Source organism: Castanea sativa, chromosome 1 (genome assembly GCF_040712315.1).
Source record: "Castanea sativa cultivar Marrone di Chiusa Pesio chromosome 1, ASM4071231v1".
NCBI lineage: Eukaryota > Viridiplantae > Streptophyta > Magnoliopsida > Fagales > Fagaceae > Castanea > Castanea sativa.
This window is the reverse complement of record NC_134013.1, coordinates 45,237,294-45,309,382: the sequence shown is the minus strand read 5'-3', so window position 1 is coordinate 45,309,382 and position 72,089 is coordinate 45,237,294. Positions and strand designations below refer to the sequence as shown.

General features: G+C 35.8%; 1 protein-coding gene, 2 long non-coding RNA genes and 5 other non-coding genes across 11 annotated transcripts; 1 reads left to right on the top strand and 7 right to left on the bottom strand.

Annotated features, from left to right (window-relative positions):
* Positions 1 to 28,196: 28,196 nt before the first annotated feature.
* On the bottom strand, positions 28,197 to 29,662 carry LOC142622904 (heavy metal-associated isoprenylated plant protein 21). The gene is made up of 3 exons (XM_075796466.1): positions 29,533 to 29,662; positions 29,369 to 29,444; positions 28,197 to 28,558 (listed from the first exon to the last, which is right to left on the bottom strand). The coding sequence occupies exons 1-3, from the start codon at positions 29,602 to 29,604 to the stop codon at positions 28,266 to 28,268; spliced, it is 441 nt and encodes a 146-aa protein (XP_075652581.1). The 5' UTR covers positions 29,605 to 29,662; the 3' UTR covers positions 28,197 to 28,265.
* Positions 29,663 to 34,566: 4,904 nt separating this feature from the next.
* LOC142609065 (uncharacterized) lies at positions 34,567 to 38,217 on the bottom strand. Of its 3 annotated transcripts, none has more exons than XR_012839564.1 (3): positions 37,717 to 38,217; positions 36,721 to 36,850; positions 34,567 to 35,114 (listed from the first exon to the last, which is right to left on the bottom strand). It is a non-coding gene; the product is annotated as an uncharacterized LOC142609065 (long non-coding RNA). The 3 variants fall into 3 exon arrangements; XR_012839565.1 differs by having other exon boundaries at positions 37,866 to 38,217; XR_012839566.1 differs by having other exon boundaries at positions 34,568 to 35,114; positions 37,958 to 38,217.
* Positions 35,574 to 35,676, bottom strand: LOC142622986 (small nucleolar RNA snoR97). The gene has a single exon (XR_012842018.1). It is a non-coding gene; the product is annotated as a small nucleolar RNA snoR97 (small nucleolar RNA).
* On the bottom strand, positions 35,822 to 35,943 carry LOC142623032 (small nucleolar RNA Z278). The gene has a single exon (XR_012842056.1). It is a non-coding gene; the product is annotated as a small nucleolar RNA Z278 (small nucleolar RNA).
* On the bottom strand, positions 36,175 to 36,291 carry LOC142623030 (small nucleolar RNA Z278). The gene has a single exon (XR_012842054.1). It is a non-coding gene; the product is annotated as a small nucleolar RNA Z278 (small nucleolar RNA).
* Positions 36,371 to 36,486, bottom strand: LOC142623031 (small nucleolar RNA Z278). Its single transcript, XR_012842055.1, has one exon. It is a non-coding gene; the product is annotated as a small nucleolar RNA Z278 (small nucleolar RNA).
* LOC142623022 (small nucleolar RNA Z223) lies at positions 36,584 to 36,663 on the bottom strand. Its single transcript, XR_012842047.1, has one exon. It is a non-coding gene; the product is annotated as a small nucleolar RNA Z223 (small nucleolar RNA).
* Positions 38,218 to 41,862: 3,645 nt separating the features above from the next.
* LOC142644238 (uncharacterized) lies at positions 41,863 to 44,357 on the top strand. Of its 2 annotated transcripts, XR_012845933.1 has the most exons (3): positions 41,948 to 42,526; positions 42,644 to 42,724; positions 44,140 to 44,357. It is a non-coding gene; the product is annotated as an uncharacterized LOC142644238 (long non-coding RNA). The 2 variants fall into 2 exon arrangements; XR_012845932.1 differs by having other exon boundaries at positions 41,863 to 42,724.
* The last annotated feature ends 27,732 nt before the right edge of the window (positions 44,358 to 72,089 follow it).

Genomic DNA, 72,089 nt, shown 5'->3' with positions numbered 1-72,089 from the left:
GCATACCTTCTTTTGTGTGGGTTTTGGGATTTTTATAGTAGCATAAGGTTGACATACATTCTTTGGTAGAAAGGGTCTTTCCTTGTAGGGAAGATCTTCATTAATACGCATATCTTGCGGGATCCTTTCCTTGTAGGAACCCCCTTGATTAGGGTTAATTGTGGGGCACAAGATATTTCCTTGTATACTCACGCGTGAAGGCCAAGCAAGGCCATCAAATCTGTCAAAGGTTTGCTTATCCCTTTTAGTTTTCTTCTATCAACTTCTTATCCTGTCTATGCATTCTAGCCGTCTCATTTAGGTGTCATTGATCTCGGGGCACAATCGTCGGCCTTGAGGTGGAACCTTCGGCTTCATGATTCGTCGTTTACGTCTATGAATGCACAAGTAATGTCAACGGGTTCATTAGGACTGTCAACTTTGTCTTGTGTGAACAAGTTTGACAAACTTTTAGAATTACCCTTATCAATTGTCTACCCAAATAATGAAAAAGAAAATAATAAAAAGTTAACTCATATAAGACAATTTTAGAAAGAAGCTGGCCTAACCTAAGCACAAACAGACAAAACGAAAGGGTAAAAAGGGGAAATCACAAGATGGATTTAGATTATGTCTGACTCCTTTAAGAAGAAAAAGTCATGACAAAGGTACAGTGTATTTCAAGGTTTCATCTATATATTTTTGGCATAAGTCATGTCCTAACAGTGTCCCCACCATGTCCGTCATTAAAAAAAAAAATAAATAAATAACAAACAAACAGAAACAAAAACAAAAGCTGGGACACATGTGCAACCGTGTCCAACACGTGTCCTATATCCCCGCAGCGTTGGACACAAACATGACAGCCTAAATTTCATATTTGTGCTTTCTTGTTAAAGATTAATGCACACTAAAGGGGTGAGAAAAGTCAATCAATGAGCAATATGAATTAATGATGCAAACAACAGATTTTGCATCAAGTTCTGTGGAGCTTCCGGATATTTAAATTGTGGGCAAGAGCAAGAGCCCATAATTCAGCCGCCACAGAGTGCGTAAAACCAATACTTCTAGAAAGGCCACCAATCCAACACCCTCTAAAATTTCTAAAAAAACAACCGGTACTCTAGCAGGATTTCATGGGCTGAACCAGAAGTATTTAGTTTGAAGAAGCTTGGAGGAGAAGGTTCCCACTTCCCACCCAATAAGAATGTTGTTGTGTTTGGTTCTCCTCATTTGATAAGGGAGGGAAAAGTATCGTTTAGTGGCAAGGGATTTGATTCTTTTGAGGATTGTGGGTGGGTCCAAAATTATTTCAGGATGTTCAAATGGACGAAATGATGATGTGAAATATGTAGTACTACACTTGAAGCATGTATCAATGGGATAATTGTGGAAGTCTTGGGGTGTTTGGGTAAGGGTTAAGTTTAGTCAAATGGGAGCCTCAGAGGGACAATCTCACAAGGTGTGCGCACAAAGGGTGAGAGGGAAATTTTTTGATGAGTAGCCATGCGAATGACTAATGTTAACAATATGATATGTGGGAGATTGACTTACAAAAATTGAAATTTAAACTAGTTATAGGAAATTGACTATTAGCAACGATTCAGTATGCTCGCATTAAAACTTTTTGGTGAAACAATTTTGTGGCTTTTCTTGGAGTAAAGGAGCTCACCTATACTTGTTTTGTTTTGTTTTTTTACTATTTAAAAAAAACAAAAAAACTTGAAATTGTTGGGGGCCTTTTTTTTATTTTCTTTTTTCTTCCATTGGGCCCTTAGTCATGGCATAAGTGATTTCGCCCAAGTGCTAGCCATGCGGGTGAAACTTCTTGTTCACTCAAGAGAACACCTTTCTATTTGCCATGTCACTTTTCTCTATTCAATAGTTAATGATAAGGATCTTTTCAACACAAACTTAAAGGGGTTCAATGAAATTTATTATTTAAAATATTAGCCTAGTTAAAAGTTGCCCTTAGAGCATTTGCTAATAAATCTTTTTTTTTTTTTAATTAATACTATTTTAATGGAAAATATAAAAAGTTACAAAAAGATTTAATTTTTTTTTTTCTATAAAAAGTTTCTAAAGATATTTTCTAAACCAATATGTTTAGAACTTATTCCTTAAAGCAAATATTGCAAGCAAAACGAGGCACATCAGGTGTATCTTTGGTTTGAACGTTTTGATGTTTATATGAACATGCGCGCACATTAAAATGTTTCATATTACTGTAAACTTATACTAGTATTAGAGAGACAAGGAAGTAGGAAATGTGTGTAATATGAGAGACAGCAAGAACGTCGTCGGCCACAGGATTGGAATCCAGCTTAGCTAATGTTGATAGGAAGGCTATGGAATATGGATCATCAACTTATGTTGACTTCTTCTCAAACATAGGAACATCCAATAAAGTTCAGTTTTGGTCAAAAAACTTCATATTTTTTCCTTTCTCTTTCTCTCTATCCCATTGATATGGTGAGAAATAAACAAATCAATATATCTGACTTTGTGGATTAGAATCCCAAGGGCATAAAAATTTCTTTTGATTACAAAATTTCCATTACCGAGTAGTGGGCTCAATTTTATGTAAATTAAAGCAGCAAAGATTGCTGAAAAGGCCTTAAGAAAGGTCAATCATTTAGGAGAAGTATCTTTTATAAAATTATAAAAGGTTATTCTAAGCCAAGGTGGTGCTTTAATTTAATAATCATTCTTCTTTTGGCCTTAAGTGGATAAATTAATGCATATGTCACTTTGTTAATATCTTGTGATTATACTTAACCGCAACATGAGGCAAATTAAAAAGATAGGCCAGATAGAGGCTGAGATGATGGTGAAAATCCACTTAGTGTATAAAACACTTATATGTGCAGAATATGAAATATAAGTAATACCCAAATTAGTAAACTACTCTAAGCTATTAATTAATCACAACCTGCAGAAATTAAAAGCTATGAGTAAGGGAAAGAGAGATGCAAACACAAGATAACACCGGCACGTGTTATCAAAGAGGAAACCGAAGAACTCGGCGAAAACCTCTGCGCCGCCATCCAAGCAATAAATGATATACTAGAAAATCAGTTGAGATACATGAATAACAGTAAACCCTCCAAGCCTAATCTACCCAATGCACCTAAACCCTCCAAGCTTCTTGCTCCAATAAGGTTACGCCAAACCGTGTCTTCTCTAGCTTTCCAGATCCCACAATTAGCCCATTGTATCAACCAATATGAATTAGTTCTCTCTTGAACTGCTTCCTAAACACCAAGAACCTTCTCACTATTCTGAAATTGGTGAAATAATTATTTGGCTTATGATCCTCTCATGGGTATGACAATGGAGATGATGAGAGTAGAGGAATTTGGAAAATCAATTGTATAAGATTGTGGATGAATCAATTCTTTTTTTCTCTAGGATTTCTCTCTTAAAATTCTCTCTTGAAGCTCTCTCTCTCTTCTCTCTACATTTCATGGTTATAAGGGTATCTATAGTAAGGTATGAGATGCAATGTGAAAAGTCACTTTTCAGCAAAATAGGATGCACTAGCAAGTCACTTCGTGACTGGGATGAGTCGCGAGTTCCAGTTGCCAATTACCAAACTAGGCCAAACTGTACTTTTTGTCTTGTAGTGATCCAACTGTCCTAACTCTTCATCTTCCTGCATGTTTCGCACGTGTGCTTCATTTTGGCGAGTCACCACTCGCGAGTCAGTTGCGAGTTCCAGTTGCGAGTCACCTTCTTGTTGTACACTCTTGATCAAATCTTCACACTCTCTCACACACAACCCTTACATTATTCTCACCTAAATACATGATTTCTAAATACTGAATTACACGCAAATTTGGCATGGAATAAAGCCAACACATAGTTGAATAAATTCAACTTTACAATCTCTCCCTTTGGCTATTCTGTGACAAAACCCTAAAACAAACTCTAGACTTTAAAATGTGAGTTGGGAACAATTGCCAAAACTCACTCACACCTAATTCTAGATCTGTGAAGCTCTTGAACCATACAAACAAGTCTTCTGAAAACAAAATCACAAAATGCACTCATTAAGTTCATTGTAAGCGGAAAACTTAGAATGCATATGGAGCAAGCACATACCGATCAAGCAAGTATGAATATGATAATGAAGCATAACTTGACAATAGAAGAACAACCGCTATAAATATTAACTACAATGAACATTCACATGATGAATGAACATCCAGACATGCAAGCAAATAAGCTCAATGCAAAGTATCATTTGCAAGTCCAACACTCAATCGGTACAAAAACACTAAAGCAAGAAGCATTAGGTTTAAATTGCATTAAGGATACAAGATCCAACAAGGGCACAAAAGTACTAAATAAAATGCAAGACATTAACTAAAAGTACTAAGCTACATAAGTAAGGGTACATAAAAACATAGTCTAAATAACTGAAATATCCAAGTATCCGTAACACAAAATATCCAAGTATTTTAAAAACAAAATACTAAAACTATAGAATACTGAGTCAAAGTGCTATGAAAACCGTAATAAACACTATAAAAACCATAAACCATAAGCTAAAACCAACTAGCAATCAATGCTTTTTACTCCCCCTCAAAATAAGTTCCCCCTCAAAAGCTACCATACTACTCCCCATTTTTTTACCGGAATGGCCAAAGGGCTAAGGCTGGTGAGTAAAGCTGTCAAACTTGGCTGCCAACACGTTGATTTGGTCCTAGATAGCTACAAATTTGTTGGAATGCTCATCTACTACATCCTAAAGACCATTAATCCTCTCGAGTATGATCTGAAATGCATCGGCAGGAACTGATGACAATGATGATGCTCCACTTCTACCTCGACCACCACCATTTCTTGGAAGAGGTTGTTGTCCTTCCACTTCAATCTCTATATCAACAGGAGGTGCTTCTTCAATCTTACAGCATGTTCATCTTCTAGAAGTTGAACCCTACTTCTTAGGATTGTTTGAGAGTTAATGGGAGGAGTTGGAGGCATTAGGCCTATGTGTTGTGGAATCTCCACACTATGGTTATGAGAATCCTCATTATAAAATTTGGGACAACAAGCTTTGATCTTGAGGTCATCTTTGTGGACTCTACAATAATGTTGTACAAGTGTGCACTAATGTCAATATAGGTGTTCTCACGAAACTCCATGAGGAATATGGCTATAGCATTGTTGATGGTTGACAACTTCTTGACTAGATACAAGTTATACATCATGATATATGCTAGGCATCTCAAATTCGGGGGAAATGAGGTTGTGTTGAGGCTTCTTCCTTCCCTATGGCCACCAATGCGAAGTTACACAGATTCTAGAGAAAGCATTCTATCCTTGAACGAAGTGAACCCTTCATGATCTTGTTCTTCAAATCCAAGCATAGCATCAAATTCCTCAATGTCAAGGGTGAACTCATGACCTCTAACTCAGCAGTCTAGGTGTTCCTCTCTAAGTGATGCATTAGCGTAAAACTCACTGATCAAAGGATCACAAATTCTGGGAAATTCGCCAAGAAGGTTATCCTTGCCTCGTCCTTTAAAACAAGTAGGAATGAAGGAATCCTTAAGATCGGCAAGATGCACTTGTCTCTCCTGAATGATTGGAGTTATTTTGAATTAAAGGGCATATCTCTCAAAATGTTGAGGGGAGCGAAACAATCCATCATCATGGCGCTTTCTCTTGTCACCACGTTGAGAAACAGTTTTTCGTGGAGCCATCTACAAAACATAGCAACAAATACCACAAAAACAAAGCACAATGAATGGCAACAAACTTGGTTCGACACAAGTTAGTACCAAAAACAAAACTACAAATTAAACCCTAAAAACTGAAATTTAAAGAGCAATTCAAAAAATTGACATGTGAAGATGCTAAAAATCAAAGCATGATATAATCATGGCATTAGTTACACAACATGTCAAAGATTGTGTGTGTGTGTGTGTGTGTGTGTATGTGTGTGTGTGCATCATATGGAAAAGTGTGCATATAGGAGGCATGAAATCATGCAAGGGGCAAAGTGTGAAACACATAACCATTAGTTGTTCCAAACATGGAAACATGATTATCCCCTAATTTTGTAGGCGACAGAGTCTAAAATTACACACAAAATCATCTAAATAGACATTTTATCAACAAAATGGTATGCACACCACAACACAAAACATTGTATAATGCATGAGCATGTAATAAAAACATGAAAACAAGCATTATACCATCATTCTCAACGAAACCCATATATCAATTTCATCAAAAACTACAAAGACCCATTTTCATCAACAATATTTCAATATCTCAACAAAAACAACAAATCCATGAAATATAATGCTTTAAACTTGAAATAAAGTAAAAAGGAGTGAAAACCCAAACCTTTTCTTAGATTTGGAGTGAAAATTGAAGAGAAAAATGGAGGTTTTTGGAGTAAAGAAAACGGTTTTGAGAGAGGGAGAGGAGGAGAAGACAAAGAGACAAGCACGTGATGCGAGGGAAAGTGAAAAGTTTTGAAAAACTGTCTGATTTTTAACCTTATTTTTGCAAAACACACGTTTTTTGTGACTCAAATGACTCGCGAATGAGTCACCAAGTGAGTCACCAAAAACCCTTAAACTCAGATTTTTAAAAATTTCTCTAAGTCTTTTTCGCAACTAGGACTTTCACTAGCCAAACAGTCACGAATGCCTCAGATTGAGCTCGCGACTTGCGAATGAGTCGCCAAATGAGTTGCAAAAACTCCTTAAACCCAGATTTTGAAAAATATTTCATATCTTTTTCGTAACTGGAACTTTCACTCGCCAAACAGTCACGAATGCCTCGGGTTGAGCTTGCAACTTGAGCTTGACTCGCGAGTGAGTCGCAAAAATGTAAAGTTGCAAATTTTTGGATTTTTGTGATAATTTTCAAATAAAATACTTTCTAAAAACAACTAAAATACTCAAAAATCTTTTTAGGTTTGATCAACATATGCTTGAGTACGTACATCACATTTAATCAAGTACAATTACACAAATGAATAAGACATTCATTAAACATAGACATGTGCGATGTGGGTGGGTATCAAATATGAGATAATCCTTTGTCTAATGTGAAGCTTCAATGATCGATTCAACCAAGTTATACACAACTAGCACTAAGTAGAGTGACCTATCTCAATTGTAAAAATGAACATATATGACCTCCCACATAAACTTGATTACATTGAGTTAGAAGCTTTTCATTTGGCTTCTTTTCTTTCGATCATTTTGATCTTTACATCTCTTTTTGAGATCGATGCTTGAAATTTTTGATATTTGAAATTGATGAGTAAGCCTTTAGCTTTTGGCAACATACATTCTAAATACATGATGCTTCCCTTTTTCCTAGTCAAATACTAGTTTGTGCGATGACTGTTTCAGCTCATTATCTCTTTTCGAGATTTGACATTGGTTGAGCTTTTAAGCAAAAAAAAAAAAAAAAAAAAAAAAATAGAGTGGGAAGAGATATAGGCAAAAGTCTACGCATGTCTCAAGATCAACAAAACTATTGACTAATCATTCATGACAAGTTTGAGGATCTATTTACAACAATCACATAGATGTCAAGATGTTTCCCACAAAGATACAAGTGCATAGAGAACAAGCTAAGCTCATTAATGCAGAAAGCCATTAGTACGGAGGTACAAGGCTATACATGCATGTGACAATGCACAATAACGCCAATCAAACTTTTTGAATTTTATACTTTTTTATGTGTTTTTGGATTTTCGACACAAAGCAAAGTAAAGAATGGTCAAAATCAACAGATAACCAAAGCTTTTAAACAATACAAAAAATTAAAAACATGCTAGAATGTAAAATAAACAAGAAAACAACAATGTCACATTATATAGAAAGAATTAATGCATGACCATGTTACAATGTTTATGCATGAGTATCCTTCTTCACCCACACGACACGTGCGCTTGGGGTGATATCCTTTGAGGATTAGGTACTTGAGCCATGATTCTCAAACCTTAAGATGAAGTTGGCCAAACATGAGGTGATGGTGTCAATCATCTTCATCACATCACTCATAACGGGTTCTCCTTCTTTCCATTTTGGTTGCTTGGGTTTCCTATTGCTTTTTCCTTGTCTTCTTGGCTTTTGACGATCCGCATTCTTCAATGCATGGAGCTTGTAGCAATTTGGTCTAGTGTGCCCTAAGATGCCACAATGATGGCAATAGTGTTGCATTTGTGGACCTCGTTGTTTCTTAGGAAAAGACTTTCCTCTTGCATTGGCTTAGCCACACTTGGTTTAGGAGACTTCATCAAAACCATTTGATTCACCACATTTGACTTTTTTTTCTTTTTTCTTTTTTTCCAGACTTTACATTGTCAACAAGAGGAGTTAATGCTTCTTGAGCCTTGACAAACTTCGTTTCCTTTGACACTTTAGAGTTTGAGCTACTTTCTCCGGTATACCCTAAGCCACTTCTATCCGAAGAAGGCTTTTGATAGGCAAGCACTTCATCAAGTTTCTTAGAAGCAACATGCTCCACTTTGGCATTTGCTTGAACACCTCAAGCTCAAGAAACTTTATCTTGGAATAGGCATTGTTTAGTTCTTCATTTAACCCTTCAACTTCACACTTGGTCTCTTTGTACTGCGCGAGGATGCTTTTATAGTCCTCTTCAGCTTTCTTCATCTTTCTAATGGCTGCCTTAGCCCTTGCATATTCTCCATTCTTTTCAAGAAGTGCATTGTATGATTCTTGAAATCTATTTGTTCCTTCATAAACACACTCTTTTCCATCATCATCGGATTCATCTCCAACACCAATAGATTCTACTTCGGTATGCTCACCAAGCTCTTCCTCTATAGTACTTAAATCTTTCAGAAAATCTATGGGTGCAATGGCCATGAAAGTGGAGTAGTTTCCTTCCCCATCATGGCTTTCTTCAAAACCGGAGTTTGAGTTGTTCGAATCACTAAGGGTTGTAGCAAGAGCTCTACCCTTTGCCTTCAAATAGGTAAGGCATTCTTTCTTCAAATGACCGCCCGTTGCACTCATAACAAGTGATTCCTTGGGAAGGAGAAGAGTCTTTGGAATCCTTCCTTTTGAAGTTCTTCTTGTCTTTCTTGAAATTGGAGAATTTTCCTTTCTCAAAGGACTTCCTATCCTTTTTGAACTTCAAGAACTTGCGAAAGTTCTTTGAAAGGAATGCCACCTCTTTTTCAACATCGTCCTCTTCCGAGGAATCTTGAGCTTCAATTCTCTCATTGATAGTCTTAAGGGCAAGGGATTTGCTCTTCCTTTGAGATGGTAAAGTGAGCTCATATGTTTGAAGAGAACCAATAAGTTCCTCGACCTTTATCTCCTTAAGATCCTTGCTCTCCTCAATGGCGGTCACCTTGGCTCAGAAGCTCTCCAGCAATAATCTAAGGATCTTTCTTGCTACTTTGGAGTCTTCTGTCTTCTCACTTAAGTTCAATTTCCCGATTACCACTTCATTCAACTTTCCATAGAATGTCGAATGATTCATCTTCTCTCATCTTCAATTCTTCAAACTGAGTGGTAAGCATTTGAAGCTTGGTATCGTTCACCTTCTTGGTGCCTTCGTAGGTAGTCTCCAAAATTTGTCATGCCTCCTTGGTAATTGACACATGAGAGATTTTATGAAATTCATCTGGTGAGACACCACAAAATATAGCATTAAGTGCTTTGCTATATTCATTAGCCGCCGCGAGAGCAACCTTATCTCAAGTAGATTTGGCAACCTCTGGCCTTGTCTAACCAATTTCTACAGCATTCTACACACTCTCATCAGTGGAGCACAAAAATGCACGCATACGCACTTTCCAAAATGTGTAATTACTCCCATTAAAGAAGGAAGGTGCATTGAGGGATTGAGACCAATCCATCCTTGGGGAAAAGGATCACACTAAGGATATAGAAATTTGACAAGGTGTACCCGCTTTGATACCAATTGAAAACTCACTTAGTGTATAAAACACTTATGAATGTTTAGACCCTCAAAAACAAATTTTCAATGCAAGCTTATATTCAAACAATATATGTGCTAAATATGAAATATAAGCAATACCCAAATTAGCAAACTACTCTAAGCCATTAATTAATCACAACCAGCAGAAATTAAAAGCTAAAAGTAAGGGAAAGAGAGATGCAAATACAAGATAATATCGACACGTATTATCGAAGAGGAAACCAAAGAAAATCAATTGGGATACATGAATAGTAGTAGAACCTCCAAGCCTAATTTACTCAATGCACCTAAGCCCTCCAAGCTCTTGCTCCAACAAAGTTACGCCGAACCATGTCTTCTCTATCTTTCCGGATCCCGCAATTAGCTCATTGCATCAACCAATATGAATTGGTTCTCTCTTGAACTACTTCCCAAACACCAAGAACCTTCTCACTATTCTGAATTTGGTGAAGTAAGGATTTGGCTTATGATCCTCTCATGGGTATGACAATGGAGATGATGAGAGTAAAGGAATTTGGAGAATCAAGTGCATAAGATTATAAATGAATCAATCTTGTTTTTCTCTAGGATTTCTCTCTTAAAATTCTCTCACGAAGCTCTCTCTCTCCTCTCTACATTTCGTGGGTAATGTGATTTTGATTTGAACACAAGATATCCTTCAATTTGGCTGAGGAATGGATCGAAGATCTTTGAAACGGAATTACAATGAATCTCTGGCTATGAGCTTGTTAGAAATTCTTTGTTCTTCGTGTTCTTCGTGTGTTCTTCGTGTTTGAAGGTTTGTGGTGGAAATTCTTCGGTGCTTTAGAGGCTTGATTCCGTAGAGCTTCGTTGATTTATGGTTTGTTGAGGTTTCTGGAGGCTTTTGAGCTTGATTCTAGTGACCTTTGAGACGTGGACGAGTAGTTTGGATGACTTTGCTTCGAATGTTGTCTGTATTCGAGGTTGAAGTTCTTGAAATTCTTGGAGGCTTTGGGGTTTGGTTCCGGTAGAGCGTCTGGATTTCTGAACTCAAGATATCTTCTTCCTTTTCTCTGTCTTTCTAAATGTCTCAGGAAGGCTTCTATTTATAGGAGTTTAGGAGTGGGTGAGCGACACGTGGTGGAGTTTGATTGGTGACACTTGTCACAGCCTGATTGGTCCGCTTGTGTCATCGCTTACACGTGCTGGTTTGCTTGTGTCATCGCTTACACGTGCTGGTTTGCTTGTGTCATCGCTTACACGTGCTGATGCAATTTCATGCCTTTATTTCAATGACAGTTGGCAAATTTCTATTGGAATCCAAATAGTGATGGCAAAACCTAGCAACAGTACGTGGCGCCTTGTAATTGGTTGTATTTTGTGGACTTGGTAGTATGATGTGTCAACTTGTGATAGGTCGAGAATTTTCCCTCTCTACAAATGCCCCCTCGAGACTCATTCATGCACACAGTTTTGGAGTGTGGTGAGTGAATGAGTCTTGAAAGAAAATGGATTTTTTTATACTTGACTCTTCTAGTGAAATAGTTGAAGGTGGTGGAGCTTTTAACAGGATGAAGTAATTGTAGAAGAGTAGACCCACCCATATGAAAGGCTTTGATGAGACCGAGAAGGGGTCTGCGAGTATTTGAATGTACTCGTGTGACCGAGCTTTCTCAACAGAGGTTAAGTCAAACTAATTTCAGAAGAGTATTTTGGATCATTGGTGGCGATCATAGGGTGTTGAAGATGGAGAAGAGGTGAGAATGTTGGTTGGGTATAGCATGCAGAGCTCTGGAGCTAGCCTCTTATTTTTAAGGACTTCTGGTGAAGTTATATCTGAAGGGTATACTTCAGATCACAGAGAGAACATGTGGGAGTGTGGTTGAATGTGCTTGTGTTATCGCATCACTCAGGTTAAGTTGAGGTAATTTCAGAAGGGATTCTGGGTTTGTTGATGTTGATGGTGAAAAAGATGGTGATGAAGCAAAGTGAATGGGTGAGACATACGACACCATGGCCCTGACCCTAGATGTTAGGGATTTTATGGCGTAGATGTCTCTGGGAAGTACACCTTCGGATGTGGGACTGGCTGCATGCTGAATGAGGTCCGACGGCAAGTCGTTGAATGCGCATGTGTGACTGGACCATACTGACGGACATTAAGTTGAAGTAATTTCAGAAGTATATTTTCTGAAATTCTTCAAGCTGATCTTAAGTTGGAGTAATTCCAGAAAGTGTGCTTTGTGGTACCAGCAATGATGACCTTTGGACCCCATGCTGGTGGAAACATGGAATGAGGCTTTGGTGTGGCATTCACCGACACCAAAGGCTAATTTTTGATGAGCTGGTACCTTGGAGGTCATCACAAGTGTTGGATGGGAGACAATTTGTAGGATACCCCAACACTTTTTACCATCTTCACCTGATGCAACTTTGTTGGGAAAGCACAACAAATGAAAGATGGAGCTAACTTGTGATCCTGGTTTTAGAAACCAGCCAAGCTGCTGTTTGTTCCGAACCACTACTTCTAATGGGAGACCAAACAATTGAAGAGAGACTACGGAAGCCCTGTTTTTAGGAACAAGTGTCTCTACTGGACTTGGATTTCCTGGCCAACCAATTCCAAGGAAGCATGGAAGGTCGATGCAGACCTTGTTATGAATAACTTTATGAACAAACGTGGTCATTATGTGAGGAAACAAAATTTGTTTGAATCCTAAAACAGTGATGATGTTGTGAGAAGGGTTACTACTGAACCATGAAGGGGTTGATTTCAAACTGATTATGAAGCGATCCTGGTTGCTAGGTATTGAGAATGACGAGGCCATAGTGAGAACTGGCTGTGAGAATGAGGATTTGAAAATTTGAAAGAAGAAAATCTTCATTTCATGACTCAGTGTATGTGTGTTTTTTTTCTCGATGGGTTTTAGTGGATCCGGCCCTTCTATTTATAGCGAAGAGATGAAGAATGGTAGTTGGGTAGTTAAGAACAATGGATGAGACCTTTTGGTGAGAACGGTGGATAAGAACGGTAGGCGCCGAATGGGAATGTTAGGTTGGAGACTGGTAGGCACCGACAAAAATAATAGGCTGAAGTAGTGACCCAATGTAATTTCAATTTTGAGACATACTTGTGAGAGTTCGTCTATTTTTGAAAGGGGAGCCTTGATCAAGTCTGGAGGATAATTTTGAGGGAATCCAGACCAAATGGATGGATCTCAAATTATGATCTTGAGAGCTTAAATTTTGGACACCGCTAGTACTTTGGAGAAATGGGTGTAGTTTCTAAGTCCAAAACAAATACCTAGATTTTAAAATCAAAATCTTTGCGAAAACTTGATAGGACAAGTTTTGCTTGAACATCTTGATCTTCGGTCAAGGTTTACATCAAAGCCAATAGTTGTAGAATCACACTATTTGAGCAATTTTGGATTCTCAAATGAATAAATAGGCCCCAAAATTGGAAAGTACGCAAAAAATTGAGCAAGACAGGTCAATCTTAAAAATTTTGACTTTTGGTCAAAATTTGTGCAAAAGTCAATTTTTTAGAAATTGGACTGTTGTGCAATTTTTGAGTCTCGGTTGAAGAAACAGACCCCAAAATTGGAAAGTACATGAAAAATTGAGTGGGACAGGTCCGTTTTGAAAATTTTGACTTTTTGGTCAAAGTCAAAGTTAAAGTCTTAATTTGTCAAAAAAAAAAAAATTTCAGGCAATCCGGATCTGGGTCGGTTTTCCGGGTCGAGTATGATGATGTCATCTGTGATGTCATCGATCTGGAGCGCGTGTCACGCGTGGTGTGTGCACGCGCGTGAGAGCTTGCTGGCGCATGGGAGCGCGTGGTCTCATCTAGCGGCGCGTGGGAGCGCATGCATCTGAAGCTGGAATTACCGGACCTTCTAGTGGTGCGTGGCGGCGCATGGCTCATCGTTTGGGCTTGAAATTTTTACATCGTGTAGTTATAAGGCCGTAGAAGACCCCTATATGGTCGGTTTTATGAAATTGTGCACAGATTTGCACAGTTTTGATGGAATAAACTGGTGGTCATCGCGACCTTGTGGCGGCGCGTGGTGGCGCGTGGTTGATTGTTTGGACCTAAAAATTTCAGGTTTTGTAGATCGAAGGCTGATAGCTGTAATGGTGGTATCAGTTTTGTAAAATTGTTCTCAGATTTGCGCAGATTTGAATAAGAAACCCGTGGGTCACTGAGAATTTGTGGCCATGTGTGGCGGCGCGTGGCAGAGTATCTGGGCCTGAAATTTTCAGGTTAGGTGGATCGAAGGCTGTAGAAGACTCCTGTGCGGTCAGTTTTGTGAAATAAGGTCTGGATTTTCACAAATTTGTATGAGAAAGTCGCGGGTCTTTGTTGGACTTATGGCCTTTTGGTCTAATTTTGTGGTGGCTGCCCTGACAGGATGGTGCTAGGATTTAGACTTGCCAGGTGGGTAATGAGCCATTATCTTCTGTCTCCATGGCTGAATATGCTCTTTCATTTCAAATTCAGCGTAGACTTCTCTGATTTTGAGTTTGCAAAATCTGACTTTGAGTTCCAATTGTTTTCACATTTCTGAAACGTGAATATAAGTTTTTTTTTTCATTGGTCGGTTGGTAGAACTATTTAATGGTTTGCTGACTTTCTTCATTTTTCTTGTCTGCTAGTTTAGCAGAAATTCTCTATATAAGATGTGAGATTGGCTTCGTTCATTTGGGCATTCTTAGCCTTCAGTCTTCTTCTCCAGCTTTTAAGATTTTTTTTTTTTTCCTTTTGTCCTTTGTTTAGACATGCAATGAGAGATTTTTTTTCTGACATTTTTTTTTCGTTGTTGCTTGTTTTTGTTTTGTAGCTCAGTTTCCTTGATCTTTGGGTTTTGACATCAAACTTCACGCTGACGTTCTCATAGAAGTGTTTGCCTTCATTTGGTGACTTTGTATTTCATTGATAGCAACGTTGCAAGAACGTATGCCTTCATGTTGTTACATTCTTTTCTTGCATCAACAATCTTTTAGTGATATTCGTCTTTACAACGACGTTTCCATAAGGATATTCAGCTAGGCAATAATGCTATTGCCAATACTCGTCTTTGAAGTCGTACTAGCTTTGGTGTTGGCAATTTAAGCTGTATCAACACTTGTCTTTGCAACGCAGCCATATTAAGAATCTTTGCAACGTAGCCACATCAAAAGTCTTTACCATGAAGCCGCGCCAGTATTCGTCCTTGTATTGAAGCTGCATCCATATTTTTCTTTGTATCGAAATCGCGTCACCACTTATCTTCGCCATGAAGTTGCGCCAACACTTCATTCGCATCGAAGCTGGGCCAACATTCATCTTTGCCATGAAGCTACGTCAACACTTCATTTGCATCGAAGCTGGGCCAACAGTTCATCCACATTGAGGTCATGCCGACATCCATCTTTGTCATGCAGTCGTGTCAACACTCCATTTGCACAGAAGCCATGCCAACATTCATCTTTGCCATGAAGCTACGTCAACACTTTATTCGCATCAAAGCTGGGCCAATAGTTCATCTACATTGAAGTCGTGCTGACGTCCATCTTTGTCATGCAGTCGTGTCAACACTCCATTTGCACAGAAGCCATGCCAACATTCATCTTTGCCATGAAGCTACGTCAACACTTCATTCACATCGAAGCTGGGCCAACATTTATCTTTGCCATGAAGCTACATCAACACTTCATTCACATCAAAGCCATGCCAACATTTATCTTTGCCATGAAGCTACGTCAACACTTCATTTGCACAGAAGCCATGCCAACATTCATCTTTGCCATGAAGCTATGTCAACACTTCATTTGCATCGAAGCTGTGCCGACATTCATTTTTGCCCTGAAGCTACGTCAACACTTCATTCGCATCAAAGTTGCACTAATATTGGCCTTTATAATGAAGCTTGAAGTTTCAAGAAGCTCCCATCAGGATTTTGTGGATGCAAAGAGATGCCAATAAAACCTTGAAGATGTGAGAAGAATGCCGCCATGATTTTGACATTGCACGAACATGCCCTTAGAGGAGAGATGATGCAACATCAACTTCAGATGTTGGAGGAAGGTGACGTTGTCCAGATTTTAGAGACATGATGTGAAACAACACCACTCAGAAGGGAGATGATGTGGTTCAAATTTCAGAGTTGTGAAGTGGCACAACCTAGAAGAGAGACAATATAGCCTAGACTTGAAAGGTACAAAAAAGATGCCCCCAGGAGATAAGTGATGCAAAGTATACTTCAGAGACGTGGGAATATGTCCACAAAAGATGAGCAATGCCATGCAGACTCCATTCCTTGCAACAGAGGTTGAAGATTTTATTTTACTCCACAACCGAGAATCAACTTATCATTATTTCAAGGAACGCTAAGTAACACCAATTCTTTGCAGCTATCACTTTCTACCACAATGATCTTTGAACATCATATAGTGAGCAATTGATTGATCTTAAGCGACGCCTTGCCAATCAAAGGGTTCTTGAAAGCATGTTGACGACCTTTGGACAAACTCTTCAAGCTAGACTAGCAGTCCTTCTTCTTTTTATGTGACTGAACTTAGTGAAAAGTACTAAGCTACCTACGTACCCCGGAGAGGGATCAAGTCATTACGTAATTCAACCAAATTTTTTTTTTTTGATGATTTTTTTTTTCATGGTTTTGATGATTTTTTTTTTTATGGTTTTGATGATTTTTTTTGTTTTTTGTTTTTTTTTTTCATGATTTTTTTTTTGTTGTTTCTTTTTACAAAAAGGGAAGGCTCACGTGTGTAATCCTCGCCCTACACCCCACGGCATTTCATGGGTACCAATTGCGCAATAGTGGGTATCACCTCTAATCGAACCCGAGACCTTGGCCTCAAGGGCGACATAGGCATCCAGCCACTACGCCACACTCACAAATGGTGACATAGAGTGGGATTAATTTCTCCTTATTTGTACACTTTCAAAGGTAATGGGAAGACATCATGTACCCTTGTAGTGTTGTAGTGGGTAGTTTAAGCTCTTACCGAGGAGCAATTTTTGATTTTCAAGCATAGAAGCGTTTGAGGAACTTCCCATTGATGGGGCCAATCCTTACACCCTCCTGATCAATCAACTTGTAAGCTCCATTAGTGTAGACTTCTTGTACAACATAAGGTCCATCCCATTTCGAGGTGAACTTATTGCCTGTACGATGAGTCATGATGATAGGTCTTCGAACAGCGAGGACTAAGTCACCAACTTGGAATGATCGTGGTTTAACTCTTTTATTGAATGCGCTTGACAAACGAGCTTGATAGCACTCAAGGCGTTGTTGGGCCTCGAGCCTTTTCTCATCCAGTGCCTCCAACTCTTGTAACCTAAGCTTGGCATTTTCCTCTTTAGTTAACCCTTCTTGAATCGCGATCCGTAGTGATGGGATCTGGCATTCTAAGAGAAGGATAGCTTCTACTCCATAAACGAGAGAATACGGGGTCGCTTGAGTAGGCGTTCGAAATGTTGTTCGATATGCCCATAATGCTTCTCCAATTTTTTCATGCTAGTCTCGCTTAGTTTTGGATACCAATTTCTTTAACAAACTGCCAAGAGTTTTGTTAAAGGCTTCGGCTAATCCATTCACTAGGGCATTATACATAGAAGAATTGTACTGTTTGAATGCAAATTTCTCGCACAACTCTGTCATCAACCTATTCTGAAACGGTTTGCCATTATCAGTTATGATATATCGAGGGACACCATACCAATAGATCAAGTGAGTTCGGATAAAATTGACCACCATCTCTTTCTTTACTTCCCTAAGAAGCACAGCTTCTGCCCATTTTGAGAAGTAATCAGTTGCAGCCAAGATGTACAAATGGCCACCAGATGATTTTGGTAATGGTCCTATTGCGTCAATCCCCCATGCATCAAAAGGCCAAGAAGTTATAGTTGGGTGTAGAGGTTCTGGTGGCTGATGGATGAAGTTTGCATGATATTGACAAGCTTCGCACTTCTTAGCATACTCCATGGAATCTTGCACCATTGTAGGCCAATAGTAACCCATTCGCTTGATCTTGTAGTGTAACTTAGGACCTGATTGGTGTGCACCGCATATTCCAGAATGAGCTTCTTCTAAGGCTTGTTTAGCCTCTTCCTCTCCTAAGCAACGGAGAAACAAACCATCAAATGAACGGCAGAAAAGAGTTTCTTTATAGTAAATGAATCGAGCAGCCCTTCGCTGAACTTCGGTCTTGTGGCGTACATCATCCGGGAGTCTTCCATGTTGAAGGTACTCAATGATTGTTTGTCACCAATCTTCCTTTTCGACAAGGCATACAGAAATGACATTGGCTTACTTTTCTTCTTTTTCTTCTTCAACCACGAAGGGCACCACCCACCTTTGGGAAACAGCAACTTTGGCTGTCTCTTCTTGGGATAATGCTAAGGTGGTAGCCAAATTAGCTAAAGCATCAGCCTGTCTATTCTCCTTCCTCGGTATATGCTCCAATGTAATTGCCTCAAAATTTGCGAGCAACTTCTTTTCATATTTGCAATAAAGGACAAGGTCCTCTTTCTTGACATCATACTGCTCCAAGATTTGGTTGATAATTAATTTGGAATCCCCAAAGATCTCGAGTTGTGATATGCCGATTTCAATGGCCATTTGTAGACCAATGATCAATGCTTGATATTCGGCTACATTGTTAGAGCAAAGTTCGCTTAATGAGAACGAATATAGAAGTATTTGTCGTTGTGGAGAAACAAACACTACACCTGCCCCCGCTCCTTCTTGACGTGCAGTCCCATCGAAAAACATCATCCATGGTGGCATTACTTCAATGTAAAACACATCTTCGTCTGGGAAATCATCAGAGAACTCCCAATCAGATGGAACTGGGTGATCAGCTAAGAAATCTGCCAATACTTGTCTTTTGATAGCTTTTTGCAGAACATATACAAGGTCATATTGTTGCAGCAAGACTGCCCATCGAGCTATGCGACTCGAAACCACTGGCCTAGAGAGGACATATTTAATCGGGTCCACCTTTGCTATCAAACGGACCGTATGTGCTTGCATGTAGTGTTCCAGTTTGTCTATGGCAAAGAAAAGAGCGAGGCACATCTTTTCAATAGGAGAATAATTTAATTCAGCTCCATTGAGAGTCCGACTTAAATAATAAAGGGCTCTTTCTTTCCCTTCTTTATTTTCTTGTGCCATAAGAGCACCTAGAGACCTTTCTTGTGCCACGATGTACAACACCAAAGGTTTTCCAGGGATAGGAGCACCTAAAACTGGAGGATTAAGCAAGTATCTTTTGATGCATGCAAAAGCATTGCTACAAGCCTCATCCCATTTAAAGTGTGCATCCTTCTTCATTAATCTATTGAAAGGTTGACATCGACCTGCCAAGTTTGAAATAAATCATCGTATGTAAGCTAGTTTTCCTTGCAAGCCTCTAAGTTCTCGCAGGTTCTTAGGCTCTAGCATTTTCTAGATAGCTTCAATTTTGGACTAGTCAATTTCAATACCGCGGTGCCTCACAATGAAACCAAGAAATTTCCCGGATGTTACGCCGAAAGCGCATTTGCGAGGGTTCGTTTTAAGCTGATACTTTCTTAAGCGGTTGAACACGGATCGCAAATCTACCAGATGGTCTTCCCTCCTTTTTGTTTTAACCACCAGATCATCGACATAACACTCCACGTACTTATGAAGTACATTATCAAAGATTTTTTGCATGGCTCGTTGATAAGTAGCACCAGCGTTCTTTAATCCAAAAGGTATTACTTTGTAACAGTAAATAACTTTAGGGGTATGAAAAGCTGTGAACTCTTCATCCTTAGGATTCATTCAAATTTAGTTGTAACCAGAAGAGCCATCCATGAAAGATAAGGCTTCATGACCAGTAGTGGCGTCAACCATGATCTCAGTGATAGGCAACGGAAAATCATCCTTGGGACATGCATTGTTCAGATCACAGAAGTCAACGCACACCCGGATTTGTCCATTCTTCTTTTTGATAGGGACGATATTAGCGATCCACTCTGGATACTGTACTTCATGGATGAAGCCTGCCTCAATTATCTTATTGACCTCAATTTCTATTTGAGGGATAAGCTCCGGCCGAAAGCGTCTTTGAGCTTGTTTTACTGGGTGCACGCCCTTCTTTACTGCCAAATGGTGTAAAGCAATACTTGGATTAAGCCCAAGCATTTCTTTGTAAGTCCAAGCAAACACATCTTTATATTTTACCAGGAGCTGGAGGTATCCTTCTTCTTCTGCAGGAGTGAGAAGGGCACTGATGAAAGTTGGCCGAGGTTCTTCAGTAGTTCCTAAATTGATCTCTTTAAGTTCATCAACTGTAGCCTGTACTCCATCTTCCAAGGCTAGGGGAGCTTCATCGACCTCATTCTTTGCGGTGTCATCATCTAACATTATATCTTCTTCTACTGTAATATGAAACAAGGATGATACTTCTTCAATTTGTTCATTGTGGACGAGTGACTGACTTGTGTATACAATCGTTTGCCTTTTGATTTTGAGAGCTCCTTCAGTGCTGATATCCACGATAAAATTACGCTTCATGTGTGAAGGAATATTACTATGTATCTCATTATTAGCTTTCTCCTCCTTTCGGTCCTCAAAGTTTATTGAGCTTTGAGAACAAGTATCAATGGGCCTTTTTGTTGCCCCCAATCGATTAAAGACTGATCCACATGCAAAAGTGTCCCGACTTTGCGTTAAACAAGTCGTATTCAACCTGTCGAACACTGTAATTCGTGACGATGAAGCCTTAATGCGATCGAATACTGAGATGCGTGATGAAGAGTGATCTTTTCTTTGATTCGAACTTTCATCAACCTCTACTGTTATGTATTGGGAACTTGAAGCATTGCTTCTTTTATTGATCCATATTTGAGCCGGTGGTTTTGGAGTATAACCTATTCCGGTCTTTGGGATAGGAATTTCATGCCCTTCAAGTCGCATTTTCCCTTGCGTTTTACTAAGGTCATGCATCTTTTCTCCCGTGGCTTCTGGAATTAGTTTCCCTAGGCCACTTTGTTTTGAGAAATCATAGCCTGCTTTGGCTAATAGCCTATATGCCTTTGGGTCAAACCATTCTTTTGTCCGTTTACTTGGTAGAATACCACGCTCTGTCAGACTTTGTGAAGACTTCACGAATCCATTTAGTGGCTTTGAGGGCAAAGGATTTGTGGATGAAGTTAAAGGCATTACATGATTTTCTTTCAACATGGCTACATCCTTCATCGTGAGCTTTGTAGGAGGTCTTCGCATGTCCATTGTAGATTGAAGGCATTCCGTGAATGGTGATTGTCCGTTTTTGCAGCATGACAATGGTACATAACGGAGGAATGGAGGGTTATTGGAAGGCGTAGAACTTTCATCCGCTCTCTTTGAATTGCTAGTAGACTCACTAGACTGGTTATTCCCATATCGTGGATCTTCCTTTGGGGAAGGAATATCCTTTCTAGTAATGAATTTAACATGCTTCTTTTCACCCTGCTTGCTTTTCATGGACGAGACTTCAACTAGGAGAACTTCATTAGGGATATCATCTTCTACATAAAACTTCGCGTCAGCAAAGTGAGCTTCAGTTTCAGAAAAAGACTTCAAGTCGGCATCTACTTTCTTTATTCCACCTTGAAGATACTTGAAACATTGTTGCAAAGTTGACGGCACTATTCCGTTCCCATGGATCCATGGACGTCCTAACAACATGTTGTAGGTTGTCTTGGCATCAATGACATGGAACAAAACATTGCTTGTCAATTCTCCAATAATTAACTCCAAGTGTATCATGCCGATGGCGCGTTGTCCTCCTTGGTTAAAACCTTGTATGACCAAGCGACTGTGTGATAATTCCTCCATAGCAAGACCAAGTCGTCTCATTGTCATTTTCGGTAGTATATTAATAGCTGAACCTCCATCAATGAGAATGCGATCAATCTTTTGTTCACAAGCATAACCAGAGACATAAAGTGGACGATTGTGAGGCTTAGGGCCTAACAATAGATCCTCATCAGTGAAAGTCAAGTCTGGAGAGCATGCGCAACATTCCTGCGTTTGTTGAAGCATATTGGTTCAAGGAGTGTAAATCTTTGGCTCTTCAAGAGCTTGGATGATCCCTTCTTTCGGTGAGGTGGAGGATTGCAAGGGTTCAACTTTATCAACCTGAGATTTGAGTTGTTCTAAAGACGACAAAGTCTCATTTGAACTACCATGGTCAACACCTTTTTGTTTTTCATCAACTTCACAACGAGAGACCGTGTGAACAACCTCCGCTGACTTGTTTTGAAAGAATTTTATGGGGAAAAATTCTTCCAATGTGACAAGACTTCGAAATTTTTGGGTTTGTGCCGAATCATCACACATTTCCGTTCTTAGTCTTTCTTTCCTTTTATCATTCTTTCTTCTTGACTGCGGCTGAATTTGGTTTTGTGCTATTCTGGACTCTTGGGTGATCAAATGAAGAGGGAATACTCGTCTCTTCTTCCATCTCTTACGAGTAACCAACGTCCAACCCTCTTCCTCATCCATTGTTGACTTTTTATCATTATTTGAGTTATAATCAGATGCTTTTTATGAGAGCTGAACTTGAACAGGTTCCAAAGAACCAAATCGGATGAACGTGGTATTCGTCCTCTGCTTAGTAGTTGGAGACTTGCAACTAGGCGACCCGTAAGCAAATGTTACAAGGTTTGACTGAGCAACATCACTAACATCTAAGTCGATTTTCCTTTCCTTGGCTAGCTTCATGATGAGTTCTTTAAGAACAAAGCATTTTTGGATTGGATGACTTATGATGTGATGATACTTACAATATTTCGGGTCATCAACCTTTCCTACTTCTTCCGGTCGTTTGCATTCTAGCAATTCAATTAATTTCAAGTTGAGCAGTTGTTCTAGCATTTCGAGTATATCAGCGTCAAGGAAAGGATACACCTTTTGTTCCCATTCCTTGAGTGATGAGCGACGCGTCTCGCGTCATTGGCCTCCCTCAGGCCTCTTCTCGTTAGCCTTTACATTTCCCGTTGAAATTTTGACTGGGGCAGGGTTGACATTCATGGAGTGTTTGACATTACTTTTCGTATTCCTGTCATTTTTCCTTATTTCTCGCCTTTCTTTCTTTTCTTCAGGTACGGGAGGTTTCATATTTTCATGGCAAGAGATACTCAATTCCATGTCATGCGCACGAGTTGCCAATTCTTCGAATGTTCGGGGCTTTACCCCTTGTAGGATGTACAGAAGTCCCTAATGCATGCCTTGGATGCACATTTCTACAGCAGATATTTCAAACAGTCTATCCTTACAATCTAAACTCAAAGAACGCCACCGATTGATATAGTCAACAACAGGTTCGTCTTTCCATTGCTTAGTATTGGTAAGCTCCATCATGCTTACCGTGCGGCGCGTGCTGTAAAACCGGTTAAGGAACTCCCTTTCCAACTAATCCCAACTATCAATTGACTCAAGTTCCAAATCTGTATACCAATCAAAGGCATTCCCTTTCAGTGAACGAACAAACTGCTTTACAAAGAGGCCTCTTTGAGTCCCTGCGTTCTCACAGGTTTCTACAAAGTGAGCAACGTGTTGCTTAGGGTTTCCCTTGCCATCAAATTGCAAGAACTTGGGGGGTTGATACCCATTTGGCATTCTCATATTGTCAATGCTCTTCGTATAAGGTTTTGAATATATGAGAGAATGTGTAGAAGAACCTTCATATTGTGCTCGTATGGTGTTCGTTATCATGTCCTGCAGTTGTTGGACAGATATCGAGGCCATTGAGGTGGAATGTCCTTGTTGAGAAGTGCCTTCACCTCTTTTTCCCTTATCACCCCTAGCATTTTCTCCCTTTAAGGTAAAGCCAAAAGGGTGCTCAAGGTCTAGATTTGATTCACCCGAATCTTGGACTTCCAGTTTGTTCATCAGGGTTGCAATTTGGACATCCTTATCTTCAAGTGCTTTTGTGAGAAGGGTGACCCTTTGTTCCATTTCAGCCATCTTTTCTTCCATAGTAGAGGTGTTGGTCATCATTACTGGCATGACCTCTAGATATGATGGAGAAAACGATGAGACAGGATGAGTCAAAGGCATTTTGTTCCTTAGGCTTCTCATCACGGGTGAAGAGTTGATAGAAAAGGTCTTTGTTGGGGATGATTCATCATTGATCTCAAAATCCTTCGAGACAGATGAATCCTTAGCGGTAGCTTTCCTTTTTGCAAGAGAGTCTAGAGAGATGATATTATGAAGCTTGCTGTCTTTGGTTGATTGGGGTTGCGGTTGATCAAGAGCTTTGGATCGACTACGAGTGATTGGGCCGACATAATCATCCGCAACGGAAGCATCCATCACCGATTTTTGAGCATTCTTGTTAGAAGCCATCGAAGCTAGCAGCAAATTGAATTTCTTTTCTTTTGAAGGAGAAAGAGATGAGAGGCAGAGATGTCCCACTGGGCGTGCCAGAATTTGTAGACGACTAAATTCTTAGTTCGAAATAAATCAAACAAGTAAAAATAGTTTCACAAATGCGAATTTGTATTGATGAATATGTGGTACAATTCTCTGTAATTACAAAAGAGTGATCCTCTTATTCGATCTCCTTGAAAGATTTATTAATTGGAATTGTGGTAATGTGATTTTGATTTGAACACAAGATATCCTTCAATTTGGCTGAGGAATGGATCGAAGATCTTTGAAACGGAATTACAATGAATCTCTGGATATGAGCTTGTTAGAAATTATTTGTTCTTCGTGTTTGAAGGTTTATGGTGGAAATTCTTCGGTGCTTTAGAGGCTTGATTCCGTAGAGCTTCGTTGATTTATGGTTTGTTGAGGTTTCTAGAGGCTTTTGAGCTTGATTCTAGTGACCTTTGAGACCTAGACGAGTAGTTTGGATGATTTTGCTTCGAATGTTGTCTGTATTCGAGGTTGAAGTTCTTGAAATTCTTGGAGGCTTTGGGGTTTGGTTCCGACAGAGCTTCTGGATTTCTGAACTCAAGATATCTTCTTCCTTTTCTCTGTCTTCCTAAATGTCTCAGGAAGGCTTCTATTTATAGGAGTTTAGGGGTGGGTGAGCGACACGTGGCGGAGTTTGATTGGTGACACTTGTCACAGCCTGATTGGTCCGCTTATGTCATCGCTTACACGTGCAGGGCTGCTTGTGTCATTGCTTACACGTGCTGGTTTGCTTGTATCATCGCTTACACATGCAGGTTTGCTTGTGTCATCGCTTACACGTGCTGATGCAATTTCATGCCTTTATTTCAATGACACTTGGCAAATTTCTATTGGAATCTGAATTGTAATGGCAAAACCTAGCAACAGTACATGGCGTCTTGTAATTGGTTGTATTTTGTGGACTTGGTAGTATGATGTGTCAGCTTGTGATAGGTCGGGAATTTTCCTCTCTACAGCATCAATGTTTTATTAATTTTCATGCACAAATTCAAATGAGTTTTTTTTTTTAAGAATACTAAGTTTTTTTAATACACACACGTGGAGAGCGGAGAAGGTCTTAAAAGAAACTTACATTAGTGTATATCTTTAAATGTGTTAGTTTGTCAATTGATAATGTATGGCACCTAGCATACGGTAACTAAGTTCCTTTTTTTTTTCTTTTTCTTTTTCTTATTTAAGATATGATAAAATATGAAAGCTATATAAATACAATATAATTAGAAACTTATAACATTCACTTTATAATAATTTCTTATTATTGTCATTATTATATTAGGCTAAGACACTACTCTTTTTCTTTTTCTTTTTGTAGATGAGATCTAAATATTTTATTTTAGTATAAGAGATTTTATTATTACTTTTGACTAAAAAAAAGTATAAGAGATTTTATTAATTGAATTAACTCACACATAAGACAGTTGTTAACAAAAGTAAAAATTATTAAGGAATCCGGTTTCATCTCTTTTTGATAATTAATCATTAAAGGTTTCATCTTGTTGTCTCTTTACACAGTAACTATAAAAAATAAACATGTCGGGATAAAATAATATTCAAATCGAAGTTGGCATATGATCACCACCATCCTTTTGATAATGACTATTACGTCATGCCATTAACCGGAAAGCCAAAACATAAGGAGATATGTCGTTGAAAAATGAGGAATATATATATTTTTGTTGCAGACAATCGTTGTTCTACGTTACTTGATCACCACCGGACCAGCTGAGCTTATGGGTGAATTTTTTGGATGCATGCATATGAAAATCATCATATATGACAACTTGGATTGCATAAAACCGGGGTATATTTTGAAATACAGCAGCTGGAAATTCATCAAAATAGCATGCAGTAGTTCTTATCTTTCAAAACTTTCTTAGCACATATCATATATATTGTGGCAAAAAAGGAAAATAAAAATAAAAATAAAAAAGTAAAAGAAAAGAAAACCTTTCAAGTAATAACACAAGGGTAATGACATTTTTTATAGTGTTTTATGTTAGTTTTTTAATTCCCATTTCCTCTTTTACCACATACACACACATATATATATATATATATATAAAAGAAATAATTTTTTATTATATTAGCGAAAAAATCCACTGTATTGGCTGCAACAAGTGGTTTAGGACCTTCATCAAATAATTTGTACATATTATCAAGCACTTAGCTCTACGGCATATGTTCAGAAAAAAATGCCTCTCTAAGAAATTATCATGCACTGCCAGTATATTACGTCTCCCTTTTAGATAGGTGTGGACCGTATCAATCCCAGAGATAATATCTATCTTTTAGTTACAAGGCTACAAGAGAGTGTTATACACCAAATGCAATGAATAATTTGAACTCCAGAGTTTGGTATAACTCAAGACAGGAGTTTCCCTTTTAAGATTTTTTTTTTTTTTGAGAAATAATTACAACATGCTACTAACCCCACAGCTCGAACCCTTTTCTTCCTAGACCCCCAAGCACTTTGTACCTAGAGAGATGCCAATTCAACTACAAAGCCTTTGGCTTAAGAAATTATTTTAATGTGTGCTGCCAATACCCCCAAGTTATTACAAGGAACTATGTATGATAGTAATTAGCATTAATTGCATTGCTCGAATGCCATCCAAGGCAAACCGATTGTCATAAGCTTTCTATCCACGCCCTAATTAGTCACTTTTCTAATGTTTTCTATAGTTAAGCTCCCAAAACCAAAGCATGAAATCATACAAAGAAGATTCTTAGTACCCGTTTGGGTACTGATGAAAAGCCAGCTTATTGCGCCTGCGTTTCTTTTTTTTTTTTTTTAATCGCGTGTTTCTGTAGCTGTTGGCTTTTACAGTGGGTCCTGTGCACTGTTCACAGGATCCACAAACCTTTTTTTTCAACAAAACTTTCATTAAAAATGGGTTCCATGACACTATCTACATATTTAAAAATTATTTTACAACAATATTTTCAGTTTTCAATTTTCAACAAAATAAGCAATATCCAAACACACCATTAACATTTAATTTGTTTTAATAGTTGATAAGTATGATAATCATGTGGTGGTCATACATATAATTCAATGGTAAGTTCAGTAAACTATTGATGTTATAAGAAGTTAAGTGAGGTAAATACTGCAAAGAGTTCCATTATATTCAACTCTTTATGACTCAATGACTTTCGATTACCTTTTTGGATTTTTTATTCTCTTTGCAAGTTTTCACCTACTTTGTGCTTTTATGTACGCAAATTTTCATGTCAACTAAATGTCATTATTAAATTCAAAATTCATTTGTTTAATACATTTAAAAACTGGAAATTAGAGTTTATCACCTTTTGATTGCTAAAGTTTACCTCCTGATTATTGAAAATCGACATTAAACCACCCTCTGCCATTATTGAAAATCTGCCATTAACCTAAAAAGGCAACGTAGATTGTATTTTGTTTTTGAAATTTTTACTAAAAATAGCTATTATTTGATTAAAAAAAGATCCACCAACTCACCAAAACCCACCAAAGCTACACCACCTTGAAATATCCACTACTGCCGATCATGAACTCCACAACCTTCAACCTCATGATTTAACCTTGTAAAAACTATAATCTAGTATTTCTAGTTTGTAAGAGACCACATAATCTATATTGGTTAGTTGAGGTTCGGGAAAATATTAAGTCTTTATATATAATTCAAGAGTTTTCATTTAGGAAAATTTGAATATTAAATATTTCCATTTAGAATACAAGAAAATATTAATTGAGTTTCAAGGCTCGATTTTGACCTATATCTAATATTATTAAAAAGCTATATTAGATACAACTCAGAATATAACCATATATGGTCACAAGATGCATACTCATAATTTCGTTACAGTCTCACTAACGCACACTTGAGAATACTTAAAAGGTTCTTGCCTAGAAGAACCACATCGTTTTAAGTAACTTGCATAATTTAATCCTTACATGATAGAACATGCATTAACATTATCATCACTGAATAGTGAGACAATGTTGTCTTCAGTTGCATTTGAGGCCGGAAAAGCTTGCACGACATTTCGAACGTAGCCAGAGGGTGCCCTTTTGTCATAGGCTCCAGGTGCATAAGGATAGTATACTAGATGTTGAGGAACATAAGGCCAAAATTCAGCTCTCTTGCCAGTACTTTTTACTCTTTTCAACACCTTATTTGGTTCAACATAACCACTAACTGTTACCCTCTGTTGCTTTCGGTTCACCTCCACAGATTTTACACCTATAGGCAGTTTGAGAGGACGAAGTAGTGATTTAGTTTACAAAACAAAACAAAATATAAAATACACATTTGTAAAATAGCTAAGTAGGCCTATTGGGTTGGCTGCCTTTCATTCAAAACCATTATTTAATCTTATTTATATTCTTGGATTTTGATGCTAATAAGCTGATATTAGGTGGAAACCATGCATTTGAGAATAAAAATATAGGTGCAAGTTTGGAATAGTTTGTTTTTCATCCTTTTGAAAATGAGATTATTAGGACACCACAACCACAAGTAACAAGATATACTTTTTTCTCCCACCAAAGGGGGGCCTAAAACGTCAACTCTTTCATTTGAAAGGAAAATTAAATTAAAATGGAAAGAAACCAAGTAATAATAAATCATCAAGGTAATCTCTTCTTTTTTTCTTTTTCTTTTTTAATCTTTTCATTAAAAACAAAAACCAATAAGGTGATGTTAGGAATCAGCAATCTGTTTTCTCTGTAGGCATACTTCAATTTAAAAATAAATAAATAACAGTTATTAATAGATGATGATGGCTTCTCTATGAAGGGTCACAACTCACAACAAATTCGTTTGTTTCGGTTTTTGATATTTGTGGGTTTCAAGCGTGTGCTTTTATTTATTTATTTATTTTTATTATTATACTTCTTATAAATGCTTCTATATACCTTTCTTTCACGGTTGCTTGTCTGATAAGTGATATATCACAGAATTGCAATAAAGGGGACAAAACAAAGCTTCAATAAAAGGAAACAAGAAAAAAGAAACACACACACGTACACACAGCTAGCTTAACAATATAACCTTTCATGTTGGTAACAGCATTTTTAACTCTTCTTTCACATCCATCGCAGTCCATTTTCACTTTGATATCGACCGTCTGAGAAAGAAAACAGTTGCAGAGTAGACTTTAAAGAATATTTAAGTATGTGAAAGGTTAAATAGTTGTTGGTAATAATAATGGGTACCTGCAGTGCTTTGCGCTTGCTCCTTGTGCTAGTGACAGTGCAAAAGTTGGAGAGGTAATCAAGAGCACCCATTTTTCTTCTCTTTTAGTAGAAAGAAAATATGAGAGAGAGAGAGGGAGAGAGAGACATGGAACACTGTAAAGACTAGGTATTTATATAAGTGAAGAAGTTGTATGTTGGATACTTGGATTTGAAAAGAAGATGTTCAGAAAAGCAGTGTCTAGAAAATCGATTGTTATTCTATAACCAAAGGAAATAAAATTGTCCATAAAGCATGCTAACGTGGCTATAAATAATGAAAGGCAACACTGCTTTTGCGCTGCTTATTTGTTTATTTTAGTTAGGTTAATGAGAAAATGCTTGTAAAGGAATTTTATATGTGTTTGCTTTTGTTTTTGTTCAATAAAAGTGTGACTTTGCTTTCCAATTATTTTATGATAAATTATCATTTAAATACCCCCAATCATGGCCTCTATTGGTTGATTCTATTTAAAGTTTCAAATATCAAAAAGAATTCTTCCATTCTCTCCTTGCCTTTTATTCCAACTATATAATTGTTGTCAATCATTGTCTTTAAACCATTCAAGTTATTTTGAGGGGGAAAAGAGTTAGATTTACTTCCGAAATTTAAAATTTTCCATGTACTTGAGAAATAGAAGATGACAAGGACTGAACTAGAGGAAAATGACTTCTTGTTTGAGAAGATTTTCAAGAAAATGGATTGAAAAGTGCTTCATTTGATTGTGACAAATAAATACAGTTAAAAAGAAATAAGACTTTGTAGTGTGCATTTTCCCTTGTGTGGATATATATAAATAGGGATGAATTACATTTTTTTTTTTTTTAATTCTTATTACACACTTCTTACATACTGCCTATAAGGCAACATCACATACCTTTAAAATCATGTTTTAAAAACATGATATCATATTTATTTTTACTGGTTGCTTTAGACATTTAGCAATGTGTGTACAGTGAGTATAATAAGGAGTGTGAAATTATCATTACTCTTACATTTTTTCACCTTAAGCCTAAACTATAAGATCTATTCCTCCTAAACTTGTCTGAGCAGTCAGCCCCCTAAACAATAATCATAATTGCAATCCTGTTATAGAAGTTTTTCAATTTTCCTTTATAGTTAATACTAAAGTTCTTATGTTTATGATTAAGGAATGTGACATTGCCTCGATATATTGCGTATGCTTTGTTATGGATCTTATGTACTTGTAAATTGTAATGAGTTCATTTACTCTTCTCCTTCTCCTTCTCCTTCTCAATTTTTATTTTATTTTAAAAAAAAAATTATACTCGTAATTCCTCTCCAATTTTTTAGCATAGGTTTTTTTGGTTAATACCTTAACATCCTATGGGAGACTACTAGTTCGTTTGTTCTTGAACACCAGAGCTCGTTTGTCTTCGTTTCAGTTTCTGTTGAGTCATTGGAGCTTCTTGGTCTTGGTTTTGGTTTGTGTTGGTCCTAATCGTGAGAAAAGATCTCAAAGGAATCCCATGACCCCACTTTTAGGATTAGTGCCCTTAAATCCTATTGTATGATGCTATGTATGTTATTATTTATGACATTTTTTTTTACACAAGATAGAATTTCTACTCTAGCATAATCTAAGTGTATATGTGTGTGAAGCTCCCTCCTGGAGACTTGAACTCCGGTCCTTGCCCTCCACACCCCACAAGCACTTATACCTGTGGAGTGACTATCGCACCAAGGGTGTGCGGTGGTATTATTTATGATATTATGTATGACTTAATGTTGTGTTTAATAAAGTTGTTTTGTTTTATCTAAAAATAATGATAACATGAATATTTGAACATTATCATATAGTCCATGAGATGCATTGTATGTGATTTATGTGATATATTCACAAAAGATGTAAATCACAAGTTCTTTGTAAACTCAAAATGTAGTTCGTAGTCGGTGATTAAAATTGGGCATTTCATCTGCAAAAACTATAACATATCAACTAAGATGATTTGTCTTGATCATGGAAATGGAGATTTCTAGTTGGTATGTTGATATGTTTTAAGAGTTAAAACATATTGAACTGGATCGGTGTGAGATTTATTATTTTCTTAACGACTGTCAAATGAATAATAAACTCACGACTTATATTTGCATGAACTCTTAATCCTGAGAGAATAATGGACTTGATCATGAGATGTAAGTTGCTTTGATATAACAGGAGTGAGATCTATAGTTACGGTCAAAACCTCAGTATGTTGGGCAACCATATTTAATGTTGATGGAACATATATTCTCAAGATGGAATTAATAGTCTCTTAACGAATATACAAAATATTCCCTTGAGATAAGTTTAATGGGTTTGTTATTCAGAATGTTAGGCCTAACTACTTTAGTAAATAGTTACTAAAGTATATATTTATGAAATTGGATTTCATAAATATATGATGAATAACATAAAAGATTAAACCGGGTACTCAAGGACAAGATGTAGTAATCTACAAAGTGGCAGTCTACATCCATGACTTTGTGTTACTATGAATATTTTATGAAGGGGTTGCATGTATAATAAAATCTTGGGATATAATTTATAAATAAGGTTTAGAGTGCAACTATATTTATATAGTGGTATTAAATATAGTTAATGGTAACTTTAGACTTGTCAAGAGCTTACAGAAAAGCTCAAGGCCCATTGGAGCTAATGTCTTATTGGTCCCTTTTGGTCTCACTCCAAGCCACACACTTAAGCCCAATTGGAAAGGCCCAAAAGGCCAGCCCAATTAGATAATCGGTTAGACACAAAGGGAGATACACATAGAATTTTCTGTAGAGAATTTTGTTAGAACACCATTGTGAAGTGATGCATGGAAGTGTCAAACACTTTGACATTTTCTCCCTTTGGAACTGATTAAGAGACCACACATCTTAGGCATTAGTGAAATTGGAGTGAAGATTGAAAGTATTCCCAAGCGCTTCTGATCTTCGGTTTTGAAATTCACCACTTCAAAGTACACTCTCTTGTTCTCAAATTCTGAAACTTATATAGTATTTATGAATGAAGTAGATCCGTTATTTTTCCACTGTGTACATACATTTTTCCATCACCCACATCATTTGGGTGTGTGATTGGTAATGGGTACATGAACTTGTTGAGTCTGCTCCACTAATTATTTACTTAAACTATTGGATTGGATGCTTTAACACTTATTTGTCACAAAAGTGGAAACAATTATGTATAGTAAAGGGCCATTTTTTTAAATTTAAAGTTCAATTAAGATGAACGTTGCAAATGACCCTATATATGAATAATAGAGAGCCAAATGGACTTTCCAATATTCATTTAAACAAAAACTAAAAGTTTGATCCAAGAATATTTGTATGCGCCTTATGTTATGTAGTTCAGAATTAGCTTTACTTAAAAGGTTGTAAATTAATGGGAAGATTTTATTTATTCTTGTATAGGCGTTGCGCCTTCCAATGGCTAGTGTTTAATCATCTACAAAGCGTAATATGATATTCAAGCATCATCTCCAGAAAGTATTAATAACCTCTTTCTAAGATGCCCTAAATGAGAATCTCCTGAACTTTGATCTACCACTCAATTTTTCAGACTTCTTTGTTGACTATATACTACTGCAATAACTTTTTTGCTGTCCTGCACTACTCATGCATGAATTTCAGCAGAGAGTTTGGCCTGTGCGTGCATGCCTCTAAACTCTAAAGTTTATGGTATCATCATTGGACTTTTCATCCCTTTCATCTAAATCATTTATTAAACTAAACATAAAATTTAAAATTTTGATATTAGATCACTAAACAACCCAAAACAGAAGATACAAGCTCATGAGAGGAAAATTATCTTAGATGTGATTATTATCCAATGTGTTGCTTTAAATTTGCTTCAATAATCACCAAAGAATTGAAGAGCAAGGGGGTAGTAAATAGTAATGTTAAAGATCTAAGGACTAACGGGTGCTTTCTTAATTTTCACCTTATCATGCGTCAAACTTTGATTGTCAAGTAATTGGCTAGGCTTGTGAGAGGAAGTCGAATCCGAAATTCCTTCATTATCAAGGGCTCTAGAACACCAGTCATTGTGAAGCAATGTCGGGAGAGTAACATAGAGACTTATAGAAAAACATTGGCGACATATTTAGAAGATTGATGTGGTTGAAACCGTATAAGTAATAGTATGGAAAAAGTATTAGTATAAGAGAAGTAGTTTGAGTGAATTTATATATAAAAATGATGATTTTAGAGTCTTAGGTTAGGTACACTTTGGTGCTATCACTAATAATTCATCGCAACTACAAGAAAAATGTCTATTAGCGACCAATAATTTTTTACGGACCCAAAAAACCCTCTCAAAAAATCTTATGTGATGGCAAAATAAAACCCTCACAAATACTTGGTAAAATGTGAAATATTTGTGACCAACAAAAAAAACTGTCGCAATTATGTGTTATAACTGTCACAAATTCTAATATTTTGGAGGGAAATTTTCCCTCCATTCTATTTGCGAGGGACAATTAAAAATCTTTCGCAAATAGTATATTATTTGTGACGGTAAAAAAAAACCGTCACTAATACTAAATTATTTGCGAGGGCTAAGATCGACCTTCATAAATAATCATTAAAATGTCAAAATTGTTGGAGGGAAATGTTTCCACCAAATTATTTCCGAGGAACAATAAAAATCCCTCGCAAAAAGTTTAATTTTGTGTGGGTTAAAAACATGCCCTTATTAATACTAAATTATTTGCAAGGGTCACGATTGACCTTTGCAAAAAATCATTAAAATATTAATTTTATTTGGAGATAAAAGTTATTCTAAAATTCAAAAAATATACTGACTGGTGAAACATAAAGTGATAGAAAATTTGTATTCAAAATTATGCCTATTAAAATTCATAATATCTTGTTTTTCATCTCTGGTTTTCAATTAGGCCACCAACTTATAGATGTTTTGCTCAAATTCTTTGAAACCTTCGGACTTAGCTTGACTTTGAACTTCATAATTCTAATTTATCCATCATTTTCTATCTGTGTAATTAACCACTACAAGAACTACATAATCACTTCTTTGGAAAGTTGCATGAGCTAGACTATAGTAAAAATGTTATTTACATATCCACAACACATATAGCAATCAGTGATTGCCAATCACTCATAATACTGGGGGAAAAAAAAAAAACTCAGTTTTAAAATCAGTGCAAAGCAATTAAGTGGTGAGAATTGGAGGCAGTAATTCAAACTTGGATCCAAGAACTTTAGCCTGTGTCTGGGAAGAATTCTATCCCAGGTAGCTCTTTGACCTCTCCTTTTTCATGTGTCTCACTAGAGTAGAGGTCCCAATACTTTCTGGCAATTTGGTTCACTCTTTGGACACATTCCACACTTTCTGGATGGAGAAAGGAGTTATCTAGCATGTCTAAGTGCTCGTACCACAATGCCATCCGGAAGCCATGGATTTGTCCCCTGACTGGCTAACTAGTGGATAGGTGGAATGGTTGATAGGCTCCCATGGCAATCTCTGTATCCTGGGCACCATCCATTGACCTCTGATTGATGTTGGCAGATCCAATGATAATGTTTTCATCGTCAACTGCAAAATGCAGTCATCGTCCAATCTTAGTTATTGTCTGTCATGTACTCATTTTTAATCAACTAAATGCCTTAAACAACTGCATGAGCTCACACAAAACAGAAGCACGTTCAATTTTCATAAGAACAAATTCCAGTTTATTATTATGTACAGTTAGTACGTGAATGTCTTGATAAAGTTTTCAGTTGAAATTTATATGGTTTTGGGATGCCCTCTCACTCTCTTTTTCAGTTGACATTTATATGTTGCCTTTTCTTGTTATTTCTCTAGTACAAGTGTGAATCACAAAGTATTAATAATCAAAAAGTAACAACTGAATAATTGGCAAGAAACTGATTCCTCCTATAATAATTGAACAGTCCATTCACCAGTTTTATGATTGAAGAAAACCATTTAGGAAAATTAATTTACCAAAATTTTGTATTAATGTAAATAACAGTTAGGTTCAATAGAGAATTGGAATGTAGTGCTGTTATTTAACTCCAATCTCGTAAATGGGGAGAAGAAGCTGATGACAACACACAATGTCTGAGTTTTTCAGACTCTATACCCACAACAGGGTATGAGTATAGTTAAAACTCAATATATAACAAACAGAACGACAATGCTATGCTTCCATGTAGTAGATTTCATAAACTCTAAGCAGTAAATTAGACATTCAAAGACAATGCTGAATAAGAAAACAAGGAGACAGTAATTCAACAAGCGCCTCAGTTTACATTGTTTCAGTCAAAGGAAAATGCAGATACACCAAGTAGGTTCTCCCTGTAAAACAGGGTCTTGGGATCTAACGCCCCTCAAACAAGTTGGATTGAAAAACATCATAGGCTGATTATATTTTATGAAACACAAAACTTGAAGGCAGCCTAAACGTTTTAACATGAAGTAATAACCCAAATAACAAACACAATTCCAAAACACAATAACAATGGAGAATTGAACATCAATATCAAAAAGGTTACATAGGTCAAGGGAATCACAATATATTACACTAAACACATCTATCACAAATACTAAGACAAGGGACATAAAATAAAAACTAATTTCACATATAATTATAGCCTCAGTTAAATCCATTACTTTCCTATTAAGTGTAGCTTCACCAAGTAGGTTCACCCTGCTAGGCAGGATCTCGGCTCCACAACACCTCAACAAGGTGGATTGGATCATCATAGGCATCTTTAATCTTTAAAAGCATAAAAACTACACTAAAAAAATAGGTAGTTTGGTCAAGACTGAAATTTTTTTTAATAAAAGTCTCAGAATAATCCAGAAATTTCATACTACGATATAGCAGCCTTAAGTAGGTTCTCCCTGTAAGCAGGGGCTTGAAGCAAACTAACCTCAAAAACATGGAAAAATCATCATCGAAATCTATCAGTTGGGAAATAATAGATTTAAAAACAAGAAGTTATACAAATTTCAGAAAAAGTTTTTAAACAAGATATTTTAACGGTGTATTATGTATTTAATGGCTCAGATCATAAAACAGCTCTATCAATCAAGAATTTTCTAAAGCAGAACTGGCATTTAAAGCTCACTGCCAATTTATCAACAAACCTCACATTTTGCTAAATTGAAAAATGTAATTGAGAGAATCACATACACCAAGACCGGTTTTCTTTGGACAGCTCTTGCAGCCAACACAATTCACCCATAGAATGTAACTTCCTGTGTCAACTTGCACATAATAGTCTTTTGTAGGGGATCCAAGCCCAAGTTTGGCAAAGTACAGCCTACAATAATCAAGTAAACCATATAAGCATCCAAAAGACAAAATGATGAATGTCTTCTTTTTACTGCTAGCTGATATTATATGTCTGCACTGTGAAAGTAAAATAGTGTGACAGAACACACAAACAGTGCCGGCTCAAGGCCTAGGCAACTTAGGCCTAGGCCTAAGGCCCCACAACCAAAAAAAAAATTCCCTACTAAAAAAAGGCCCCATTTTCATTTGTAAAGGCCCAAAATTTTATAAAAATATAATATTTTTAAAATAATTAGTACTTTTTTTTTTTAAGTGATGTTAAAAATACTACAAATTTTACTATAGGTTTAAGTTTAAATTTAACTAACATGTCACCAATCACATAAAAAATTAATTCAAACACAAATAAATTAAGTTGTTGAATTTTATCAATTACAGTCATTATTACATTATATTGTGAACATTTTTAAAACCAATAGTCATTATTACATTTTATAAAATTTTACATTTTAAAATTTTAAAAAAGAGTCTAGTATTTTAATATTAGAAACCACAGATTTTCAGTCAGTTAGGCCTTAAGCAACTACACAGATCAACCATGCCAAATTGTCTATTTCTCTCTGCACCACCAATACAGCAGCACACAAAAGATTTCTTTTATAATCATTCTTTCAAATTATTTAGCAAGGAGATAAAAGGAAAAAATAAACTGAGTTATAGATGGTACTAAAAAGAAAAAGAATGTATTGACTATTACATTCAAACAATAAAAGAACCAGTGCATAGACAAAGGACCAGATGCTACCAACTTTCGTTAGTAAAAATAAAAAAATAAAAACTAGCTTTACTCTTAACTAACAATAAAAATTTACAATTGATGCTTTAAGAAAATACCAATTCCAGTTGAAAACCAATAATTCTAGAGAGCAAAAATTAACCAGAAAACAAATAACTAAGGAGAGAGATAGAGATTGGATCTCAAAACCAATAGCCTTATCTATCATTATAACATCTTAACTAAAAAGGAAAAAGTACATAATTACCCCACCAAGATGCCAATTACAACAAGAATTGGCATTAAAGAAAAGAAGAAACAAAGCCCAAATTTGTATATATGCAATTGAATTGTTCACACATTAACCGATCTGTGGGGTTCCAATTCCTGCTTCTGCTATTGCTCTGCTGCCGCTGCCCAGCCTATCACTCTCCCAAGTCTCACTTAGAAAGTTAGGTATTCTTTTTTTCAATTGTCTTGATCTTTAGTCGCTTTTCTCTTTTGTTTTTTTTTGGGTGTCTTGCCGCGTAGTTGCGTGTTGTCAGTTGGCGTGAGTTGAGAGTGTTAGAGGGAAAAGTGAAAAAAATTTAGAGGGAAAGGGGAATTGTGTTCCGAGGGAGTTTGGAGTATGGAGTCTTAGAGGGAAAAGTAAAAAATTTAGAGGGAAAGGGAAATTGATGGACATGTGGCCCTAAGGTATAAAGTTTTATAAGAAATTGCGTGTTATAAGAAACTTTTTTTTGTTAATTTAAATTTTAGAATATATGTAGTGGCATGTGGTTTGAAGTTTATAAGGTTTAAAGTTTAAACAATAAGTATAATGTTTTATAATAAACAAGAATAAATAGGAGTATGTATATGAAATACACAGGTTAATTAATGAAATAAATTAGATATAATTCATAAATTGAATAGCTCCCCAAAATTAGATAGTAAAAAAGATTATATGTGATGATGCCGAAAATATCACCAGTGAGTTGCAAGCGCTCCTCAAACGAAAGCAATACCTGCAAAAAGAAAACAAAGGACCTGGAAGAGAGCACCGGTGTGGTGTCGGCCGAATACCCTCCGAAGGTCAAGTTAGAATCTTTTTTCTTTAACCCTAGAGTGCCAGAGTTAAGAATATTGTGCGTACCTTCGTACCTAGGGTTTCTGGGGTATTTATATTGAGTAGAATTACCTTTCTTTTAGGATACAACTTCCTTCCCAAGTTCCTTTCCATATAGGAGTCTTCCCAAACGTGTGTCGCAAGAAGTCCAAGTATGCACGTTTGCGTGGGGATAAAGCAAAAGCTCATCTGAAATATATCAAACGACATGCCACGTGGAATCCACAATTAATTTATACAAGACGGATATTAAGCAATACTTAACCGTCATAGCCGAGTTCACTTACGGCGTCTATCCGTCCTCATTATCTCCGTCCATTTACTATTTTTATCCCCTTCAATATGTCATATGTTAAAAGAACAATATGAAATCTACACAATGAGCTATATCAAATACTATAAAATAACAATATAGTTCAGCTATTAAATATTAAAACAAATTATGGGCTTGCTTATATGTAAAAATGGTGTAATTTGAGCTCGATTTGGTTGTTCAATTGAGCTTAAATTTCATCAACACTAGTATTTTAACATGCTATGCAAATCCAATGGTAAGAATTGGAATCTAAATTGGCACATAAAGGCTACATGTCATGTGCCCATACTTTGATCGGTCCACTCTCACAATCAAACCATCTAATCACACCCTAATTTCACCAATATCCATTATTTACCGTGCTCTTCCCATCCAATGGTTGGACTTTGAATTTGGTGCCATTTTCAAAACTATCAAATTGTAGACCCATGCCCTTGCAGGGCTAGCCTAAGGTCCCCACCACAAAGGCTCAAAAATTTACTCCTAAGAAAAAAGGCATTGTCCCCTATTATAAAATGCTCAAAATTTTATAAAATTATATGTGTGTATGTGTATATGTATGTATTTATATATGTGTAGGTGTGTGTGTGTGTATATATAATGGTTGTTTACCTTTTTTATTATTATTATTGATACTAAGAATAACACAAATTTACTATAGGATTACAAATTGACATGTTACCTATCACAAAAAAGAAATTTAAACATTCATAATTAGGTTGTTAAAGTTTATCGATCATAATCATTTTCATATTATATTGTGAACATTTTTTAGAACCATTAATGCATTTTTCCTTTTCATTTCTATCAAGACTTCCAAAATACAAGACCAATAGCAACCTAACCCAATTGAAACCCTAAAATGTTTCAAAAAAAAATGTTACAAATTAAATCACCAATTATAGATTAATATCTCTCTCTCTCTCTCTCAAAAACAAGTAATGAAATTAAAATCCATTTTCTTCCCCTTGATTTTTGAAAAATCTCTTTTAACGATAGGATACTAGTAGGCATCCCATGGATCACACATAAGACTGACCAAGGTAGCCCTCACACATTGAGATTTTTATTTTATCTCAACATTAACCCTCGCTAGTCATGGGTTTAAAAAAAAAAATTAAAGTAAGGACATTTTCCCCCTCTAAAATCAAAACTATTTATATATAAGCACATGTATTATTCTAAATGCATGTGTAGGGGGTTTGGGCCCAAAAGGCCCACGCAGGCCCACTTAATTAGAACCCAAAATAAGGCCCAAGGCCCATTGGAACAATTCGCTATGGCACGCATAGGGGGAGTTGACCCCGAACCTTATCATAGTAAGCCCAATCCTAAGGTTTGGGTAAGGCAAAGGGACACCACCCTAAGGGAGTTTTAGGTGATCGGCCTAAATATTGACGGGCAATGAGGGAAGTGAGCATAGGGCATGAACATGGCCAGGTCGGTGACCAAGGGCTGGCTATGTCATTGGGGAAGTTCACCACCGAACACTCTTTGACGTCTGGAACAAGTACCAAGGGAATCCTCTAAAGACATAAGGATCCCTTGGGATTCTGATGAACATGAGAATATGTGTGAAGTGGGGAAAATAATGATGATTACCTTACTAACAAGAGACTATAAGAGGAAGAAGTGGGTAAAGGATTAGGGTTGGGAAAACATTATGAGAAAAGAGATATAGAAGGAGTATACTGGGAAACACAGGGGAACGAAGGGAAAACACGGTGAGGGAGATGCATTAAGGCTAGGAGAAGGCAAACCAGGTGAAGCTCAAAGCCCAATTGGTAGGATTGTGACAAAGCCCACATACAAATTAATTGGGGGCCCAAATACCATCGTTTAAGTAGGATATGGGGCTCACAACATGTATGAGATCATGGGACATATGTCCTCAAGATTGGGCAAGTGTCTTGCTTAATCTATGTTGCACACATTTTAAAGGGGCAATCAAAATTAGGTCTTGAATATGGTCAGGCCCCTAGTGATGAAAAAAAAATGAGGGAGAGTGAATTGAGATGCTTTGATCAAGTTCATATGTGGGTAGCTTATGCATTAGTAAAAAAGAGAAAGTTGATTCAAGTTGAGCAATAAAAAAAAGGCTGAGGAAGACCAAAAATAACATCAGAAGAAATAGTAAAACATTACATGTCAATTAAAGTTCTTTTTAAAAAAAAAAATTAGAAAAATAAACAAACTAAAGTTAATTTCACCAATCATGATATGCCATATATTTGATTTTTTTTCAATTAAAAACTTTAGTTATTTTATAAAGAAAGTTAAATAAATACATAACAAGTTTTGATTATAGGAACATAAAAAATAGTAGTACAAGTACTTATATTGGAAGTCCAAAACTTGTTACATAGTGTGTGCAACTACTAATAATGTCATCAATAAATTTTGGACTTTACGACATTTTGTGATTAAAATCTTGGATTAATGAGTTTGCCAAGTATTTATATCTTTTTATTTAAGTCAAGTATAAATAAGATTGATACTCTCTCATCGAAAAAAGTATAAATAAGATGGACTTTAAATACTTCAAACCATAGATTATGTTGAAAGATAGTCCCCTTCTAAATAAACATGTTGTATATCTATTTCTTTGGCAAAATTTAACTTGTGTACATCTACAATTGCCTATGTATATATATCATGAGGCAAATGATATATATTTTCTTTGAGAAAGGTAAATGATATCTTTACCTTAATATAATAAAAATATATATGCATCTATTCTCAAAACTGGGCATATCTATAAGTTAAAATATAATAATAAATAAGAGCATTCACAATTAACATAGAATGCGTCAAATGTAAGGAAAATTTAGCATATGAGGACCAAAGGAGCACAGCAGCCAGAATGCTAAACATGTAAACTTGTAAAAAAAATTTGCCATAGTGCCACTGTTCTAAAAATTCTAGTACATTTTAATCCCAAAATATCTCTCTTCACAGCCTCACATCCCCTTTCTCTCTCTCCATAGCTCATCTCAAACCCAGCCTCTCTCTTCCTCTTCCTCTATCTCTGTCTCTGTCTCTGTCTCTCATTCAGCCCTCACTCTCTATCTCACGGTGGTAGTGGTGCTTTTTTGGGTGATTTTTTGTGGTGATGTTGGTGTGGGTCTAGTGGTTTGCTTGCAATATCGGCGAGGATCTGATGGTCTGGTAGTTTTGGTAATGGGTTTTGGTTGTGGGTCTGATGATTTGCTTGCGAGATTGGCGTGGGTCTATCGGGTTGCTTGCGAGACCGGCGTGGGGCTGATGGTCTAATAGTTTTGGTGATGGCTTTTGGCCGTGGGTATGGGTTGTTTTGGCCGTGTGTTTTGTGGTTTGCTTGTGAGATCGGCACGGGGTTAATGGTCTAGTAGTTTTGGTGATGGCTTTTGGTCGTGTGTATGGGTGGTTAGGTTCATGGTGGTGGTAGAGGGTTGCCATGGTGGTGGGTATGGGTTTCCTAGGATCGTGCTTTGATGGGTTTGCATAGCACACACCACACCACAGGGTTTTTCCTTTTACGCCTTCCTTCTTGGTGTCTGACTAGCTAGAGTGAGTATTTTTTTTTCAATATCTAATTTATGGTTTATATTTTATTTTTAATGGGTTTTGTATATGGTTATAGGATCTTTGAATAAGCTTTCAGATACAAGAAAGATGTGGAGGTTCCAAATTTGAAGAGGTCATCTTCGTATAATGCAGATCGGTATGTCACGTTTTGATTACTGCTTTGAGTTTATTCATGTTTGTTTTATTTGTTTGTTTGTGAATCCTGTGCTTCACAGTGTTCCTATGGACTATGACTTGTACACAGTTAATGTTTTATGTCACTATGGTGACTTAAACCACATTATTACCATTTTGAGCCAAAACACATTTCACACATTAGTAAAACCCTGAATAATATTGTTTAGTTGATAAGTTGTTATTTGTAGAAATATGAATCCTTGAGGCGATTAGTGTTGAAATAAAGTTAGTTTACATAAATTTACTTCTAGTAACCAATGTTAAGTTTACAGTAAAAAATTACGTTCTTTTGATAATATGTTGGGGTGGCAAGTTGTAATTGATGGAAGTTTGTCAGCTTTGGTAAAATAGGTTGCGTGTGTCTTAAACAAGTGAATAACTTTTGTAGCTGTTTTCATAATCAGTGGGGGAAAACATAAAAATTGAATTCAAATATGTCACACATTAGTTTTTACTATGGTATTATCATTGTTGTGAGGAATATGAATATTGTAATTGGCATAATCAATTGCTAATTAGGACAGTCTTATTGTAATTGTTTTGTCATAGCACAACGCGTAATTCTCATTCTAGCTAATTTAGAGATGGGTGAGGATTTGAATAGAAACAAATATTTCTATGCAGTTAGCATTTTTTTTTTTTGGGTAATAAATAAGCTTTAAAATGTTACTAAAGTTGCATTATAAAAAAAATTTGGAAGGGAAATTCACAGAAAACAGCCTGTTTGTTATGAACTATGTAAATGGTTTTGAAATGAATTATTTTGTAATGTGTTCCTTGAGAGACCTAGAATTCCCATACTTGGCTAGTTGCTTACAAGCTTCAACCTTGCCTGGGATTTTGGGTCTGATCTGATGAGTGATGGCATTGATTCTTTGATAACCCTTTTGGCCTGCTTTTGATTTGCATGCGAGATTCGTACGGAGATTTGCAAATAGCCAGCTAGCTACCAATTCACTTTGATTCACAAAAATTGCAATTTGATAATTAACAGTATTGGCCAAGGTTTGCATTGGGTGAACCTGTTGTAACCAGTGGCTAGGTTTGGACTTGAAGTTTCACTTTTGTTAACTTCAAGGGCCAAAATATATTTTTCCTGACTTCAAGCTTTGGATTGTGTAGAGGGTCTTGTTGACTGTTGCACATAAATCTGGAATTGTTATATTATTTTAATTTATATTTAATTTTGATAGTGGTTTAAGTAATCAAATTAAGTTATTATCGTTGTTAAATTAAAAAAAAAAGTTATTAGTGTTGTTTATGATATATTATTTTATGATTAGATTTGATATAGTAATATGCGTACAAATTCACTTTAATTGTTTCATTTTAACTCATGTTTAATGCTTTTTTTTATTCTTTATTTATTTTAAGGATGGTACTAGCAGAGATGAAGAAGACAACTCAAACAATGACAAGGAGGTTTTAACAGCTTGGAAGGTGACTCAGAGGAAGACTAATATAGATCTTGGCATAATTCTAGTTGTTTAAGTTTAAAACAAGGTTTAATTTCAGGATTTCTTTGTATATTCTATATTTTAAAGTTTGAACTTATATGAATTTTTATCTTTTGATGGACCAATTTTGAGTAATTATTGTACTATCGTACCAATTTTGAGTAATTATTGTACTATCGTATCAATTTTTAGTAATTATTGTACTATTGTAATATGATAGTTAAACAAAAATAATATAAAGTAAATTATAAATAAATAAATAATAAAATATATTTCAAAAATTATATAAAATATTATCACTGATTACATTAAAATTTGGTCATAAATAACTTTATAGTGACAACAAAGTCCCTCACAATTTATAGAATAGCAACGCCTCTTAACCCCTTGCAAAAACATTTTAAGTGACAGCTTAATGTCGTCACTATTATTCCTAACTAAATGCGAGGGGTTAAAATTCCTCACAAATAACTAATTACGAGGGTATAAAGGTTCTCACAAATAGTTATTAACGATGACTAATTTCTCTCGCTAAAAATAAGTTACGAGGGGTTAAAAGTCCTCACAAATAAATTTTAGCGATGCTATTATTTGTCACTAAAAAGTATGTTGTCAATTTGGAATTCGCAAATAACTAATTGCGAGAGTATAAAGGTCCTCACAAATAGTTGTTAACGACGACTGCTTCCCCTCGCTAAAAATAAGTCGTCGACTTTTCTCGTCGTTTGGTAATATATTTGTGAGGAAGGATTTGTTCAGAAACGATGGTAGATTGCCCTCGTAAATTATCTATTTGCGAAGGTCTAGTCGCAAAATCTCTTTTAGCAACAAGGGCAAATACGACTGCCTTCGAGGGCCATATGCCCTCGCTAATAACCTTTTGCGACGATATTTGAATTTTTCGAGGGTATTCTATCCTCGCTAGTAGACTCTTTTTTTGTAGTGGCATGTATGATGTTAAGTTTTAATGTTCGACATCTAGCAGCTTGGGGTGGGCTGTTCAGCTATATATGGACTATAGTCAGTCAGTGAAAGCCTCATTTAGCAATGAAGCAACCCATTTAACAAAAACAAATTTCGTTTAGTAGCAATCAAACTCGTTCTGTGATAACTCGACTGGTACAGATGCAAAGTATTACTCATTTACCAGTAGTCTTTGATGTTTAATATTGACTTCACTTATTCAATGAAGAGTACACTCATCCTTAACAACCTCATACATCCAGAAATGACACAAAATTAATAAGAACTCAACAGTACAAGAGAAAGATGTTGAAAATAAGTTTTGTAGCTGCTGTCACGTACGTGGAGTTCCTACTTCCTAGGTTGAAATAGACATCTAGAGCTTCACTTTGCCGAATATCAGTCATGTCTAACATTCCCCTTATGGCTGGGCATGGGACTCCAACATTATAGCTTCTTCAAGCTATGGCTAACCATATTTACAAACATAATGCAAAGCAAGTAAAATATGATAATTAATACAAAAGTATCATAGTAAAGAATATGAGTGAGTGGTGGAGAGAGGTGTGATGGTACAAGCCAAAAGTGTCAAAGTTAGTGTTTTTGCCAAGAGTCTTGTAATTTAATTGGCACCTTCTTATGTACAAAGTGTGTGATTTAAGGAAGAAAGTGTTCGAGCTGCGAAGTTAGTAACACCTTGTAATTATCTCAAAAAAAAAAATCAAGAAAACGAAGTTGTCTCTAAAAGAAGAAGATGGTAGGGGATTGGTGAGAGTGAAAGAGAAATGGCACCCTATAATCACGGATGACCCCAAAGCCGATGGACGCGTCCTATACCAACGGGAAAGCTGAAGCGACGATTGACCAAAAGACCGACGGGATGGAGAAACCTACGGATCCTACGTTTCCTTGCGTTGTCCCTACAAATACTCCTACAGGGAAATATCTTGCGCATCTTGTACCAAGGCCATATCACGCCCATGTGTCTTTATCATAGAAAAGACACCTTATAATCATGGAAACCCTAATACCAAATACCCTTTACAAAGAAAGATCCCTACTTCTGAGGGATCTTGATTCACTATTCACCACTATATAAGGACCAGTCCTCTTCTTTCATAAGGTAAGTAGAAAATTCTTAGCTTTCTCACTATAGAGTTCTTAGAGATTTCTCATTCACTAACTTGACCTTTGGAGGGTTCTTGGCCGACACCACACCGATGCCGTTGTTTGGTCCATTTGTTCTTATTCCACAGGTACCTATTGGAGTGCTTTAGAGCCTACAACTCACTAACAATTTCAACACATCATCAGTTGGCGCCGTCTATGGGAAAAAGACTATTCTAAGATGAAAGAGTTGCGTGATCTAGACGCGTTCAATGGCTACCATCAACTAGAAAACAGGGAATCCACCCAACGCCCTGGAAAGACAAGTGCAAAACCTGGCTACAATGGTAGAGTGACTCACCTAGCATAACCAGGATTTGGAACAACAGTTGAACCAAAGGAATGAGTGACGCCAAGAAGGCCCACACGATAAACGAGATGTTGACGAGCAAAATGGCAATCACCTACCTACAGGGGTTGGTAAGAGAGGGAAGACCAGGAAGAGAGCAACGTCCTTAGCAGAAGGGATGGTCCGGAAGACACAAGCCGTCCCTCTAAAATAGAAGTCAATGTGATACGCATGGCCCAGGATATGCAGATGATGAAGGAGAAGATGGACATGATGATGAATGCTATGAGGGGACAAGTATCTACCAACTTGACCTTTGGAGGGTTCTTGGCCGGCCCCACACCGATGCCGTTGTTTGGTCCATTTGTTCTTATTCCACAGGTACCTATTGGAGTGCTTTAGAGCCTACAACTCACTAACAATTTCAACACATCATCAGTTGGCGCCGTCTATGGGAAAAATACTATTCTAAGATGAAAGAGTTGCGTGATCTAGACGCGTTCAATGGCTACCATCAACTAGGAAACAGGGAATCCATCCAACGCCCTGGAAAGACAAGTGCAAAACCTGGCTACAATGGTAGAGTGACTCACCTAGCATAACCAGGATTTGGAACAACAGTTGAACCAAAGGAATGAGTGACGCCAAGAAGGCCCACACGATAAACGAGATGTTGACAAGCAAAATGGCAATCACCTACCTACAAGGGTTGGCAAGAGAGGGAAGACCAGGAAGAGAGCAATGTCCTTAGCAGAAGGGATGGTCCGGAAGACACAAGCCGTCCCTCTAAAATAGAAGTCAATGTGATACGCATGGCCCAGGATATGCAGATGATGAAGGAGAAGATGGACATGATGATGAATGCTATGAGGGGACAAGTATCTACCAACTTGGATGAGCTGGTCCATCAAATCGACTCCCCATTCACCATTGAGGTAACATCCTTCCCCCTTCTAGTGAAGTTTCAAATGCCGCAAGTAGAAACATACGACGGGTCGAGGGATCCATTCAACCATCTAGAGTCGTTCAAAACCTTTATGCACCTGCAAGGAGCATCAGATGAGATTATGTGTAGGGCATTCCCTACCCCGCTAAAGGTATTAGGATTATTGCCCTTAAATCCTATTGTACGATACTATGTATGATATTATGTATGACATTATGTTGTGATTAATAAAGTTATTTTGTTATTATCTATAATAATGGTAACATGAATATTTGGACAATATCATATAGTTCATAAGATGCATAGTATGTGATTTAGACACAGAAGATATAGATCACAAGTTCTTTGTAAACTCAAAATTATAGTTCATAGTCGGTGATGAAATTGGGCATTTTATCTGCGAAGATTATAACATATCAACTAAGATGATTTGTCTTGATCATGGAAGTGGATACTTCTAGTTGATGTGTTGATATGTTTTAAGAGTTAAAAGATATTGAACTGGAACGCTGTGAGATTTATTATTCTCCTAACAACTGTCAAACGAATTATAAATCTCACAACTTCTATTTACATGAACTCTTAATCCTAAGAGAATAATGGACCTAATCATAAGGTGTAGGTTGCTTTGATATGTCCGGAGTGATATCTAAAGTCACGAGCAAAACCTCGGTATATTGGGCAGCAACATTTAGTGTTGATGGAACATATATTCTCAAGATGAAATTCGTAATCTCTTAATGGAGATACAAAATATTCCCTTGAGATAAGTTTAATGGGTTTGGTTATTCAGAGTTTTAGACGTAACCACCTTAGTAAGGAATTACTAAAGTATATATTTATGAAATTGGATTTCATAAATATATGATGAATAACATAAATGACTAAACTTGGTACTCAAGGATTAAGATATAGTAATCTTCAAAGTAACAGTCTATATTCATGACTTTGTATTACTACGAATATTTTTTGAATGGGTCGCATATACAATAAAGTCTTAGGATATAATTTATTAATAAGGCCTAGAGTGCAATTATATTTATAAAGTGGTATTAAATATAATTAATGGTAACTTTAGACTTGTTAAGAGTTGACAGAAAAACCTAAGGCTCATTGGAGCTAGAGTCTTATTTATTCCCTTTTGGTCCCATTCTAAGCCACATACTAAAGCCCAATTGGAAAGGCCCAAAAGGCCAGCCTAATTAGATAATCAGTTAGATACAAAGGGAAAAACATACAGAATTTTAAGAAGTGACACTATAGTGAAATGGTGTGTATATGAGTGCAAGACAATCTCTTATTCTCCCTTAGAAACTGATTGAGAGACCACACTTCTTGGGCGTAAAGTGGAATTGGAGTAAAGATCAAAAGTGTTCCTAAGTACTTCTGATATTTTGTTTTGAATTTCACTGCACCAAAGTACGCTCTCTTGTTCTTGAATTCTAAAATTTACATAGTACATATTATCAATTGCAAATGAAATAGAACTGTTAATTTTCCACTGCGTATGTTTTGTATGCGATACAAACATGTATTTTTCCAATAGTTGGTATCAGAGCCAGGTTTTCAATTTCAAATTTGTATAACATGTTTTGTGAGTTTTGGAATTATAAAAAATAGTTTCATGTTGTTAGAAGATTATGCAATTAATTTTCTGCATGGTTGTTGAAATTATTGTTTAATAAAAACTGATATTGATGTTATGATGTTGTTTAAGTTTGAGTTTAAGTATGTTAATTTGAACTTTAAGGCTATAGCATCAATGGAATTCAGTTTTGATAACAAATTCTATCTATTTTGTTCATATGATAGTTGTTTGTTCATGAAAAACCGTTGAAAACTGCCTTGGAAAAATTCTGAAAAATTCAAGTTTCACGAATTTGATCGATCGAGTGAAATAGTGACCAATCTGTTTGATTCGATTGATATTCTATTACTAGTCAATCAATCAAATTTTCTTTTTCGTTCGATCGAGCAGCAATCAAGTACTGATCGAGCTAAGCAGATTGTTAGGTACGAATTTTTTAATTTTTTTGATCGATCGTAGGGCACATTCAATCGATCGAAAGAAGGGAATTTAGAATTTTTCTAAGTGTTTTCACATGGATGAAATGCATGGCTGTGTGTGATTAGATTACACATGATTTCCAATTAAAAATATTTATTTTCAAATATCTAGTGGGAAAGAGATACAAGGGTTGGATCTCACGGCTTTCATTGTCGGTTCATAGTAGTATGAAGTATATTCTTTTTCTTTTCTTCGAGCTTAGCATTCCATGCGGAGATTATTTATTTCATGGTGCTACAAGATTGAATTACCTGGTTTATAGTGGTTTAATCAAATACCTTGTCTTAGCCTTGAGCTTTGCATTCCATGCGGAGGGTGTTTTGTATCGTGGTACTACAAAATAAACCTATTAAAAGAGATGAAATGTGGCTACAAATGATTCTAGACAATGGTATACACTAAACTAAGTATTATAGTATCATTTATGCTGAGTTCTTACTATTATTACTTAGAGGCTAAATGTAAAACGACATATTATTAGTGTTTGATAAGAGTTATCATGATAGCACTAATAATGAGAATAGTTCTCAATCAATCATAGTATTTAATGTTCACTCTATGCTGAGGGATATTGAATATGAGATTGGGTTGTCGTTGCATATTTTATGTTATGGTTTTATTAAGGTTCCATAATATGTGTTTCTATGCTAAATTGATAATGTCTGGTTTTCTTATTATATTTATGTTTATTATTTTCATATTTAAATCATGGCATTTTTTAGCTCACTTGTTGCTATTCTTAATCAAAACAAAGTGATTGGATCTAACTATGTTGACTGAAAAAGAAATTTGGACATTGTTCTTACAACTGAAGAGCACAAGTATGTGCTTACTCAACCTTGTCCTAACTTTCCATCATTAGATCCTCCTCTTAAGGAAAAATAATAATATGATCGTTGGCAGAAATCTAATGAGATGATCAAGTGCTATATCCTAGCACCTATTTCAAATATTCTACAGCATCAAATGTAGGATGTAGTGTTGGGGTTTATGCCCTAAAATCCAATTTATTGGCATGTCATAAATAATTAAATTATTTAATTATATGAGACTATTTGTAAATGAACTAATGAGACATTATCTTAGCCCTTGAGATGCATAGTATGTGATTTATGTGAAAAGTCACAGAAGATATAAACCACAGGTTCATTGTAAACTCAAAATTTTAGTTCGTAATCGGTGATGAAATTGGACATTTCATTTGTGAAGACTATAACATATCAACTAAGATGATTTGTCTTGATCATGGAAGTAGAGACTTCTAGTTTATATGTTGATATGTTTTAAGAATTAAGACATATTAAACTGGACCGCTATGAGATTTATTATTCTCCTAATGATTGTCAAATGAATAATAAATCTCATGACTTCTATTTACATCAACTCTAAATCCTAAGAGAATAATTGACTTGATCATAAGGTGTAAGTTGCTTTGATATATCAGGAGTGAGATCTATAAGTCACGATCAAAACCTTAGTATGTTGGGTAGCCGCATTTAGTGTTGATGGAACATATATTCTCAAGATAGAATTCATAATCTCTTAACGGAAATATAAAAAATTCCCTTGAGATAAGTTTAATGGATTTGGTTATTCAGAGTGTTGGGCCTAACCACTTTAGTAAAGAGTTACTAAAGTATATATTTATGAAATTGGATTTCATAAATATATAATGAATAACATAAAGGATTAAAATGGGTACTCAAGGATTAAGATGTAGTAATCTTCAAAGTGGCAGTCTATATTTATAACTTTGTATTACTACGAATATTTTAATGAAGGGGTTGCATATATAATAAGGTCTTAAGATATAATTTATTAATAAGGCCTAGAGTGCAATTATATTCATATAATGATATTGAATATAATTAATGGTAACTTTAGACTTGTCAAGAGTTGACAGAAAAGCCCAAAGCCCATTGGAGCTAGAGTCTTATTTGTTCCCTTTTGGTCCCACTCCAAGCCACATACTAGAACCCAATTGGAATGGCCCAAAAGGCTAACCCAATTATATAATCAGTTATATATAAGGAGAGACATACAGAATTCCATAAGGATTTTCATAAGCTTTTTCATTAAGATTATATTAGGAATGAAATGGTGTATGTGAGTGTTGGACACTCTTTTATTTTCTACTTGGAAACTGATTGAGAGACCACACTTCTTGGGCATTAGTGGAATTGGAGAGAAGATTAAAAGTATTCCCGTGTACTTCTAATCTTTGTTTTGAAATTCACCATACCAAGGTACACTCTCTTGTTCTAATATTCTGAAATTTACATAGTACATGTTATCAATTGCGAAAGAAGTAGATCCGTTGATTTTTCGCTGCCTATGTTTTCTATGCGATACAAACATGTATTTTTCCATCATGTAGAACTAGCTTCGGACATAATGCTAAGTCTGAAGGAGATGTTTGGTGAGCAAGGTCATTCTGCATGGAAAGAAACTATGAGCCAAATTTATAATACCAAAATGGCTGAAGGTACTTTGTTGAGGGAGCATTGTCTTAGGATGATCTCTAATCTGAATACACTGGAAGTTTTAGGTGCTGATATTGATGGAGAATCCCAAGTGGATATGATACTCCAGTTACTACTGGAATCATTTAAGGAATTTAGACTTAATTATTATATGAAAAAAAGATTTATTCATTCTCTCAATTCATATTGGCATCAACACTAGAAATACCAAGGATGCGTTCCACCGCTACCAAATCATTCAGATAAAATTATAATATGAACAAAAAGATTTATTCATTGTCTGAATTGATGAATGCGTTAGTAGCGACGGAAGGCATCCTTGGTACTTCTAGTGTTGATGCCAATATAGTTGAAGCTTCTACTTCTCAACCTAAATCGAAAGGTAAGGGTAAGAAGAAGAAGAAAAATGACTTCACCAAGCAAGATGGTAAACAAATTGCTTTAGGAGTTGCCAACAAAGGAAAGAAAACCAAAGGAAAGTGTTTCTATTGTGGTGAGAAAGGACATTGAAAGAAGAATTGTCCAAAATTTAGAGCTGCCAAGAATGAGGGTATGAAAAGTTCATTCCTTCTTGAAATATGTTTGCTATAGAATCCCATGGATTTCTGGTGTGTGGATTCAGGTTGTATTAATCATATCTACAATTCTTTGCTGGGGTTCCTGAAGACCAGAAAGCAGAATTCCAGTTGTAGTTGTTAGAGTGTTTAATTTATGTTTGAATCTAAAGTTTTAATATTGGAAGACTGTCTGTATGTACCTAATGTTCGTAGGAATTTAATTTTTACAACTTGTTTAGGTAAACATGGATATTGTGTTATCCTGAAAGACAATGTTGTAATAAAAAAGGGTAAAATGTTTATCTGTTCTGGAAATATTATAGATGGTTGTTATATTTTAACTCGGGATAAGCATGAATTATACAATTTTGAGATAGATAATAACTCTCATGTGAAATCATTAAAGAGAAATTTTCCTTCTACCAGTGATGCATATCTTTGGCACTTACGTTTGGGTTATATTGATTCAAACAGAAATTCAAAGACTGATCAAAGACGGACTCTTAGGGCCCATGAACTTCGATGGATTTTCAGTTTGTGAATCTTGTTTAGAGAGTAAAATGACCAAACGACCTTTTATTGCAAAAGGTAGAAGAGCCCAAACTTACTAGAACTAGTACATTCAGATGTATGTGATCCTATGTCTATCAAAGCAAGAGGTGGCTATGAGTATTTCATTACCTTCACTAATGATTACTCTAGATTTGGTTATGTATACCTAATGAAATGGAAGTCCGAAACTTTTGAAAAGTTTAAAGAGTTTAGGGTTGAAGTTGAGAATCAATTAGGTAAACGCATAAAGGCCATTCGATATGATCGAGGTGGCGAATACTTTCTTGAGGATTTCAAGGATTACTTGATAGAAAATGGGATTATATCCCAATTTACTGCACCTGGAACTCCACAACAAAATGGTGTAGTACTAAAGATAATGCAAAAAAATTTAAAAGTTCTTAAAAAAAATGCTACAAAGCAAGGATGAATAACCAAAGTATTGAATATAAACTAAAATTTTTAAACCAAAGTACTTAAATGCTTTAAAAGAAAGCAATGTAAATAACCAAGTAACCAAGAGTTATAAAGACTATAAAGGTAAAAACGAAGTAAGACACCACGAAGCCACCAAAATGAACCAATATCTATGATATGCTCCCCCTTAAACTGTGCAACTCCCCCTCAAAAATTTCTCCGCCTTTTTTACCAGAATGGCAAAAGGAGCTAGAACTGCTCAAATTCTAAGTCGGATCCTTCTTGTTGCTGCCGCTGCTCCATCATTATGTCTTCAATCTGGGATGATAATGTAGTAATCTGGCCTTCGACATATGTAAACTGATCTGTGGTGTGCTGCACATGGGATTCTAGCATACCATACATCTGCTTAACCTTAGCAATAAGACGATCAAGACGATCAGGTCCCCGTGCTTGTGCTTGTGCTTGGGAAGATGCTTGTGCAGAGCCCTCTAGGAATGAGGTAAATCTGTCAATCTCTTCCTCCGTGTCACCACCTTCTTCCTCAAAATTGTCCCTTGGGATTTGAGAAATGCCGGTTTTGGATCTAGTGATGTGGGCTTGGCTTCGATTCACCGTACGAGCACCAATGGCAAAAGACTCATTCAACCAAGTATAGAACCCTCATCATGGCACAGCTTATCCACATGGATGCTCGCCATAACACTCTCAATGATGAGTTATGTCAAGTGAACACCTGTGTTGGTCGTATCGCATGACAACAGGCTGTCATGGGTGGTTTCGTTGCTTCCTCTCCATCTCCACCGGCATTAGAGGATGAGAGTGATGATGGCTTCGGTAGTAATGATGCAGATGAGGACGATGATGCTAGCTCGCCCAATGATGATGAGATGTCTACTTGATGTACTTACCCTTTGTCACTCGTGACAAAAAGGGGAAGTAGTTTTGGATATGAAAGTAGTCATACTCATGGGGAGAGGGTTAGTATAGGAGATTTTTGTTAGGTTGAGTGTTTATATTTTTTTGAGGAATGTAGTAAGGACTTTTGTATCTTTTTCTTTTCTTACTCTTTTAGATATATTTTTCAAGTACCTTAGGTCTTGTGACCACTTTGTGATAGCAAACCTTGTACTTGTTGATGATATATATACATTCGAGGTTGTTATTATAATTCTTTCACCTATCTCTTCATGTGTTATTTCTTTTCTCTCTTTATGCACATGCTTCTTATATCTTGTATGCAATCTTTTATTTTTGTTTCACACTAAGATGCCTTGATGATTTTTGTTTAAAGTGTTTCAGAAATACAGGTTGTCAAAGTCTTCCTTGCCATGAACTCTCTTCTTGCAAAGTTTTTCAAGATTTTTTGATAGGATAGATTTTATTGTATTCAACAAGAGAGTATGAGTTGAGTGATTTATGACTTCTCTCATAGGTTCATTTGCTTATTGTGGTTCTATCACGGATTTCCAAATGGGGAGATTGTTAGGAAATATGTGATTCATGTTAGGAACATATGTCAACATTTTATGTAATTGGCTAATCCTTTGACAAAACGCACTTTACTTGTATTTGGGTAGATCTAGGATTTGTTTAATGCTTCAAGAAACAAAGTTTCAAGTTCAATAAAACAATGCAAGTCTGTCCAAGAATCAAGTGAAGAATTACTATTTATTAAAGCTTGACAGCTAGTATCTATCGAGGTTTAAAAAGTTGTTTCAGCCCAAGGCTCGATAGCTGCTCAATAGATAGAGTATCTGTCGAAATTTATGAAAAACACATTTTCAGTTCTGATTTTCATCCAATCAATGTATGTTTAGGCTTTCTTTTCTCACAGCCCTAAACATAGGTGGCACAAGAGCATAATTGCACAAGTGTGAAGTAAAGTGTGATCGAAAACCTACTTTGCCCTAGTTTATCTTGAAGAAGCTGTTGTGTTTGTACACCGTAGGATTTTATGATCAAGCAACTTCGTGATCTTCATTTGTGATGAACTGAAGAACTTTGTAGCCAACATCCTTCTCAAGTTGGTGATCAAGTCGCGTATTGGATCTGTGCATCTATTGGTTAGTCACGTACTAGGAGCCGTGCAATACAAGGAGAGATTGTCACTACAGAACAAGTCCAATTGGATATTGGGATAAGGGTTCAACTGTAGGTTGATATAAGGTACTGGAATTCCTTTACTTGTAACCGCTTGTTTTGATAATAGTATATTCTCGGGAGCGGTGACCTTAAAATCACCCGGTGGGGTTTTGCCTCAGAGGTATTTGTAAAAAAATTACCGTGTCAACTTTATTTTTTGCTACATTATGTTTTAGTTGGTGATTTGTTTGTACTGCCACGTACATTTCATGTTAATTTGATTAATTAATCACAAGGGGTCAATACATTCTTGGCCTATCACCTTTGACAAAACACACTTTACTTGTATTTGGGTAGATTTAGGATGTGTTTAATACTTCAAGAAACATGTTGTTCAAGCCAAATATCAAAGCCATGAAGATTGGACCAAGAAATAAGTGAAGGGTTGTTCATTAAAGCTGGACAGATTCCTGACAGCTCTCGACAAATAGCATCTATCAAGGTTTAATGAGTCCCGACAGCTCTCGATAGATACTATCTATCGATGTCTCGATAGCTGCTTGACAGCTATATCTATCGAGAATTACGAAATTCAAATTTTCAGATCTGATTTTCAGTCCATGCTGACATGTATGTGTAAGGTTTCTTTTCTCATAACTCTAAACATATATAAGACTTATTTTAAAGGTCGTCACACAAGAGAATACTAAGAGAACATATGCAAAAGGTGATCAAGTGCTTATTCTCTCTAAAAAAAGCTACTGCGTCTTTGCGCCTTAGGATTTTGTAACCAAATGCTTCTTGATCTTCATTGTTTATGAAGTGAAGAACTTTGCAGCCAACATTCTTCTTCCCCAAGTTGGTGAGTGAGTCACGTATTGGGATTCGTGCAAAGGAGTTAGTCACATATTGGGATCCGTGCATTAAAAGGGTGGCGGTAGAAGGTTTCTACTGTGAGTTCATCTACGGGGATTGTAGAGTTTAGGGACAAAGATTTTGTACAAGATCTGAAACTTCTCTTTGTTGGAAAAAACTGGTTTTGTATCTCATACAAAACACATAGTAGAAGCAACAAATAAGGATCTATTTCATTCATGATTGATAACGTGCACTATGTAAATTTCAGAATTTAAGAACAAGATAGCGTACCTTGATGTGGAGAAATTCAAAAATCAAGATTAGAAGCACTTAGGAACACTTTTAATCTTCATTCCAATTCCACTTTACGCCCAAGATGTGGTCTCTCAATCAGTTTTCAAAGGGAGAATAAAAGTGTCTCACACTCTCTTTTTCTTTTTCTTTTTCTTTATTCATATTTTACTAATAAAAATTCTATATGTTTCTCTCTTTATAACTAACTGATTATCTAATTGGGCCTTTCCAATTGGGCTTTAGTGTGTGGCTTGGAGTGGGACCAATAAGACACTAGCTCCAATGGGCTTTGAGCTTTTCTGTCAACTCTTGACAAGTCCAAATTTACCATTAATTATATTTAATATCACTATATAAATATAATTGCACTCTAGGCCTTATTAATAAATTATATCCCAAGACTTTATTATACATGTAACCCCTTTATAAAATATTCGTAGTAACACAAAGTCATGAATGTAGACTATGTAGGATTATAGGATTAAACATGGTTTGTATCTCATACAAAACATATGCAGTGAAAAATTAACAGATCTACTTTATTCACAATCGATAACATGCACTATGTAAGTTTTAGAATTCAAGAACAAGAGAGCGTACCTTGGAGCGATGAAATTCAAAACCAAAGATCAGAAGTTCTCGGGAACACTTTCAACCTTCACTCCAATTCTACTTTACGCCCAAGATGTGTGGTCTTTCAATCAGTTTACAAAGGAAAATGTTAAAGTATCTCACTCACACACACACACCATTTCACAATAGCGTTTTCCAATTATCTACAGAAATTTCTATATGTTTCTCCCTTTGTATCTAACTGATTATCTAATTGGACTGGCCTTTTAGGCCTTTCCAATTGGGCTTTAGTATATGGCTTGGAGTGGGACCAAAAGGGACCAATAAGACACTAGCTCCAATGGGCCTTGGGCTTTTCTGTCAACTCTTAACAAGTCCAAAGTTACCATTAACTATATTTAATACCACTATATAAATATAGTTGCACTCTAGGCCTTATTTATAAATTATATCCCAAGACTTTATTGTACATGCAACCTTTTCATAAAATATTCGTAGTAATACAAAGTCATGAATGTAGACTGTCACTTTGTAAATTACTACATCTTATCCTTGAGTACTCGGTTTAATCCTTTAAGTTATTCATCATATATTTATGAAATCCAATTTCATAAATATATACTCTAGCAACAATTTACTAAAGTAGTTAGGCCTAACATTCTGAATAACAAAACCATTAAACTTATCTCAAGGGAATATTTTGTATCTCCATTAAGAGACTATGAATTCCATTTTGAGAATATATGTTCCATCAACACTAAATGTGGTTACCCAACATACTGAGGTTTTGATCGTATCTTTAGACCTCACTCCTGATATAATAAAGCAACCCACACTTCATGATCAAGTCCATTATTCTCTTAGGATTAAGAGTTCATGCAACTATAAGTCGTGAGTTTATTATTCATTTGACAGTCATTAGTAGAATAATACATCTCACACCGGTCTAGTTCAATATGTTTTAACTCTTAAAACATATCAACATACCAACTAGAAATCTCTATTTCCATGATCAAAACAAATCATCTTAGTTGATATGTTATAGTCTTCGCAGATGAAAAGCCCAATTTCATCATCGACTACGAACTACAATTCTGAGTTTACAAAGAACTTGTGATTTATATCTTCTGTGACCTTTCACATTAATCACATGCTATGCATTTCATGGACTATATGATAATGTCCCAATATTTATGTTACCATTATTTCAGATAATAATAAAAAAACTTTATTAAATACAACATTAAGTCATACATAATAACATACATAGCATCATACAATAGTATTTAAGAGTACTAATCCTAACAATCTCCCACTTGCACTAAAAACTATTGTGCACTAATCTAACTCCCATTTCCTCCAAATGTGACTCGAAAGTCCTTTGAGGCAAGGCTTTGGTAAAGGGATTTGCTAGATTCTTTGCACCATCAATCATTGCTACTACCACATCTCCAGGAGCAACAATATCTCGAATGATGTGATACTTTCTCTCTATGTGCTTTCCTTTCTTGTGATTCCTTGGATCCTTAGATTGTGCAACAGCTCCACTATTGTCGCAAAACAATGTAATAGAACTTGCTCAATTCTCATAACACCAAGATCAGAAAGGAATTTCTTGAGCCAAACAACCTCCTTTGCCACCTCACAAGCAGCAACATATTCGGCTTCCATAGTGGAGTCAGTAATACAAGATTGCTTAACACTCCTTCAGCTTATGGCTCCACCTCCCAAGGTGAAAACACATCCCGACGTGGATTTTCTGAAATCTAGATCCGACTGAAAATCTGAATCTGCATAGCCAATGGGAATCAAATCCTCACATCGATAAACAAGCATATAATCTCTTGTTCTCCTAAGATACTTGAGAATATGCTTTACAGCTTGCCAATGTTTAGGTCCTGGATTTGATTGATATCGGTTGACCATGCCAACTAAATAACAAATATCTGGTCTAGTACAAAGCATGGCATACATGAGACTTCCCACAGCAGAAGCAAAGAGAACTTGTCTCATCAAATTTTCTTCCTCTTGAGTCTTAGGCCTTTGGTCATCAGACAGAGGAACTCCATGTCTAAAAGGAAGTAATCCTTTCTTGGAGTTTTGCAAGCTAAACCGTTCTAGAATTTTATCTATATATCCAGCTTGTAATAAACCTAACATCTTATTCTTTCGATCTCGCCAAAGCTTGATCCCTAGAATATAGTTAGCTTCGCCCAAGTCCTTCATATCAAATTGGCTAGACAACCAAACCTTTACTGATGACATTACCCCTACATCATTCATAATGAGTAGAATATCATCAACATAAAGCACTAGGAACATTACTACTTTGTCTTGATGTCTCTTGTACACACATGATTCATCAAGATTTTGTTCAAAACCAAATGATTTGATAGCCTAATCAAATCTGATGTTCCATGACCTAGATGCTTGCTTAAGTCCATAAATGGACCTTTTCAACTTGCATACCATATGCTCTTGGTTCTTTGCTATGAAACCTTCTAGTTGCAACATGTAGATTTCTTCTTCAAGATTGCCATTAAGAAATGCAGTCTTGACATCCATTTGCCAAATCTCATAGATTTAAGCATATGGTATGCAAGTTGATAGATTTAAGCATGGCTACTGGCGAAAAAGTTTCATCATAGTCAATGCCTTCTTTTTGTGTATACTATTTCACCACTAGTCTTGCTTTAAAGGTTTCAACCTTTCCATCTATCCCTCTCTTCCTCTTGTAAACCCATTTGCAACCAACAGGTTTAATATCGTTAGGCGCCTCTACAAGATCCCATACATGATTGGAATACATAGAATCCAGTTCAGATTTCATAGCTTGGAGCCAATGATGTGCATCTATATCATTTATTGCTTCAGCATAAGTGTAAGGATCCGATTCAGCCTCTTTTGAGATAGCTTTATAAGTTTCTCCCAAACCTATGAATCTCATAGGAGGCTAAGCAATTCTCCCACTACGACGAGGCTCTTGTGTACTAGACATCTCATGAGTAGTGTGTTGTGGTATATTCAATACAATCACATCATCCCTAGTTTCATCTATTGGTTGTTTAACTACAGGTTCATTCATTTCAGCTAAGACAACTTTACTTCTAGGAGTAAAATTATTCATATAATCATTTTCCAAGAATTTGACATTTGTACTAACAAACACTTTATTATCCTTATGACTATAGAATAAACCTCCAACTATTCCTTTTGGATACCCTACAAAGAAGACAACTTCTGTTTTAGACTGTAACTTGTCCGACTTTCCTTTTAACACATGTGCTGGACAGCCCTAAATATGGAGATGTCTCATACTAGGCTTACGCCCATTCTACAACTCTACAGGTGTTTTTGGAATAGACTTCGAAGGTACTAAATTCAGAAGATACATTGCGGTACTTAAGGCATATCCCCAAAAAGAAATTGGTAGAGTCGAATAACTCATCATGGATCTAACCATATCTAAAAGAGTCATATTCCTTCTTTCTGCTACACTATTTTGTTGTGGAGTTCCAAGTGCAGTCAACTGGGATATAATCTCATTTTCAGTCAAGTAATCCTTAAAATCCCCAAGAAGGTATTCGCCACCTCGATCAAATCGAATGGCCTTTATGCGTTTACCCAATTGATTTTCAACTTCAGCCCTAAACTCTTTGAACTTGTCAAAAGTTTCGGACTTCTGTTTCATTAGGTACACAAAACCAAATCTAGAGCAATCATCAGTGAATGTGATGAAATACTCATAACCACCTCTTGCTTGAATTGACATAGGACCACATACATCTGAATATACTAGTTCTAGCAAATCTTGAGCTCTAGCAAATCTTGAGCTCTTCTACCTTTTGCATTAAAAGGTCATTTAGTCATTTTACCTTCCAAACAAGATTCACAAACTGGAAATTCATCAAAGTCCATGGGCCCCAAAAGTTCATCTTTGATAAGTTTTTGAATTCTGTTTGAATTAATAAGACCCAAACGTAAGTGCCAAAGATAAGCTTCACTAGTAGAAGGAAACTTTCTCTTTAATGATTTCACATGTGAATTATTATCTAATTTAGAATTGTATAATTCATGCTTATCAGGAGTTAAAATATAAAGACCATCAACAATATTGTCAGAACAGATAAATATTTTATTCTTCTTTATTACAACATTGTCTTTTAGGATAATACAATACCCATGTTTACCTAAGTAAGTAGCAGAAATTAAATTCCTACATACATTAGGTACAAACAGACAGTCTTGCAATATTAAAACCCTAGACTCGAAACATAAATTTACAACACCAACAACTACAACTGGAACTCTACTCCCATCCGCTAAGGTAAGAAACAATTCTCCTTCATTCAGCTTTCTGGTCTCCTAAAACCACTGCAAAGAATTGCAGATATGATTAGTACAACCTGAATCCACATACCAAGACCAAACATATTTCAAGAAGAAAAGAAGTTTTCATACCCTTGTTCTTGGCAGCCTTAAACTTTAGAAAATTTCTCTTCCAATGTCCTTTTTCACGACAATGGAAACACTTTCCTTTGAGCCTCTTTCCTTTGTTGGCAACCCCTAAGGCAATTTGCTTACCCTCTTGCTTAGTGAAGTCCTTCTTCTTCTTCTTCTTACCCTTGCCTTTCGACTTAGGTTGAGAAGTAGAAGCTTCACCCACATTGGCTTCAACACTAGAAGTACCAAGGATGCCTTCCGCCACCACTAACTCATTCATTAATTCAGACAAAGAATAAACCTTTTTGTTCATATTATAATTCAGTCTGAATTCCTTGAATGATTCCGGTAGTAACTGGAGTATCATATCCACTTGGGATTTTCCATCAATGTCGGCACCTAAAATCTCTAATGTATTCAGATTAGAGATCATTGTAAGACAATGCTCCATAACTAAAGTACCTTCAGCCATTTTGGTATTATACATTTGTTTTATGGTTTCTTGCCTTGCTGAATGGCCTTGCTCACCAAACATCTCCTCCAAACTATGCATAATGTTCAAAGCTAGTTCTACATCCTACATTTGATGCTGTAGAACATTTGAGATAGATGATAGGATATAGCACTTGACCATTTCATTAGATTTCTACCAACGATCATATCGCTGTTTTTTCTCAAGAAGAGCATCTAATGAAGGAAAGCTAGGACATGGTCGAGTAAGCACATATTTGTGCTCTTCAGCAGTTAAAACAATGTCCAAATTTCTTTTCCAGTCAACATATGTGGATCCAGTCAGTTTGTTTTGATTAAGAATAGAAACAAGTGGGCTAAATGATGCCATGTTCAAATTTGAAAACAATAAACATGAATATGATAAGTAAACTGGACACTATCAATTTAACATATAAGCATATAATATGGAACCTTAATAAAACCATAAAATAATATATGCAACGACAACCCAATTCTATATTCAATATCCCTCAGCATAGAATGAACATTAAATACTATGATTGATTGAGAACTATTCTCATTATTAGTGCTATCATGATAACTCTTATCAAACACTAATAATATGTCATTTTACATTTAGCCTCTAAGTAATAATAGTAAGAACCCAGCATAGAGGATACTATAATACTTAGTCTAGTGTATATCATTGTCTAGAATCATGTGTAGCCACATTTCATCTCTTTAACAGGCTTATTTTGTAGTACCATGATAAAACACTCTCTGCATGTAATGCAAAGCTCCAAGCTAAGACAAGGCGTTTGATCAAACCACTATAAACCAAGAAATCCAATCTTGTAGGACTATTAAATAAATACTCTTCACATGGAATGCTAAGCACGAGGCAAAGACAAAGTATATATTTCACACTACTATGAACCAACAATGGAGGCCGTGAGATCCAACCCTTGTATCTCTCTCCCACTAGATGTTTTAGTATAAAGGTTTTTAAATATAAAACATGCATAAGCTAATTACACATAACCTTGCTCTTTATACATGTGAAAACACTTAGAAAAAATTCTGATATTCTTTCTTTCGATCGATTGAATGTGGCCCTCGATCGATTGAAAATTTTTAAAAATTCAAACTTGACCATCTGACTTGTTCGATTGATACTCGATCGCCTCTCGATTGATGTTCGATTCAAACTTGACCATCTGACTTGTTCTGATCACTATTTCACTCGATCGATCGATCGAAACTCGTGAAACTCGAATTTCCAGATTTTCTCTAAGGTAGTTTTCAACGGGTTTTTATGAACAAATAGCCATCATATGAACATAAGAGACAAAGAATGATATCTAAATTGATTTTCCTTGATATTATAACCTTAAAGTTCAAATTAACATACTTAATATCAAACTTAATCAACATCATAACATCAATTTCAGTTTTCATCAAAACATAATTTCAATCACCATGCAAAAAATCAATCAAATAACTTTCTACCATTATGAAATTATCATTCTTGATTCCAAAACTCACAAAACATGTTATGCAAATTGGAAATTGAAGACCGCTCTGAGGTTTTGACCGTTACTTTAGATCTCACTCCTGATATATCAAAGCAATCTACACGTCATGATCAGACCCATTATTCTCTCAGGATTAAGAGTTCATGCAAATAGAAGTCGTGAGATTTATTATTCATTTGACAGTCGTTAGAAGAATAATAAATCTCACAATGACCCAGTTCAATATGTCTTAACTCTTAAAACATATCAAAATCTCAACTAGAAGTCTCCACTTCCATGATCAAGACAAATCATCTTAGTTGATACGTTATAGTCTTCGCAGATGAAATGCCCAATTTCATCACCGACTAGGAGCTAGAAATTCTGAGTTTACAAAGAACTTGTAACTTATATCTTCTGTGACTAAATCACATAAATCACATACTATGCATCCATGGACTATATGATAATGTCTCAATATTCATGTTACCATTATTTTTTATAATAATAAAACAACTTTATTAAAAACAACATTAAGTCATACATAATGTCATACATAGCATCATACAATAGGATTTAAGGGCACACATCCTAACACTCTTTACTATAGTAAATTGCTTTTCGGGAAGGTTTCCCCCCAAATTTTTTACTGTGAAACTAGTTTATTTCATTGGTTTTCCTAGGTCATCATATCTTGTCTTATTTACTTTTCCGTTGCATATGATATTGATGTTTGTTTGTTTTTAACAAGTTTTGTACATAATAAATCTAGTTAATAACTTGGGTTAAAACTTGTTAATTCTATCAACCGAGGTCTAAATTTCCAAACAAGTGGTATCAAAGCGGGTACACTCTGATTGGATTAATTTCCTAAGCGTGATCCTTGACCCCGTTGTCATGAAAACTCTTGATTGTTTTGATTTGCATGATCTTGTGTTGAATGATGATGACGATATTCAAGATGCCTATTGCAAGCTTTATAATTTTTGTATAAAATCTCTTGAATGTTCTACAAAATTAAAAGCTCATTTTTAAAAGGTTAAACTTGAAAGAGATGATTTGATTGCAAAATTGGATGAAGCTAATAATTTAAATGAGAATTTTAAAAATCAAATTTCATCTCAGGTGGACAAAATTAAGAATTTGGAAGAGTAATTAGTTGAATTTAAAACTGAATTTGAAAAATTAACTAGTGCCAAACTTGTTGTTGAGCCTAACTCAAAAGAAAAAGATTTTTTTATTCCTCCATTTAAAAGGAATAACAAAGAGTTGAAGGCTAATATTGCAAGGATAGACAAAGGTAAACAATCTGAAATTAACTCTGAAGTTTCTAAACCTATATCTAAAACTACTCCTAGGTTGAATAAAAATTTTGAATTTTTCCCCACTTGTCATCATTGTCATATTGTTGGTCATGTTCGGCCAAATTGTCCTAAGTTGAAGTCTCTGTCAACCTCTAAGGTTAGACCTCATTCTAGGAAGCTGAGTAGTTCTAAAACTGCTCATGTTTGTCACCATTGTGGTGTTTCTGAACACATTTATCCTAATTGTTTTAAGTTATATCCTCAAAAGCAAGTGTCCAAACGGTCACAGGTTTCCTTTCAAGGACTTACACATTTTTTTGGATAGTTATTAAAAGTTTTGAGCCTTTTAACTCAATTTCAAGAGAATCTTAATTCTTCTATGTCCTTTAGAAAACATACTAAGACACGTGCCTTTTCATTTTCACGGCCAAAGACTCATGCTGTGTAGGTGAAAAATGAACCTAAGACTTAATTGTCTTTTTTGTTGTCCTCTGCTTTAATTCTTTCTATTTAAAATAGGACTCTCTTTGCTTGATTTCTTATCTGCTTTTGGAATCATGCTTTCATGCATATTCATCTTTCTTTCATACTTTCATGTTGTTTGTCTGTTTTTGTTTGGTTGCTTAGTTTTTATTTTGTTTTGTTTTCAAAATTTTTTTTTAAAAAAGGAAAAAAAATCAGAAAATTACAAAAACAGTGTGTGTTTTGTGTACATTGGTACTTGTGTACCTTGGATAGCCATTGAAACAAAGTTTTCTAAACTTTGTATCTTTTGTAACTTAGATGAGCATCTCTATGCACAACTAAGCAAGTGAGCTTTGTGACTTGTGTTTGTGATGAATAAGATTAAATAATCTCTTGTACTTAACACTCGTATCACTCTTTTTGATGGGAATGACTAGAAAATCCTAAGAGAAATGCATAAATAACCATCTCACCACTGTTGTCCACCAATCATGAAATGACATCTGTATACTTCGACATAACAAAAGTGCAATGTCAAAAGCTAAACATAATCGGGTATTTCTTTTCTCTCTCTTATGTCCATGCATGATATGCTTAAAAGAAAATATGCAAAGAAAAATAAAAAGCAAAAAGAATAAATATGCTTTATATATGATTGCAAGCGTGTCTTCTAGGAGATGTGAGAGTTATAGGATATACCTCGAAGGTGATAGTCCCCATCAAGCAGTTATGATTGTGTGTGAGTTTAATTGATTTTCTTATAACTCAAATCGTCATAACATGTAGATACTTGTGCAATCTTGCGATGTTTTTCACACATAACACGCAATATTCTTTTCTACTTTTGATACATGTGCAAGTACAATGTAATTTGGCCATCACAAGAAATACATGTGTTAATGTATGCCCACTAAACTATCTTGACTTGTTTTTGAAATATAAAATTGGTTAGACCTGTTTAGTATGTGTGTGTGTTTTGGATCTAATGCTTGACATTTTTTCTTTTTGAGAGATGTTTTTGAGAGCTTAAAATGTTGAATGGATCTTTGGTTGAGCAGCATGCTTGATTGCATTCATGTCTGTGTTTTTCTCTTCTGTGAAAAACTATTTTTGAGCAATTTCGACAGCTTCCCGATACCTCTCAACAGCTAAGCTATCTATCGAGCTCTTGATCTTTCTTGTCTCGACAGAAGTTAACGCAATCTTGATCCATCGAGATTTCTGGACTTTGTCTCAATAGCTTCTCAACAGATTCTCAATCCATTGATAAAGTTATAGTCTGTTCAATAGTTGTTCGATCCATCGAGGTTGACTTCTGCTCGACAACTCTCGATCCATCGAAATCCTCTTGCATGCATTGTTTTTCACATGTTTTGCATCTTTCTTTTATCTTGTCATCCATAGTATCTTGTTTCATTACATTCATGCATTTTTATGGATTCCTTGTACCCCCTTGATCATCCTTGATCATCTTTATGTTTTTTGGGCAAAGCTTTTTAGCTTCTTGTACCCTTTATCAATTATGACAAAAAGGTGGAGAATTTGTGGTTTTTTTTTTATAAGATTCTACAAGTTTGTAAGGGGGAGTTATGTTTCATCTTGTTAGGGGGAGTGTTTACCTCCTTATTGTCGTATAAACTTCTTTTAACTCATTCTTCTTGTACACCGGTCTAGTGACTATGTTTACATACATGGTGCTTATCTTTGATATATATATATATATATATATATATATATATATATATATATATATATATATATATATATATATATGAAGTCTGCCTTCTTCACCTACCTCTACATGTGTTGTTTCTTTTCTATCTTTATACACATGTTTCTTTTTTGTATGCAATCATTTATATCTATTTCACACTAAGATGCTTTGATGAGTTTTGTTTAAAGTGTTCAGAAATACAGGTTGTCAAGGTCTTCCATGCCATGAACTCTCTTCTTGCAAAGATTTTCAAGAGTTTGTGTTAAGGTAGATTTTATTGTATTCAACAATTGATTATGAGTTGAGTGATTTATGGCTTCTCTCATACTTCATTTGTTTGTTATGGCTTTATCATGGATTGCCAAAAGGGGAGATTGTTAAGGACATATTTTATGTAATTGGCTAATTCTTTGACAAAACGCATTTTACTTGTAATTGGATAAATCTAGGATGTGTTTAATACTTCAAGAAACATGTTGTTCAAGCCAAGTATTAAAGTCATGAAGACTGGACCAAGAAACAAGTGAAGAAGGGCTGTTCATTAAAGCTGGACAGATTCCCAACAGTTCTCGACAGATAGCATCTATCGAGGTTTAATGTATCTCAACAGCTCTCGACAGATACTATCTATCGAGGTCTCGATAGGTTCTTGGCAGCTGTATCTATCGAGAATTACGAAATTCAAATTTTTAGATCTGATTTTTGACCCATGCTGACATGTATGTGTAGGGTTTCTTTCCTCACAACCCTAGACATATATAAGGCTTATTTTAAAGGCCGACACACAAGAGAATACTAAAAGAACATATGCAAAAGGTAACTGAGTGCTTATTCTCTCTAAAAGAAGCATTGTGTCTTTACACCTTAGGGTTTTGTAACCAAGTGCTTCTTGATCTTCATTGTTGATGAAGTGAAGAACTTTGCAGCCAACATTCTTCTTCCTCAAGTTGGTGAGTGAGCCACGTATTGGGATCCGTGCAAAGGAGTTAGTCATGTACTGGGATCCGTGCATCAAAAGGGTGGCATCCATATATTGAAGAGTTCAGAGGTTCTGAAGCAGTAGAAACTATATCAAAAACATGTCAAAAGAGTTATAACATGTCAAAAGAAAAAATTATAACCAACCCAAGATCAAATTAAAACATGTCAAAAGAAACAAAAACAATAAACAAATCAAATATAACAAATAGAGAAACTATATCAAAAACTCATGTGAATCATATTAAGCAATGAGGGAATTCATGGGAAGAATACTCACCTTGTTCTAGATTATGAGTTTGGAGTTTGTTTAACCGACCCCTTAGTGCCTACAACACAAAGATTTGATTGATGGAACAAAGGAATTAAAGAACACAATAGTTTTTAGGAATCACAACTCAAGAACAAAGTTTAATTGAAAAAGGTTTTGAAAAATCAAATGAGAACATTAGTTTTCGCCTTAAAACTAACTAAAAAGTGGTTTTGAATGCTTTAAAAAACTTGCTTAGGTGCTTGTGGGAGTTTTAAAAAAGATGAACTAGGGTTTTAGAGAAGATAGAGGTAAAAAAAATAAGCTCTCTCTAGCTAGGGTTTTGATTTGAGACATAAGATAAGTATTTATAAGTTAAAATTTGGATTTTGGGGCTTTTTAATAGTCTTTGGACATTCCCAAGGGTCTAAGGGTGGCCCACATCAAGGAATGATATTTTAGGCCCTTAAAACCGAAGTTCCACTACCTAGAAAACAAGTGTGCATACGAATCTTTTGAGTATGCCCACACACACTTGATTCGTGCATACACATACCCTAATTATTGACAGCTTTGATTGCCCGATTTCAAACTGTCATAACTCACTCAATATAAATCCAAATTAGGAAAAACTTTTGTTCCAATTGAACCCCAAGATGTCTACTTTCCAATGAAACAAATCTCACTTAAAAATTCATTGTGGATCAAAATTTATAATTACAACAATAAGAAAATGTCATTTTTCAGTATCTATTTCCAAGCAATTTGAGAACTTTTGAGTTATGATTACTTCCAAACTATTGTGAACTCTTTAATTACCCTTGGTTGACATATTTCAAGCTCATCATTATGGCTAGGAACCAAAATTTATTAATGGGTACAAAATGAGGTGTCTATAAGTACACATACCCTATGCATGCTTACACATACTCATGCCTAGAAACCTAGATTCTAATTCCTTCAAGTTTCTGTTTGTTTGATCTAGTTTTCTTTCACTTGATTTGCTTCTATTTTGTTTAGTTTTACATGTTTAGGCCTCTAGATCAGTAGGATAACATGTTCCTTTTGGTTTGGTTGTTAGATGAAGGATTAGGGTTTACTTGTTTTGGATGAACAACATGAAAATGCATAATCACATGAACATGCATTTATGCATAGGTTCAGAGATATAGTGAGGTAAGTAAGGTAAGTCATGTATAATCACATGAACATGCATTCGGTTTGGATAATGAACATGCTTGTTTTATGGATTTGATGAATCATATAGTTGATGAAACATGCTGATATTCTTGGTGCTATTGCCTTATCTTTGTTACTTTCTCATGATATGTTTGTTGCCCTTGGATAGTATGTTTGAATATCATAATAGATGAATGCTAGGGTTTGGGGATGATATGCCATGTTTTTTGCTTTAGATGCATGATTAGAGTGTGTGAATTTAGAATAACATGTTAGAAGACCCTTCGATGAGACAAGGATTTGGAACACAATGAGTGGAGACCTACGAGTCGGGTGGGATTGGGTGCCTAACACCCTCCCATCCCCATACCTAAACTCCAAACACGTGCTTTGGTAAATATCAGTCCTTCCACAAGGGCGTTATATACATGGTTCCTAGACCTAATCTAAGTGGTGACTTCGTTTACACCCTCTTCTTGGTCCACTCTAGCCCAAGGCATACCTCTCACAAGGAGACCCAACTTGTTGCAGGCGCTTACGACCACGAGGTAAAGTAGAGAAGAAGAACTTGGAGTGCAAGAGTAAGTCTAACTCAATAAGTCTTAGGAAGACCAAGATATGACAAGACTAACTCTACTTCACTAGAACTTAAGAGAGGATTTTTTGTATCTTTGAATGGAGGAGAGGGGGGTTTATATAGCAATGGTGGAGAAAATATTAATGGAATGGCATTTAATAAGCGTTGACAAAGGATCAAAGAGAATCATGAACCTAGACCTCATTTCAATGTTTAGGGAAGGCTGGTGCATTAAATTTGAAGGTTGGTGGGAGTGATAATTAAGCAAAATGACTAAAACCTCAGTTTTTCCCGTATCCCTTGTGACAGTTATTAGAGCTAAGTTAGAAAAATCATATATTTCTCTCAAGTTAAAACCCTAGATGTCTAGTTTCTAGAAAAATTAACTTCACTCAAATTCAAAATATTCTGAGAAATATCAATGAAATGGTGAGCTGAGGTCATTTGTTGGAAAATAGTATTAGTTTCCAATTAACATTAATATACCCCAATTACTTCCATTTCAAAATTAATCAGTCCCAAATTTACCCAAATTAAAAAGATAATTACACAAATTACTCATTGAATAATTAATGTTTGATTATCTAATTAATCAAGTGTGCGTAATCTTACCATAAGCTGTAGTCCTAGTCAATCAAATTATGGCATGTTATTAATTTCAAATTGATTATATTATAACCAATCGGAACTAATTATTCATAATCACATATAGTCGGACTTAATTTGTGATAATGCATCTCAGTCATTAAAACTTGAGTTGATGATAACTTTTAAACTGATGGTTCGATTAAGGCATATGACCAATCAATTTGATCGCTACAACATCAAGATCAATTTGATGAAACGAAATTAAGGATATAATAGCCACAATTAAGATGTTTTATCTCTAAGGTGAAATTACTCTTTTACCCTCTATGTGAGGTTAAATGCGGGTTGCAAAATGAGTTGTCAACACGGTAGAGCAAAAGTGAGAGACGAAGAGAGGGGACACTAAGACTGAGATAGAGAGATGAGATATTGAGAGAAAGACGCTAGTCAAAGAGTCGGAGTGAGGGAAAATTGAGAGCGAGAGAAATGACGGTACCAAGAGTGAGCGAAATAGAGATTCTGAGAGTGAGGGATAGAAGAGAGAGGCGAGATTTTTATTTTTCAAGTGGAACTCAAGGTTATCAACCTCTCGGGTTCCTTAAAAAAAATTACTGGATTGGTTATTTTGGTAAGGAAAAAATTACTGGATCTGTTTATGATGATCAAGATAGTCTAGCCTAAATGATAAGAAGAAAATATAGTGAATCACATGATTGCTACACTCAAAACTTTCAGATTTGAAAGCTTGTTTTATGCAATACTTTTCTTTCTTTCTTTCCATTTTTTTTTCAGTGTGTTTCTTTATGTGCTACTTTACATAGGGTAATATGGGCTAATTTTGTTGGAGTATGTTATATTATTGGGGTGGTTTTTTTTTTTTTTTTTGGTGAAATGGTGGTTTTGTTGTTTGCTCCACTTACGTTATTGTATGTTATATATATTGCTAGATTAGCATCTAAATTTAATTTTAAAGAACTTCCTTAATTTTTTTATTAAAAAAAATCAGATTTAGCGTTTGTGATTGAGAAAAAGTAAAATTATCTCAAATCTAGTCATTCATATTTAATCTTTCTTTAAATTATCATTTTGTTCAATTATTAAAATTGTGTGTCTAAGCTTCTGCATATTATTTACGTTTTATTTCTCAATT

Coding starts and splice junctions, on each gene's coding strand:
- LOC142622904 (XM_075796466.1), bottom strand. CDS start 29,604: ATGGGTGCTCTTGATTACCTCTCCAACTTTTGCACTGTCACTAGCACA. Junction 29,445..29,532: donor GCAAGCGCAAAGCACTGCAG/GTACCCATTATT, acceptor TTTCTTTCTCAG/ACGGTCGATATCAAAGTGAA. Junction 28,559..29,368: donor TGCTGTTACCAACATGAAAG/GTTATATTGTTA, acceptor AACTGCCTATAG/GTGTAAAATCTGTGGAGGTG.